Genomic DNA, 72,089 nt, shown 5'->3' on the forward strand with positions numbered 1-72,089 from the left:
TTAGATGGCCTTAAAGGTATCTTCCATCTCTAAATCTATAATCACATAATAATAATTGAAACTTGAATCACTTTTGACATATCTCTTTTGAACATCATAACAACCCTAGAGAGTCTAGGTACTACAGTTATTTTTCATCTCCACTTAACTTCAGAGAAATTCAGTGACTTGTTCTTTATCATGTAGATAGTAACTGTAAGAGATAGAATTTTAACCCAAATTTGCCAGAACTATATCCACTGTCTTTTTGGTTTTTTTAAACTGTAATGTCTAGCCTGCTTTTTCTTCTCTTCCTTGCTCAAAAATTTTCTCTAGGAAAGAGCCACTTTCTCTTTTTTCTACCTAATGTGAGAAGCATTGATTCTATTTATCTAATGTTTGCTTCTTTATCTTATTCTTAGTTACCCCAAGTCCCACCCCAGGTGATCACTCAATCAATCAACAATATGGATTAAGAGTCTACTATGAGCCAAACAGTTCAGGAAGCGAATTATTCCTGGCCCAAATATCTTCAAAAAGACAAGTTTGTGGAACATGGAGAGTGCCAAGCTTGGAACTGCAAGTTCTGAGTTCAGATCCCAGCTATGCTATTTACTGTGTTTGCAAACTTGGGTAAATCACTTCATCTTCAGTGCTCTCAGTTTCCTTACCTGTAAAATAAGGGGGTAATATTAGGTTCTTCTTCAAAGGTTCCTTAAAGCTCTATAAACTTATGTACCAAAGTCCCTGTCCCTATCTCATAACATCTGGGGAACATTCATTGATGACTCAGAAACATTTCACACCTCCCCTTAAATTTAGCACATTTGAAGTCATATAACAGTAGTATTTTATAGGCAGGAAATATTAAAATATTCGGGTTTTTTTCTTGGCACAAGGCCAACAGACTCAAGCTTGGCATAACACATGAAACAAAGTCCACCTGTCACTGTGAATCCAAAACTAGGAATTGTTAAATTCAATACATCTGTGGCCAAACCTCTCCTTTGTTTTTTTTTAAACTCACATCAAGCCATTTTTTATTTGTTTTTCTAATGATCCCTCCCTTCTCTCCCCCATTTTCTCTGTCCTCTAATTTCCCTGTATTCAAAAACAGCCTAGAAGAGGAAGGTTCACCTATTATGCCAAGAGGAATTCCTTGGGCCAAATTGAAATAGGAAGAAACTCTAACCTGCCAAATTATTTCTGTTGGCCTAAGAATATTAGAAGGACATCTGAGATTTGGAGTGTGAACTGACCTTCTAACTTTTGGAAGTTCACCCTGCCGGGATTCTCCTTGAAGGAAGTATTTATTTATAAAGCAAGCAGCTTGAAGGGGAAGAGGGAAATAAGAGCCTTCCATATAAGCCTGAAAGGAAAGCATTTCCTATTCCTTAGGGCATTTCTGAAATTCTAGCAAGTGTAGTCAAAATAAGAAATCTCATATGTAGCCTGCCCAGTGGGTAGGTTGTGTAACTTGGCCAAGTTGGCTTGGAGAATGTGGAGTGAGTGGGCAAAGGGAACATGGAAAGGGGCTAGGATCATAGAGTTAGAGTTGGATGGGACTTCGATGGTCATTTAGTCCAATCATCTGATAGATGAAGAAATGGAGTCTGAGAGAGATAAAATGAGAAGCAGGATGGTCTGGTGAATAAGAGATTTGACTTGCAAGCAGGAAGATTGGCTTTCAAATCCCACCTCAGACACCTAATAGCTGTTTAATGCATACCCAGTGATACCACCAGTATTGTCCCTAAACCCCAAAGATATCAAAGAAGGAAAAGACCAATCTGTAAAAAAAATATTTATAATAGTTCTTTCTGTGCTGGCAAAGAACTGTAAACTAAGATGGTACCCATCAACTGAGGAATGAAAGTACAAATTATTATAGAGGAATGGAATGGAATACTAAACCATAAGAAATGATGAAAGAAATAATTTCACAAAAAGCTGAACAGTCTTATAACCTCGGGCAACTTACCCTCTGGACTTTGGTTTTCCCTAAAAATGAGCTGTTGGAATTAATGGCCTGTTGGTTTGTTTCCAGCTTCAAATCGATGATCCTATGAGTGATGATAGGTGAAAAATATCAAAGGCAGGATCTGAACCTAGATCCTCTGACTCCAGAGGCAGTAAAGGAAGCTGTCATCAAATAAACAATGGAATTTTCTAGAGAGCTTCATAAGTTAAAAAGCAATAGGTAGGTAGCACAGTGGATAGAGCACTGGGCTTGGAGTCAAGAAGACATATCTTCCCAAGTTCAAGTCTGACCTCAGATACTTACTATATGACCCTGGCAAGTTACTTAATCATGCTTGCCTCAGTTTCCTCATCTGTTAAATGAGCTGGAGAAAGAAATTACAAACCATACCAATATCTTTGCCAAGAAAATCCCAAATGGGATCACAAAAAGTTGGACACAGCTGAAAATGAGTAAACAACAATTCATAAGTTCAAGAATTCTTTATTTTTTCTAGACAATCGAGGTATCATGTTTGTCCCTAGATTTTTAGCTTTGTAGCTTTAGCTTTGGAGTATCAATGACAAAGGGGCAACAAGGTGGCATAATGGATAAAGTGTGGGACTTAAAATCAGGAAGACCTGGGTTCAAATATGACCTCAAACATTTACTAGTTGTGTGACCTTGGGCAAACCACTTAAACCATTTGTAGTTTTTCTGTCTTATAATTGATACTAAAACAGAAGGTAAGGATTTTAAAATAAAATAATATAATGATAATAAAAGCTGGCACTTAAAAAGTGACTACTAAGTACCATGTATTGTGCTAAGCACTTTATAATTTCTCATTTAGTTCTCACAAAACTCTATCACCATTTTTGAAAAGAGGAAACTGAAGCAAACAGAGGTTGTAACTTTCCCAGGGTCACACAGCTAGTAAGAACATGGGGCTGGATTTGAACTCAAGTCTTCCTGATGCCAGGGCCAGGGCTCTATTCAATGGGGTACCACCTCACTGCAAGAGAAGATCAGAGCTATGCTTTGCATATAACATCATTTTGGCAACTGCAAAGAGAACTGAATGGAGAGGAGATTCAAGGAAAGGAGGCCAATGTGTAATGCTAGCTGGCATTTATACAGCACTTTGAAGTTTCACAAAACCTTTATACACATTATGGAAGCCCTGTGGGCTAGCGGCCTTCTTCTCCAAAAGGCTACATTAAGGATTGTTTTTCAGGTATGAATTTGACTAGATGCTTCCTGAAGACACTGAACCCTGAAATTCTGTGATTCTGGAGAACACAGGCATTATTCTTCCTATTTTTCAGAGGAGAAAACCAAAGTTCCAAGAAGATACCACTTGCCACAATCACACAACCAGTAAACGTCAGCAGTAAGAGTCAAACTCGGGTCAGAAGTCCATCACTCCATCAAAATGACTCTCTATTCATACCAAGAAATACACTCCCGTTTCCTCCTCTGCTGTTTTTCATGGCACTTGCAATCAATGAATTGCTTGTCTTGGCTTTTCCTCACAAGATCTCTGAAACAGAAAAGTAATCTGTTACAAGGAAGTCAATTGTGGTACATCTATTTCAAATTAAAAGGCATCCAAAATCTAACTGCTAAAAGTCTTATTCCCCAGGGAATAAAAGGTGCAAATAGTTTCAAGAGAAGAAATCTAAGCAGTCAATTGCCATTTGAAAAAATGCTCTAAAATACATATAAAGACATGCAAATGTAAGCAATTGTGGGGTTTCCTTTATATCCATCAAATTGATGGAGTTAACAAAAAAAGGACAATTCTAGAGGAGCTGAGAGGAAACTAGCATATGAAGGCACTGCAAGTGGGTCTCTAATTTGGTTCCATCCCTGTCAAGGAAGTTTATCCCCTCCCCCTCCTGAGAAGCTTTAGCTGTCTATCAAACATTCCTGACACACCACAGTTGCACCAGGGTTGAATTGGTGTACGTCAATAAAAGTTAAGGTTTGGGGCAGAATTGGGGGGGGGGGGATCATGAGAGAGAACACCAGGAGAATGAAGGGAGAAGGGAGAAGAGACTGAGCAGGCAGGTGAGGGGAGAGGAGAGAAGATACCTGCAGGGAGGCACCACGTGGTCAGGTTACTTATAGAAACGTTGTCTACCCTTCCAATAAACTTTTTTAATTTTTATATCTAGGTAGAAATATTTATTTTAATTATTACACATCATTCTGGAAAGCAATTTGGAACTTTTGATTGAATGATACACTACTGGTCCAGACCCCAAAGATAGCAAAGAAAAAGAAAAGGCCCTTAGGTACAAAAATAATTTAAGCAGCTCTTTTTGTAGTGGCAAAGAACTGGAAATGAAGAGAACTTACATCCATTGGGAATGACTGAACAAGTTATGGTACATGAATGTGATGGAATACTCTTGTGCCATAAGAAATGAAGACTAGAATGATGTCAGAAAAACCTGGGAAGCCTTATATCAACTTGATACAAAGTGAAGTGATCAGAACCCGGAGACCAGTGTACATTGTAACAGCGACATGGTAACAATGATCAATGGGGAATGACTTAGCTACTTGATCCATACAATAATCCACAACAATTTGAAAGGATTCTTGATGAAAAATTCTGTCTACCTCCAAAGACAGAACTGATGGACTCAGAGCAGACTAAAGAATGTTCTTTTCCATTCCTTATTTTTCTTGCTCCCCCCCCCCAACATGACTAATGAGGAAATACGTTTTACATGACTACTTATATATAATGGGTATTGTATTTCTTGCCTTCTCAATGGGGAGAGGAAGGTTGAGGGAGAATATGGAACTGAACATTTTTTTAGTTCATTCAACAAACTTTTACTGGTAGCACTAGACAATTTAAATGTGACTATATAAATGATAGTAAAGTTGATCACATGTTTTTGTATTACTGTCATGGTTTAGCACTTAAGCACTTACACCTTGAAGAATTCGACACATATAAGCCAACAATGCATCATAGCACCCAAAAAAGTCAATGCCATCTGTCCTATGCTATATTAAAAGAGAATAAAAAGGAATGCAGCAGTAGTTTGGCTCTGGTTAGAGCCCATCTGGAGTACTGTGTTTGGTCCTGGGCACCACACTTTACAAAGAACAGAGATGAGGAAGAGATCACCCAAGAGAAAGCAATAAAGATAGCAAGAGAACTGGAGACTACATGACATAAAGCATCAATTGAAGGAATTCCAAATGTTTTAACCTGGAGAACAAGGAGAATCCTAATTCTGAGCAGGAGAGGATGGAAAGGAAGGAGATTTGATAACTGTCTTAGAGTATCTGAAAGACCATTCTATGGAAGAAAAATCAAACTTGTTCAGCTTAGCCTCCGAGAACAGAATTGGGCAATGGAGAGATGTTGCAAAGAGACAGTTGTAGGCTTGACATATGGAAAAACTGCCCCACAATGAGAGCTGTCCAAAAGTGAAATAACTGCCTCAGGAGACCGTGGATTCTTCCAACCCGATAGAACCTGAATGACCATTTGTCAGTTTTGTTGGTGAAAAACTGGTGGAGCTAGAAAGCCTCTGAGATTCCTTCCAACTCTGAATCTGTGATCAGATATTGGTTCTTCATGTTGAGACAAAATTCTCCAAAAAGAAATATTCACTTGAGTAACTATACTAAATGCTAGAAATTGCTACACATTTTTAAAATTTTTAGTTACATGTTAAATGACAGTCAACTTCCACAAGGTTGCATCACCTCATCTAGTTCATAAGATTATAGGTCTAGAGGTTGAAAGAGGCCATGTTGTTTCCCAACTCTCCTATCTCATTTTACAGATGAGAAACTAAGGCAGAAAAGTTAAGTGATTTAAGAGATTTGTTGGGAGCAGCTATGTGGCTCAGTGGATTGAGAGCCAGACCTAGAGATGGGAGAGTCTAGATTAAAATATGGCCTCAGACACTTCCTAGCTGGGTAACCTTGTCTCCATTATCTAGCCCTTATTTCTCTGCTGTCTTGGAACCAATACAACAGAATTGTTTATATTGTTATTTTATGCATATAATTTTATTTTCACATATTTACTTATATAATATTATATATAATAATATGTAATTTTGTTTTATTGTGTTAAATGTAATTTATTTTAATATATTTATATTATATATAATAAAGTTATATTGTATATATAATTTTATCTTTAATTTGTTTATATGTTATAACTCATTCTATTTCATATTACATTACATTATATATTATAACATATATAATGTTTTATATAATTATATATGAAATATTTAAATTAAAACTTTAATAATACATATTAGCACAGGTTTAAAAACAAAGAAGATAAAGATTTGCATGGGGTCACTCAAATAATGAGGAGCAAAGCTGGGATTTGACCCATGTCATCTGACTCCAAAGCCAGTATACTTTCTACTGGACCACACTATTCAACATTTATCTGTGTGAGAGCCCCTGTGCATCACATACTCTGATTTCCAAACAAGGAAGCATGGCAGAAAGGCACTGACCTTGGCCTCAGAAAACCTGGGCTCTAATCGCAGCTCTCTTGCTAACTAGCTATGTGGAAAGCAAGTCTTTCCTTTTCTCCTGGTGCCTCTAGTTCAATTCCTAAAAACTGAGAGAAATCATGAACTGAGCGGCAATGCTCCTATCATTATTTACTGCCCTGGTTTCCTCATCTATAAAATGGTCAGAAGTTCATAGATTTAGTGCTGCATCATAGATTTAGTGTCTGAAGGGACATTCGAGGTCCAACCCATTTTATTTTACAATTGAGGAAACTGAGGCACTGAGCAGTTAGTTGTGACTTGCCCAGGGCTGTGCAGTAAGGAAGTGTCTAAAGCAGGATTCAAAAATGTGAGCCCTCTTCTTTCTCTCTCATCCAGTGCTTTGAAGAAAGTCTCAAACGAAGCCTGAAGATGCACGAGTGTCCTGGAATGCCCCTGCTGTTCACAGTATTGCAGGGGCACTGCAGACACCCATTTTTTGCCAAGTCTTCACCTCTCATCTTGCGCAGACACAGCTACTGTAGTATGACTTTGGCAGAAATTAATGGAGGGAACAAATGGCAAGAATGCTGGCCTCCTGAGTCAAGGCCAACCAACAACAGGACTGAGTCATTGAACTACATTTCCCTTTGCAGGCAATCCCAGTTCTGCAAAGGATCATTCATCAATCCGGGAGACAGGGTCAGAAAAACACTGCTGAGTATGGGATGAGGAAAACCCAGGAGGCAAAGGAACACCAGTTGCTGGGTTTGGTCAATCTATCATCTGCTTCTACGTCATTTATCTGCTAACAATCACAAGACCTTATCCTTTGGGGATTATTCTTTTTTTTTCCCTTCAAAAGACACTAAAGCTTCCTTAGAAAATAATCTGAAGAAGAAGCTAGAATAAGCTGAAAGCTGGAAGAGGCTTTGAAGGCTATCATGAACCCCAGATCCTAGGTTTAAAGCTGGAAGGGATATCTAGTCCAATCTCTCTCATATTACAGATAAGGAAACTAAGTCCCAGAGGTTACTTGACTTGCCTGTGGTCACATAGTTGGCTTGAGAAATATGATCCACCCATTTTTCTGGGGAGGAACACATGGCACAGGGTTAAATAATTTGCCCAAGATCACAAATCATAAGTAACATTCTAGAATTTACACCCATCACCCCATACTGACTCTCTGACCACCATCCCCTCCTAGCAACTCCTCATTTGACCAAAAAAGAAACTAAGGACCAGATGCAAAATTTCATAGATCTTGAGATTACAGAGCTTGAAGGGACCAGCAAGGTCATATAGCCCAATCCCATCATTAAGAGTCTAGGATGAAATAGTAACTAAAATGTCAAGACTCAGAATACCCTAATGGGAATGGCATGAGGCTCCCAAAAACAGTCTTCATTTCCCAATAGGACTTCCTGCCCTCCTATGGGGGCAGGAAGAGAAACAACCATGTATAATAATGGACACCGGGACACCCCTTCCTGAAGCAACTCATCTTTCTTCTTCACATAGATCTTCCCATTCATCCACCCACCACTCCTCCACCTACTCCATCCCCATCCTGACATCCTCAAAGAGTGAGCCTGAGCTCTCTGAGAGCAGGAAGTATCTCCTCTCTTGTCTCTGTATCCTGAGTTCCTGATGTGATGCCTGGTACCTAGGAGTTACTCAATAAACCCTGGATAATCCATCGACCCTCTATTTCCCTTAGCCTCACCAGAGAGGTATGGACCTAGCCTTCAGCATGAATTTATACACACCCTCACCTATACTCCCCTGAGTACCACCACCAGGGGACAAGAACAAGAGCACTTCTGTAGCAGTGCCATAGCAGAATACAGGGCAGCTACAAAATGGCAGCCCTTTCATCTTCTCTTTACTACTACTGCCATTGCTACTACCATTACCATCACGACTACTGCTACTATCATTACTACTAACTGCTAACCACTACTACCACTATTACTATCATTACTACTAATACTAGTGTTAGTTACTGCCACCATCACCACTACTACCATTACAACTACTATCACTACTACTTACTACTACTAATAATAATTACAACTACTACTACTTCTATTACTAGCACCATTATTATCATTAATACTATTACTACTACTAATACCACCACCACTACTACTATCAGTACAACTACTAATTACTACTAACATGACTACTACCACTATCATTATTACTATTTCTTGCTACTATCATCACTATTACTATCATTATTGCTACTACTACCACTACTGATGATTACTACTACAACTACCACTACTATTACTACCATCACTACTAACTACTACTACTACCTCCACCTCAATTACTACTCTACTATTAAAAATAATAGCTATCATTTATATAATATTTTAAGGTTTGCAAAATGTTTTCTATTTATTATCTCATTTAATCCTCATAACAACCCTGTGAGATTGACGATGTTTTATGGATAAGAAAACTGAGATTGTGGCAGGATGAGTGTAAGTGACTTGCCTATCTTTACACTATGAAGTGGGAACTCAGATCTTCCTGACTCCAAGTCAGGACCCTAGCACTAGAGTCTGGTCTTATAAAAGATAATTGTCCAAGAATAAGAAGGTGACAGTCTAGCTGCACTAGAGTTAGCCTCAGAGTGACAAAGATCTGGATTCAAATCATACTTCTAATATTTACTAGTTTTGTAGCCCTGGGTAGGCTCTGAACTCTCAGTGTCTCCAAGTAATTCTTTAAAACTTAAGTTACACACAATTGCTAATCATCATGGCAAGGGGGAGTTTCTTCTCTGGGAGTTTGCTGTACCAATGAAATTTTTAAAATAGTTTTAAGAAATCTTGCTGTATTCTGCCTTACTCAGAATATTTCCAGAGGGGTCCATTCCATTTTGGGCACTTCATGATTTTTTTAAATCAAAAGAGTGGCAAATGTCTAAAGAAAGATAACAAGGATGGATGGTAAAGGGAGGGTCTTAATTTTTTGCCACATCAGGATCATTTGAAGAAACTGAGGCTGTTTTGACTGAAGAAGAGAAGAAACAGGCACTCCATGACAGCTGTATTCAGTTATTTGAAAAACTGTCATGTGGAAGAGAGATCAGACTTGCTGCACTTGGTCCCAGATGTTAGTCAATGAAATGACTTCCTTACAATTAGAGTTATCCAAGAGAAGAACTGAAGGTATCCTCCAATCCCCCAAAATTTGACATGTTAGAGAATATCTTGAGGTTTCCTAGAATCTCTCAGGCTTCGAGATTCAATAACATCCTTATTAACTATATCATAGAGAAGATTCTTATTCAAGGAGGGATTGAACTAGATGAGGTTCCTTCCAATTGTGAAATTATTAAATACATTTTAAAAGATTTTTTTTTAATCTGGAGGGCCTATAATATAAAAGTTCTTCTGAAATTAACTTCAATGTGAATTTAAAATAAATTGATAGCTGCTTGACCCTTGACAAGTCATTTAACCCCAATTGCCTAGTCCTGACCTCTCTTCTATCTTAGAATTGATTCTAAGACAGAAGAAAGGAGTTTTTTTTAAATAAAGATAAAATAGATAGATAACTGGCATAGTAGATAGAAAATTAGTTTAGGAGCCAGGAAGACCCATGTCCAAGCTTTGTCACTGTTATATATTGGCTAAGTCAGCCAGGGAAAAGCATTTAACTTGTCAGGGCTCTAGAAAACTCTCCTAGTAACTGAAAAGGTGTTCGCTTGCATTGGTAAAGAGGGAGGATCCTCATCTGAGATTTTCTTTCTTATTAAATTACTGATTGTGATCCTGTTAGCTCATGAATTACTAAATACAATATTTAAAAATGATTCCAGGGGGCAGCTGGGTAGCTCAGTGGATTGAGAACCAGGCCTAGAGACGGGAGGTCCTAGGTTCAAATCTGGCCTCAGCCACTTCCTATCTGTGTGACCCTGGGCAAGTCACTTGACCCCCATTGCCTAGCCCTTACCACTCTTCTGCCTTGGAGCCAATACACAGTATTGACTCCAAGACAGAAGGTAAGGGTTTTAAAAAAAATGATCCCATAGCCTTTCTTGGATGGTCTAATCATTTACTCTACTATATGATTCTCTCTCTACCTCTTTGGTTGATCTCTATAGCGAAATAGCACTCATTTCCAAGTCAACACTCCCCTTTGGCCCTGAGAGAATCAAGTCAACAGCTCCATGCTTTGCCCTGGAATCCTTAGAGTTGTTTCTCCTTGAGCCTTCAACTAAAAATTTGGAGAAGCTCTGTAGGAACAAATATGTCCACCATATCCTCTTGAACCCGCAATCTTCTCTCTGATCCCCATTCCCATTTTCCACATATTCCTAGACACTCTTTGGTTCTCCTGAACCTACCGAATGGAGTCATCTTGGCTCATGACTCTGTCAAGGAGAGAGTTCCCAGCTACCTCAAGACTGACAAAGAAAATAGAGTAATTGAAATGGAACCCACAAGGGTCAACAACTTCCTGAAGTAGCCTTGCAGAATTTCAACCCCTGTGTTGATTGGAAGGGGATATGATTTCATGTTTCTATAAGGTCTCCTGAGATTACTTTGAAATTTTGACATGTCTTAGCCCACTAGAAACAAGCCTGGGAAAATTGGTGTTTGTTTTGGAATTGATAAGTACCCTAAGAGAACTGAGGAACATTCCACAGAGGTGATGAAAGGCCTGGAGAATCTATGATAGAAACTGAAAAAGAAGCCTGAAGGCAATTTATGAATGCATTTTAAGCAACTGACAGGTTGTTATTACTCAGGCTGATTGAATATCTGTTGTCCATATTTTCTGAAGGGCCAACAATAGATGAGATTTAACTGCAACAAGAGGAACCAGACATAGAGAAAACTTTTCAAATAAAAAATGTTATTCAACACCGAAGAGTGTGTCTCTGTCTGTCACTCTTACACACACACACACACACACACACACACACACACAGATCCTGAAAATTCATCTACTTGGGAAGGCTCTAAAACTAGGAACTTCCCACTTACCTGAGCAGGTTTGAATATTCTTGGCTGAAGGCATTGGGACAGACCACTCGAGTTCAATTCTGCCTGCTACCTACATGAATATGCCTTTTGTACACATGTTCAAGGCCTGGCTTTACCTCTTGCTAGCTCTGATTTAGGGCACGTCACTTAACTTTGTTGATCCTCACAGTTTCTTTTCTTGAAAGTAGACCTAATACTTGTATTATTTACTTCCTAAGGTTTTTTGTTTGGCTCAAATGGAATAATGAATATAAAGAGCCCTGTAACCATAAAGACCTAAGACATAAATGTAGGACTCCATCCAGTAAAGGATCATAAATCTCAACGTGGAAAGAACCATAAAGGTTTTCTCATTGAATCCCAGCATTTTATAGATGGGAAATTGAGGCCTGGGGAGGTTAAATAACTTGCCCAAGGCAAAGTAGACATTCATTTACATCTACAGGTACTCATGACTCAGAATTCAATATTCTTTCCAGTGTGCTGTACCAAAATGTCTCAGTTCCCTCCAAGGGGTCCAAAGATAGATTTCAGAAAATTCATGAATTTGGATGTTGTAAAAAAACAAATTTACATCTTTATCTAACCTTACTAACGTCTTAGATTTAGATTCCCCTCAAATATTTAAAAACATTATTCTGAAATGAATAGGCTTCACGGAACTGACAAAAATCCATGAAACAAAAGAATGAAGAACCATCGCTATGGATCTGGGAGCCAGTCTGATGGCAATGGATAAAATTCTGGCTTTGGAGTCAGAGGCCGTGGATTCTAATCCTAATTTTCTTACACCTGTACTAAATAATTTAATCTCTCTGCGATTCCATTTAATCGTCTGCAAAATGAGGAGTTTGAACTAGATGGCCTCTGTGGTCCCTTTCAACTCTAATTCTACAATTCTGTGAAAACCATTAAATCTATTGTGCTCCAGTGGCTATTTATTGCCTCCGGGATTAAATATCAGATTCTCTGACTTTTAAAGCCTTAATTAACTGGACCTTCTCTGCCACTGCTGCCTTTCTAGACTTCTTACACTTTATATCCCCCCATTCATGGTCTGTGAAACAACACTGATCTCTTTGCTATTCTTGCCACAAAACATTCTATCTTGACTCCAGGTATTTCCACTGGATGGATGACTCCCATTCTTGGAATGTTCTCTCTTCTCATTTTTGCCAAAGCCCTACCTTGTACACAAAACCTTCCCCAGTCTTCATTAATCTTAGTGTTTTCCCTCTAAGATTATCTCCAATTAACCTTGTCTATATTCAGTTTGTACATCAGCTATTTACCTGTTGTCTCTCTCATTAAACTATGAAGTCATTGCTTTTCTTTGAACCCGAGCACTTAGCACAGTGCTTGGCACAGGGCAGGCATTTAAATATTTATTAACCCACTGAACTGTGAAACCCAAGGAGATGGGGAGGAGGGGAAAGTGTGGCTGCCATGGAAAACAGTCTATTAGAAAAAATACTAGACTGACCTCAGAGGACTGGGTTCAAATCCTAATTCTGTCACTTATTATGTTTTATGATCTTTGGCAGCTGGGTTTCCAGTGTGAGGAGGTTGAGGGAGGATAAGGAGAGGACAAAAAAAATATACACACAATAAAAGAAGGTTATCTTATCAAGACCTAGCTTTAAAAAAAAAATTCATAGAGGAGAACTGAAGGACAGCCAGACAAAAGTACAGACACATAGGACAGCTTTGAAAGATACAGATTGAACTGTAAACCTAAAAAGAAAAGCAAACTATATATAATAGAGATCTACAGTTTCCTATGTGTTCTAATATGTGTGTGGAAATACTCATTTATTTTGTATTTAATTAGTTTAGAAGAGAGATGGATGAATAGACAGTTACACAGAAAATAGAGAGAGACAGAGAGAGAGAGAGACAGAGAGATAGAGAGAGAGACAGAGAGACAGAGACAGAGAGAGAGAGAGAGAGAGAGAGAGAGAGAGAGAGAGAGAGGTTGGACTAAATGACTTGCAAGGTCCTTTCCAATTCTAAACCTAAGATGTTATGATCAAATCTAATGCAATTATCCACAATGAAACTATTTCTTTTGTCTAAGCAATATGCTCTGTAACCAGAATCCAAAGACAGTGAAATAAATCTTAGCAATGACTTTGAAAAACTTCTTCCCAGATATTTGAGTATAAAGGAACAAATGACACACTAATCTCTTCCATTTAAGTACTCTAGGGACATTTGCTCATCTTTTAATTAAATTATTTATTCAAAACCTAAGTAGGGAGGCAATGAGACATAATGGATAAAGATCTGGCCTCAGTGGAAAGATCCAAGCCCCACCTGTGACAGGTACTTGGTTTGTGACTTTGGGCAACTCATTTACCTTCTTAGATCTCTGGACCAGTATCAGACTTTTAATTATTAGAGAAGGTACTAGCCTGAAATGAGACCAATCAAACTTAGTTAATAACTATTTACATTTCAATGAATTAATTTCAGTGGATAGAGAATCATGGCAATTTATCATCGGGCTCTCTAAGTCCCCACCAGCATCTTTTGGTCATTTATTACCTTTTTAAATTTTCACTTGTTGATTCATTCTATTGAGATTAATCAATAAGACGGAATGTATTTCTTTTTAAAAGATTTTATGGACGTCTTTTTGTTTTAACCTTGTCATCATTTCTAGATAAGGATAGAGACTGGACCTGTGATATCACTGACTGAGGGAACTCACAGATAATGAACTCCTTCCATCAAAGCAAGTAGGCACCTTCCCTTACTCTTACAGCCTTGGAAGTCTGCCTGGGACACTGAGACTATAAGTGACCTAGCCAAGGTCACATAGCCAGTATGAATCAGAGACAGTACTTAATCCCAGATCTTCAAACCAGCAGTTTTTGTTGTTGTTCAATCATGTCTGACTCTCCCTAACCCTATTTGAAGTTTTCTTGGTAAAGATACCAGACTGGCACTCCCTTCTCTGGATACATTTCCTCCATGTTATAGGTAAGGAAACTAAGGCAAACAGAGTTAAGTGACTTACCCAGAGTCACACAGCTAGTGTCTGAAGCCACATTTAAACCCAGTTCTTCATGGCTCCAGTCCCAGTGCTCTATGCACTGTTCCACCTAGCTGCCCAATTCTGTTCTACCTCTCTGCCTCTCTAGATGTTTCTTTCTCACTCTAATTTCTGAATATACCCAACCTCTGGAGTAACGTAAGAAAATGGTAAAGTAAAAACAATTCATACTTTGACCTCCTCTGATGCTGTATGGGATATTCTGCCTTTCTTCTCCTCTCTGGTGAAAAAAAGGGATGGATGTTACATTTCAAGGACAGCTCATGGGCAAAAAATGCTAGTTTGGGAACAAGAAGGGCTAGAGGACTTTCATTCGAATTCTGGCTCGCTCTGTTTTTACCTATATGACCCCAGTCCTCCTATCCTTTCACTTCTCTGAAAACCAGATTTCTCTTCTAGAAAATGAGGGACTTCCAAAGTCCCTCCCGACTCACCATCTCCCACCCTATCATCTGTCGTCCAAGGCTATTATCGGTTTCCTCAATGGGAGAGTTCAGCTTCCTTTCTTTAGACCTTTTTAAGTTTTAAGCCCCACAAAAAGTCTGTCTAAATATCTCTCCCACACTAGCTTTCAGAATTTTGATTTCTGCCAAAGTAACGAAGATACGGAGAAAGGAGGGGGGAACATCCAAGCAGTGGATTCTTGAAGAATGGCTTAAAAGCCAGCTCTGAGCAACATCACTTCACTTAGCATCAGAGTGTTTCCATGGCCACGGGGAGAAAAGTAACGGGCTCTCAATGTCCATCTCGAGCCTCCAGCGGTTCCCCGACATCGGGGCACTTGCTTCTTTCGCTAGTGACTCTGCACTCTGTAAAGTCCCACTCTCTTCCCTTTGGAATCACTCTTGGCCCTGCTCTGCAGATTGCTCTCATGGAGATGAATAAGCGTCCACCTTGTTTGATAGAGGGGCAGACTGGGAATTCACTGGCAAGACTTCCAAAGCATAGGATTTCCGAGTCCCAGTGACTAATAGGCAAGATGATTATGTCATGGCCATTTCGAAGAGCCTCTTTGGAGCTGGGCAACAAATCAACAATGCATTTGGACCTTAAATGGTGTCAGGTATCAAAGGCTTTAAGGAAGGTACAAGAAGTATTGGCCAAGCATCAGCTCCAGCATTGATGTCACCTATCGGAAGACAACAATAACGGGCAGAAACTAACAATTGAGCCCTCAGTGACTACATGTTGGTCATTAGGGCCATGTCAAATACTTTTTTCTTTTTCAAAAAGAAAATAAAACCTTGAGAAACTGAATCAAAAAGGAAAGTGACTTGCCTAGAAACACGCAGTTCTTATCTATAAAATGGGAATCAGAACTGCAACTGTCTCACAGGGTTTCTATGAGATCCAAATGGATAATAATTCAAAAAGGAAGAGAATGGAGTTTTGCATAAAATGCAGTCACCAGCAAAAGAAGCCAATGCCATGATGTCAGTCAGGGGAAGGAGTGGCCCCTCTCTGAGAGTCTTCAAGAGGAGAATGGTTGACCAGGTAGTCTATGTATGGAGGTGACCCATTCAAGTATGCCTTGAACTCAGAGAGGCAGTATAGGACAGTGAAATGACTGTTGGGCTCTGAGACAGAGGTCCTGAGTTCTAATCCTAGTTCTCTACTTGTGTGAATTTAGGTAAACCATTTAATCTTTCTAAGCTTCAGGCTCTCATCTATAAGATGGGGAGGATTAGGCTAGCAACCTCTAAAATACCTTTGAGATCTGAATATCTGATACTGTGATCTCTTCTAAGACTGAGATTAGCCAAAGACCCAACCAGTGAGATAATCAATGTACTCCCATTAGTTCTGTATGACTGAGAGTCACAGAATACCAGTCTTGGAAGAATTAAAGTCGAGGGTCAAGCAAAAGGCTAGAGAGAAGTTCATGAAGGGCATGTAGACAGTAGCATAGTAATGACAAATAATTACACAGGAGAAGTGGCACAAATATTGTCCTAAGAGAAATGTATTATCAGAAAGGAAAAAAAAGGAATCAAATTGAATCATGTGCATGTGCCAGTGGCACTCATGAAACATTCAAAGTTCCTGATTTGAAGACAGGTAGGTAGCTCAGTGGAAAGAATGCCAGGCCCAGAGACAGGAGGTCCTGGGTTCAAATCTAGCCTCACATACTTCCTAGCTGTGTGACCCTGGGCAAGTCATTTAACCCCAATTGCCTTGCCCTTCCTGCTCTTTTGCCTTGGAATCAATACATATATTAATTCTAAGCCAGAAGATGAGGGTTTTTTTAAAGGTTAGGCATTTTGAAGAGTCCTATTCAGTCCATTCACTTTTAGACAGGACAAGTCATTTAATTTCTTTGCAACTCAATATTCTTAATAATAATAATAGCTAACATTTATATAGCATTTACCCAATCCCAAGCACTTTGCAAAAAGCTTTACTGACATTGTCTTCATTTGATGCTCATAACAATCCTTGGAGAGAGATGCTGTTCTTATTCCCATTTTACAGTTGAAAAAACTGAGTCAAAAAGTGACTTGCAGGGGCAGCTGGGTAGCTCAGTGGATTGAGAGCCAGGCCTAGAGACAGGAGGTCCTAGGTTCAAATCTGGCCTCAGACACTTCCCAGCTGTGTGACCGTGGGCAAGTCACTTAACCCCCATTGCCTAGCCCTTACCACTCTTCTGCCTTGGAAGCAATAAACATATACATATACAATACACAGTACTGGTTCCAAGACAGTATGTAAGAGTTTTAAAAAAAAAAGTGACTTGCCTAGGAACACAGTTCTTATCTATAAAATGGAGATAAGAACTGCAACTGCCTCCAGTTTTTTTATGAAGTCCAAATGAAATAATATAGGCAAAGTCTTTTGCAAAGCCTAACGCACCATAAAAACATCATTTATTATCATATCATTATTATTTTCTGCATAATTGGAAAAAATACTCATTTTATAAGATTGAATATACTGTCAAGAAGTAGAATGCAAGAACATTTAGTAAGTGCCTCCTCTGTGACAAGCACTAGGGCTAGCTGTTGGGAGATATTTACTAAGGCTTAGACTTTTTGACCACTAAAATTCCTTCTAGCCCAACTTTTTTTTTAATTGGACTTGTGATTGCACTTCATAAGAATCTACCAGTGAAGTACACCTTCTTCCACTAAAGCTCAAGACCAACTTCAACAATCTAAAAAAGTTACTTGGGGCACTGAGTTTTTAAAGACTTTCTTGAGGGCATATGACTGATACCTTATGAGACAGGACTTAAACTCAGGTCTTCTAAACAAACTACTATGCCATGCTACTTCTTCATCTCCTCCTTTCTTCTTCCTTTTCCCCTCTTCTTCCTCTATCTCATCTCTCCCTTCCTTCCCCCCCTCTCAGCTCCTCCTCCTCTCTCCATCCCTTCTTCTTCCCCTCTCCTATCTCATCTCTCCCTTCTCCCTCTCTCTTTTCTCCCCTCCTACTCTTCTTTTCCTTCCCTTCCACCCCCTTCTTCTCTCTTCATTTCTCTTCTTTCTTTCTCCTTCCTCCCTCTCAATTCTTCCTTCTTCCTTCCTTTCTTTTTTCTCCCCCCTCATAATCTCTCTTCTCCCCCTCCCCTCTTCTTCTCATCTCTTTCCTTCTCTGCATCCCTGTTCTCTTTTCCATTCCTCCCTCCTCTTTCTGCTTCTCTCCCCATTTATCCAAAATTTATACTATTCACAGTTTAAAACCACTTCAAGGTCTCTATCTTATTCAGAATAAGAGCCTCTGTCACATCATACAAATTTGGTTTTTCCCCTAGATTTAGCGTGCAAAAATTCTACCTTGAAGCAATTCAGAGTAAAACCAATCCATCTCTGTGGACTTGCCTAACAGCTGTCCCTAACAGAAATAATTTATTTTCCATAGCTGGATTTCCTCAATCAGAGTCCCCTATGTACATGTGTTTAGAGAAGCAAGCCAGTCTCCACTCTCAAGGAGCTCACATTCTTATTAGAGGAGACAGTATCAATAGAAGGCTTCAGCTGCCGGGGAGACAGAGAGGCCCAGTGGTCCTTAGGCTGAAGTGGCAGGATGGATGAGAAAGCCCATCTATCTCTAGGATGCAACCTCAGGTCAAAAGGCAACATCAGCAGGGCAGCATCAATGCTAATACCACATTTTCTCATTAAATATTATAGTATTTATATTAACTCATGCAAGCCTCTCATTCCCCTATAAGGCAGGAAGAACAGAAATCATCATGAAACAGATTAGGAAACTGATGCTCAGAGTGACTAAATGATTTGGTGAAGGTCACAGAATTAGTAGTAGTTAAAGTAAAGACTAAAGCCTAAGATTTCCCATTGAAGGTCCTTTTCTCCTTCCCCTACACCAAATCCATCTTTCTTTCAAAGCAGAAATACTGTTATCCTGGTGCAAAGTAACACGTCAAAGTTCATCAGTAACAAGTCAAAGATTCATCATCATCATTATTAGTAGTAAGGTTTTGCATTTGTACTTTTATACTTTTCAAAGCTCTTCCATATACGTTACCGTATTTATTCCTTATCGTTAAAGGAGGAGATGAAAGAAGAAATTATAGGATAATAATAATAGCTAACATATATAGAATACAAAGTGCTTTACAAATATTACCTAGCAGGTAAGAGCTATTATTATCCACATTTAGCAAATGAGGAAACTGAGGCAGGCAGGGGTTAAGTGACTTATCCAGAGTCACATAGCTAGTATCTGAAACAAGATTCAAAATAAGGTGTTTCTGACCACAATTCCAATGTTCTTTCTACAAGGTCAAGCCAGCTATAATATACATGATCAGACTTGCCCCTTGAAACTACCTGGAGAGAAGTATTATTGTTATCTCTATTTTGCAGATGAGGAAACTGAGACACGGAGAGGTTAAGAGACTAGCTCATGTAACTAGTTAAGGATCTGATTTGGTGTTAATCAGTCCTATCTGATTCTTGGTGGCCCCATTTGGGATTTTCTTAGAAGACACTGAAGCAGTTTGCCATATCCTCCTCCAGCTTATTTTACTGATGAGACAGCAGGGTTGAGTGACTTGTCCAGGGTCACATAGCTAGTGTCAAAGGCCAGATTTGAACTCAGAAAGATAAGTCTTCCTGGCTCCAGGCCTGGCACTATCCATTGGACCACTTGCTTGCCTCAAGGCTCTGATTCAGGATTCAAACTCAAGTCTTCCTGATTTTAAATTCAATGTTCATTCCTCTGGGCCAGGCTCAAAGATTTAGATCCAGAAAGGGTTTGAAGGGTCTTCTAATCTAATCCTTCCGTTTATAATGATGATGATGATGGTGATGACAAGTGACATTTCATGTAAGACTTTAAAGTTTGTCAAATGTTTCCCATATATGATTTCATTTGAAGAAACAGGCTCACAGATGTACCTAATCAATGACTTGCTAAAGGCTAAACAGCTGGCGATTGAAGAAGCTTGAATGAGATGGAACACTATTCTCCACACTATAATAATCCAGGGCTCCAATGGCACTGAAGCTAGCGGTCCAGGGATGCCTTGGCAGGCAAATGGAGGATAACCCCAGTGCATGGATATACCCACTGCAACTGGCCTGGCTCCATGCTGCCATGTTCCTCTTTTCCCACCAGGTCCATTTAGCCCTCACCTACAGGGTTTAACACACACACACAAGAATCCAAGTCCGAAGAAAAAGAAGCAGACCAAATTGACAGCCTTGGCTCAGGAGTCAAAGGACTTGGGTTCAAATTCCATCTCTGAAACTCATTGCCTTTTTGACATCAGCCAAGTCCCTTAACTCCTCTAAGCATTAGTCTCCCCATCTATAAAATTAGGCATTTGAACCGATGGCCTCTGAGCCATGAATTGAATTCATTGATGAATTCATTATTAAACCAGTCTTGTAGGTTGCCAATGACCCAATGAGAAGACCATTAAATCACTAGACCTAGGATTCAAATCTTGACTCTGCTGTTTACTCTCTACATGTCTTTAAGTAGGTTTCTTCATCCATAAAATGGGGAGAAGAGGATAAATGGCCTCTAAGGAACCTCCTGGCTCTTAATCGATGCTCCTAGATGTTTACATCCTTACTCTCTCTGGGTCTTGGTTTTGTAAAAATTAAATTAGTTTCTAGTAATAGAAATATTATATTTTATGAGGTTTATTAAAGATGATTAGAAATCAAGGATACAAAATAATAAACCACGTGCCTAGGGCTGATTTAGCCCATTCACAGCTTACTCACTACATCTTTCAATGTCCGAGTAGAGGAAGAGGCTGAAGTAGGCAGTACAGCCAGTTCAAATACTTAATTGTGATCTCGTCCAGGTGGGGACTCATGTGAGATTATAGGGAATTCTGGGAAGTACCAAGGACTTCTGGGGATTGAAGTCCGGGGTTCAAATCTCCATTTTTATAGTTTCCTCATCAGTAAGATGAGGCAATTAGGGTAGATGACCCCTGAGGACCTTCCGGTTCCTAGATGATACAGTGGGCGGAGCTTTAGACATAGAGGCCAGGAGTTCCCAGGCCAAATTCCAATTCTGCCATTCTGGGCAAGTCACTTCATTTCTCTCCTAGCCTCAGTTTTCTCAATAAGCTGGGAACATTAATTAATAGCATCTACCTCCTTGTTGTTCTGGGGTTCGAATGAGATATTAGCTGTAAAGCACTTTACAATCAATGAAGACTGTCATCATTTTTGATCCTAAGTCTTGAACTGCTGTGGGTCTGTTTCCTCATCTTAAAATGAAGGCCAAAATGACTGCTAAAGACCTTTCCAGTTCCTAGACTGTTCTGAACAGTGGATACAGCATTTGACTTGAGTCAGGAAGACCTAAGTTCAAATTCTACCTCACAAAACATTATCTGGGAAACTCTGAACAAGCCATTTAACCTCTTCTAGCTTATAATTTGGGAATAATAAGGGAATTTACCTCACAGGACTATTGGGAGAATCAAATAAGATTGTGTAAAATGCTTGGGGCAGCTAGATGATGGAGCACTGGGTCTGGAGTCAGGAAGACCCAAGTTCAAATCCAGCCTTGTGACTCTAGGTGAGTCATTTAAGCGATGTTTCTTCTAATCCACTGAAGAAGGAAATACCAAACCACTCCAGTATTTTTGCCAAGAAAAACCCATAGACCATAGTGTCCAAGGGATCATGAAAATTATCACACAAGCTTTGCAAATTTTAAAGCACCATATAAAATGTAACTTTTATTATTATCTAGGATCCTAATTCCTTAATCTCTTTGAGTCTCAGTTTCTTCATCTGTAAAATGCAGGGATTGAGCTGGATAACCTCAAAGACCCCTTCCAGCTCTGATTCTATGATCCCCAGCCAATCTAGGGAAATCCAACTTCCTAAATAAACAGGGTGGCGCCTTGAGCTGTGACGTGGATTGGCTGGGGCACTGGCCCCAGCTCAGCATTTGTTTGTCAGAATTAATAGTTCTTTCCTGTGTAATTAGGCAACCTGTTGAGAACCCTGAACTCACCTTTGAAGTCAGGGGGAAACATTGTGCAAGAGTGCAAATGGGAAGCCTGGGAATGCCTCCTGAGAAGCCAAGCACTGGGAAGGAAGTGACTTGTTAGATTTTGGCATCAATTGTTATTGTTGTCCATTCATTTCAGTCGTGTCCGACTCTTTGACTCCATTTGGGGTTTTCTTGGCAAAAATAACTGATGTGATTGACCATTTCCTTCTCTGGCTTATTTTACAGATGAGGAAACTGAGACAAACAGGGTTAAGTGACTTGCCCAGGGTTACACAGTCAGTTAGAGTTTGAAGCTGGATTTGAACTTAGGTCTTTCAGACTCCAGGTCCTGCTCTGTCCATCTTGTCACCTAGATCGATGACAAGACTTAATTTTTAATAATAGGCCTACTCCAAGATCTCCTTTATTTCCCATCCCTTTGAATCAAAGGGAGGCATCATTTGATGCTTCTAGCAACTAAAAAAAAAAAAAGTGCCATTATTCCCACTCATAACTCAAAGATAATGACATCAAATTATCATAACATTAATAATGAAAACATTTACATAACACTTCCTATGAGCCAGGCACTGAACTAAGAACTTTATAATTTTCATCCCATTTAATCCCTACAATAACCCTGGGAAATAGGTGCTGTTGTCCTCATTTAACAGATGAGGAAGCTGAAACACCCAGAGGTTAAATGACATGTCAAGGGTCACATTGCAAGTAAGTGTCTGAGACCACTTTTCAATTCAAGACTGTCCACTGCACTAAAAAAACAAAAACAAAAACAAACAAACAAAAAAAAACCAACTCTGGGCTTCTCATTGTCCTAGTCAAAGAAAGAGAGAGGGGCAGAATATGCCCCAGGAGAGGGGCACGTCATGGTGGTAGGTTCCCAAGAGTGGGGGCCCAGCTCTCTGGAAGTGGTTAGAAGCCCTCAAATGAAAGCAGAAGGATTGTTGGTCACCAAAACAGAAAAGGCATCACTCCCTAGAAGTGTATCAATGGAGATTTTGAACCTTTGACTTCATTCCCCAGAAGTCCTTAGTATTTCCCAGAATTCCCTATAATCTCTCCTGCATCTCCATGGTTAGCAAGATCACGTTATTAGTATTTAACTGGCTGTAACTCTTCCTATGCCCTCTTTGGCATGATGCAGCAATCAGTGGTGATGGTGGTAAGGTGAGGATTTTAAAAATGGCTAGCCAGACATGGGCACATGGTTTTTATTTTGTATCCTCTTTATTACTTGATTTCTGATGATCATTTAATAAACCTCCTTAAAATATTTTTTTATTATTTGAGATTAAATTTTAATTTTTATAGAAGTCAGCATGGTCCTCTTGCCATGGCAACACTCTAGGGCAAAACCCTTGTCTCTCCATGTTATTTATGGTTCTGGTGCCAAGAAGGCAGCTGGCATCATAGAGATGTGACAGCAGGGAGCTCTGACTCAGCCACTGGGACTGCCATTCAGGAACAGAACTCTAGACTTGTAAGTTAAATGGGGAGGTAACTGGGAGGTGCAGGGTAATACAAGGCCAACCTCTAAGCCCGAGAGGAATGAGAGGAGCAAGAATAGGGCCAAAAGGAAGAGAGAAAAGAACAGCATACATTTCCATAATATTTTAGGGTTCAGGCAGCTGAGTGGCACCAGAAAGTCTAGAAGACCAGAGTTCAATTCCAGCCTCTGACACTCACTAGCTATGTGATCCTGGACAAGTCACTTAACTTCTTTTGCCTCCATTTCCCCAACTGTAAAATAATCACTATAGCACCTACATTCCAGAGTAATTGTGGAGATCAAATGAGATAATATTTTCAAAGTGCTTTTAGTGCAGTGCCTAGGAGGAGTTTAATAAATATTTGTTTTCTTTCTTCACTTTCCTCACAATAAGCCTCCAAGGTAGAGAGTGCAAATATTATCTCCATCTCACAAAAAAAGAAACTGAGGCTGAGAACCAGAATGACTCATCCATGGTCCTGCAGTCCAGAATTTGAACCTGAGTGTAGGAAGGTGTGGCCATGAGGGGCCTCCAAGGATAGACCCAGTTAGTGAAATTGGCCAGTGCAGAAGCCATTGAATCCAATCAGTGGACATCAGGATCCAAAGCCAGAAAAGTAGCCGCAGCAAGGCTTACCAAATGTTGAGTCATGCCTGTCTTTGGATAGAATTAGTCTTGGATCTTGGATGAGGTTAAAACTAGAGTTGGATTAGACAGGGTTAGGCAGAGCCTTTAAATCAGGCAAAAGACAAAACGAAACAACAACAACAAAAACACCGCTTCACTGTCCAAAGCTCTTTCCACTAAGCCATTCTGATCCTCCCTATATTACCAATGTCCCTTGGATTTGAAACAAAAACGAAACTTCTACACACTCATGTCCTAAATGAATGGGCAGGGGGAGCCATTTCTGGTGGTTGTCATGTGCTGGGAATAGCAATACAAAGGGGAGACGGTCCCTTCCTTCCAAAAGCTGACCTTCCAATAGGGAGACAGCCTATGTAAGGGAGCAGTAGCCAAAGAAAGTGTGTAGATTTGCTAACAGCTCACAGAGATGGGAAGGTGGGAAATGGCTAGGATGAAGGTGAAGACAGCAGCAGCAATAGGGCAGAATCCTTCAAATAACACACCAAGGACATACTTACCTAAAATGTTGTTCTAGAGTCAAAAGACCAGAGTTCAAATCCCATCTCGGATGCTTCCTATCTTGGTGACCTTGAGCAAATCATTTCCCTCATCCATAAAATGAGGGAATTAGACCGGATGACTTCCAGGGTCCTTTGCCAATTACTGATCTGGGATCCAAAGCAAATATAAAACTTGTGGTAGTCAAGCATTCAGACTTCAGGTTCTCTGTAAATAAATAACTCCCATAAGGTATTAATATTCTTGACTTTTTCCTGATCATCTGAAAAGACAATCTGCACCCTGGAACCTCACCTGGACACATTCAATCACTGAAATGAAGGGATCAAAGTTTGCTGCAATGAAGCAATAAGTTCACAGAATCAAAGATGGAGAAACAGAAGAGACCTAAGAAGTCAAAAAGTACCACTCTCCACTCTCCTCATTTTGCAGGTGAGAAAACTGAGGCAAAAAGAGATAAAGAAATTGGCCCATGATCATACGGCTCAATGGGTTGGTACCCAGATCTTCTTGACTCCATATTCTATGCCACATTGTCCCTTAGAGATAGCAACAAGAATCATAGGACTTGGGGGCAGCTGGGTGGCTCAGGTCTAGAGACTGGAGGTCCTAGGTTTAAATCTGGACTTGGACACTTCCTAGCTGTGTGACCCTGGGCAAGTCATTTAACCCCACATGCCTAGCCCTTACCACTCTTCTGCCTTGGAGTCAATAGACAGTATTGTATAACCCTAACCCTAACACAGTATTGATTCCAAGATGGAAATTAAGGGTTTTAAATTTTTTTTAAAAAAATGTTTTTGAAGAATCATGGGACTTGATTCTTGTCTGTTTTGAAGGGCATGAAAGTTCAGACCTAAAATGACTCAAGTCTAATAGTAATTATTTGTGTGGGCTTCCTCCAGTGTTACCTGATCCCATCTCTGAGTTCTGCTTTCAAGTCTTCCATGTATTCATTTCTTACTTGAATGCATTTTTTCTTCATGATTACGTGTCGAGCTCTAGCAGTGGTTCTCCACCTTTCTAATGCCGTGACCCCACAATACAGTTCCTCATGTTGCAGTGACCCCACACCAAAAAATGATTTTGGTGGCTACTTCAAAACTGTAATGTTGCTAGTTATGATTCGGAATGTAAATATCTGAAATGCATTATGTATTCTCATTGCTACAAACTGAGAACCGCTGCATGGAACAGCTAGACATACAAAGAAAAACGTGAGAGTCCTTGTCTCCAGGGAACTTGCTTTCTAAATGGAAATCGATACATATAGGAGATGGTTGGTGAGAGCAGCGCATTTTCCACCTGGGAAGTGGAACGATGGCACAATCCACTGGCATTCCCTTTCTAGAGGCAACGTGTTGGCTTGGATTCGCTTTCCAAACGTTGATCTCTGCCCTGACGTATGAGTTAGTGGCTCTCGGAATGACAGAGAGGGAATTTCACAAGCACCAAATGACCTTTCCAGCTCTCTGAAGGTGCTGCCCAGGTGGCAATCTGTCCCCACTGAGTTGAGCCATTTTAGTTGCTGACTACCTGGAGTTTCTGTGAAATACTTTCTGTGCACTCTTTTCCCTTCATATTGTAAACAGCTGGGAAGCAGACACCCTGCTGTACAGAGGGAACAGAGCAGTGTCACGGCCCCACCATTTTAATAGGAACCAGCAGTGGGTATCATCATCACCCCCACCTGTAACAGAGGCTGCGGGAAGAAGGGAACCCATTGGAAGGAGCTGATTGCACATCAAATGAAATGGTTCAGGAACCAGATGGCAGAGCCTTACAAAAATTACCACTGACAATATAAAAGGGCTCCCTTCAAGTAAGTCTCCATCAAGGGAAAGGGAAAATCAATGTTTGCTATGGAAAAGGGGAGGGAAGGGGAGGCCTCACCAACTTGTAGCAATAAAGGGAAAGGCGATGATCACCACACTGCCCAAGAAGAGGTGACAGCAAGTGGAATCGTAGAATCATAAATTTAGTGGTCAAAGGAATTTGGGATAATCGAGGGGGATTCTTAGAAGCTGTCTAGTCCAATTCCCCCATTTTACAGATGAGGTTGATGAAGTCAAGAGAGCTCCCAACAAATTGCACATCAGTCCCAATGAAGCCTTTTTGATTCAGAGCCTTAAAAAAAAATAAACAAACCTTTAGCTTGTCTTAGACTCAGTACTGAGAATTGGTGGCAAGGCAGAAGAGTGGTAAGGGATGGGCAGTTGGGGTTAAGTGACTTTCCCTGGGTCACCCAGTTAGGAAGAGCTTCAGAGCCTTTTCAGGAAGCCCTATATAATACCACAGATCTAGGGATCGGTCTTCCTTGTGGTCCCTTTGCTTCTGAGCCTTTCCAGGAAGCCCTGGACAAGCCCTGATTCAGGACACTGACCTGCCTCTGCTCTGGAGACATTGGTCACGCCATTCACCTCAAACTGCCAGCTCTTGCCCTTTATCCAATCTCCCCCAGGCCATCCTTTTCAGTGATCCTCACAGCTTCTAGGTGGGCTTCCTGTACCTCACAGGACACACGTCATAAGGCTGAATTTAAAGGCAGGGTCTTGAACAGTATAATCACCTGCCTTCCTCAAAGGACCTTTCACCAGCTACCTGGACTCCTTCCCAAATGGTCAGCACACTCTCAGCCCCTCAAACTCTCCCTGTTCCAATGCTTCTCACACTATCCCTGCCACTGTCACGATCACAACCCCCTTTCCTTTGCCCACTTCTCATTCTCCCAATTCCCCTAAATGTCCCCCTCCACGTACCCACTGCTCCCAATGATGCCCATTCTATAATTAACAAACTCGCCTTCAACTCAAACCTTTTCCTTTCCCATTGCCTCCATTTTCTAGTTCTAAGATCTTGCTCCCTCCTAAGAACAGGGCAGAACTTTGGGGGGAACTGGAGAGAATAGTGCATTAGTAGGTCATCAATTGATTTTAACAAATGGTATTATGAATGGAGAGAGAGTAAAAATCTAGTAACTTTGTGAAACCTATTCATTTTCTCCATAATCTCTTGTCTTTAACAGGCACTTTTAATCTTCAAAGTCCTAAGGAACAATAAAAAGCTTGATTTCCTACATCCTCTTGACCTTGAGAATGAGCAGCAAACAGAGCTTAGTAAGACCTCTTTTGTACAGATGAGAATTTGGAGTCAAAGAATCTCGTCTAACAACCCTTGAGCGGTGCCTGTCAGGTCGCAGGACCAGACGGATTTTCCAGAGCAGAATTCCCTGCTGTCATTTTATATAGTGGAAAAAAACATCTTGCATCTGGAAAGAACATCTCCTGACTCTCATCAAAGCAATGACCAACCATCACTCCAGAAGACTGATAATGAAGCATGCAGCCTACTTCCTGACAGTGACCTTAGGGACTCAGGGTACAAAATGAGCCATGTGTTTTTTTATATAGCCAGTGCAGGAATTGATTTTAATTGACTATGCTAATTTGTTATAAGGCTTTTATTTTCCTTTTTTTCTGATGATATCAAGGGGTTTAAGTGAGGTAGAGTGGTACTAATTCATCAGCCTCATTCTCTCTTCCAGAGTCATCAAAGTCCAGGAGGACCACAAATAGAACTGTTAAAATATTTTAGAGCATATAGTTTCTTTTCCTTTTCCTCACCTTAGGAAATAAATCTAATATTGGTATTACTGGGTTAAAAGGTATACATAGTTTTGTACTCTTTAGTATAATTCCAGGTTGTTCTTCAAAATGATTAAATCAATTCACAGTTTCACCAACAATGTATTAGCTTCCCTATTTTTCCACATCCCCTCCAATATTTGTCATTTTGCCCTTTTATTATGTTAGTCCATCTAATAGATGTGAGATGATATCTCAGAGTTGTTTTGATTTGACTTTCTCTAATCAATAACTAGAACATTTCTTCATATATTTACATTTAGCTTCGATTTGTTCATCCAAAAATTATCAATTCATATCTCTTGACCATTTATCAAATGGATGTCTATCAATTGGCGAGTGGCTTAGTGGGTTCTGGTATATGATTATAATGGAATGTTATTGTGCCATAAGAAAGGACACACAAGAGAAGCATTTAAAAAAAAAACCTGTTAAGATTTCTATGATGTGACACAAAGTGAAGTGAGCAGAACCAGGAGAACATTGTACACAGTAACAACAGTGTATGACGATCAACTGTGAAGGACTTAACTATTATCAGAAAATGTAAATTCCAATGGCAAAACAGAAGTCAGGATGACGGATTAGAGATTACCTGGGCTCTGCCCAAGCTCTAAGTGCTCCACAGCACCTTCAGTTGCCTTAGTAGCTATTGGAACAAATTGTTCTCATCTGCCCCTTCTCTGTGTGGAAGTCTTCACATCCTTGGGGTAGACATCTCCAAGTCACTGACAAGTTGGAGGCTTGTTAGTTACCCTCAACTGAATCTAGCCTGCCTGCTGAGATGAGTTTTTAGCAGGGTATAACCCCCTGCGCACACACAAGGGCTTCTTGGAGCCACAGGTGAGAGTAATTATCATTATTCAACCATTCAGGGCCCCCAATGAGACTCTGAATTGCAGAGAAAGTGGCAGTCTGCACTGATAGAGGCAACTCCCTCTACCAATGATACTGCAAGTCAATTCCTGTGTCTGGCAAATAGTAAGTATTTAATAAGTGCTCCATGAACTGAATTACATGCATTCCTGTTTAGACTCTCTACCTGGAATTTGAGAAGTCCTTCATCTTCATGATTCTGCATTTCCCTGTTATGTTTATTCAGTACAATAAATTCCCAAACAATAGTTTACTTTTCTTTGCCTTGAACCACTGGCTTAATCATTTTCACCTGAAGTCAGTAGCATACCTATGACTTCTAAATCACCACATCATGGATCTAGAAGTATAAGGAGTTTTGAAGACTGACTAGCCCAGACTCCTCATTTTATAGGTAGGAGAACTGGGTTTCCAAGAAGATTAAGTGACTGGTAGTATGAATCAAAGAGAGGATTTGAATCCAGGTTCTCTGACATCAGAGTCAGTGGTCTTTAAGCTGTATCACACCACTCCTTTTTATAGCCAGTAAAAATATTAAAAACAAATTCAGGGACAGCTAGATAGAGTGCCACTCCTGGAGTTAGGAGTATCCTTACTCAGACACTTCCTGTGTGACCTTGGGCAAGTCACTTCTCCCAATTGCCTCACCTTTGGGAATTATTACTAAAACAGAAAGTAAAGGTTTTTTTAAAAAATGGGATAACGAGAATAATAGGGGTAAAGGAAATGTTGGAGAGAAGATGGGATGGTCAACTGATAAGGACAAGAACTGACTGGTAGACAGCCCAAGAATCCTTTTAGACATTGAGTGGACCTCTTGTGGTGAATGAATGAGAATTGAACAGGGATCACAAAGGATTTTTAGACACAAATGGATTCCGGTTCCAGAGGAGGGAACATGTACATAGCTGGGATCACAAATGAGACTGAGTATCTCAGTATATACCGGACTGGGAGAAAAAGACAGATATGTCATGTGTGAATTTAAGGCATTCAACAAAATACTCAATGATTTCTCTTTGTATACAAGAGTAGATATGGCCTTCATGGCCTTTAAGAAAGTGAAAACCAAATCAATAATCTCAAACCTTCTTTATATGGCAAAAACTTGAGTCATCTCAGGTTGGAGAGGCCCAGCTACATCTGGGAAATTATGAATATGCTGACCCACAATAAAAAAAAATAAAACGGAGTAGGGCTGCCATGGAAGGATTTCAACACTCAGCCTCAATCGTTTGAAAATTCAGAAGTTATGGGGAGTGCTCCCTAAACTAGTCTGGGCTGGCCTGGAGAACAGAAGAAGAAGAAAGATTCCCACTGTGACTCAGAGTATGTGGTTTATGAAACACCCAGGTCAGCTGAAGTCACAACTCCCCGCTTGTCTGAGAGGAAATATCTCTGGGGCCAAAAAATGGTAATTCCCTTCTGCTGTCCCAAATTGGTCTACCAGATGCCATTTTGAAAAGTTTTCTGGAAATCTGTTCCATCCTATCTGAGGCAATCTAATAAGGGAAATTATTATTGGCTGAACCCCACATTCATATTTCTTCCTTCCACAAGAAAACCAGAATATTTTATTGAGACCTTACTCATTAACTTTTAAAAAGGAATTCGCCTTAATCCAATGAGCACATTCATTAGCAGCTTGGTCTCTTTCTTGTTCATTAAATGACCTGTGAAGGACTTTCATACTTTGTCGAAATCTGTAATAAAGCAGAAAGACCATTCCCTTCTCTGCCAAGATGTACATCAGCAGACTAGCTTTGAACCATGGATGTACAAAGAGGAAAAACCACAAGAGAACAAACTAACCAAAGAGAATTTCCATCACTTTAGCAAACGGGCAAAAGCCCACCATATGTGTGTTCTTGCACTTTGGACAGACAGTGGGTCAGAGAAGTGGGGACGATTGTCTTGATCCTTAAAAGAGTCTTTGAAAATTCTCTGAAACAAAATGGAAAGAGCAGAACACCCTCCCCAAAGAGCGGCCCCAAGAGTTTGTCCCAACTCTAACACTAGCTATTTGACCTTTGCCAAGGCACTCACTCCTTGTTTTCCTCGTTGGCAAAATGAGAAGCCCGGACTAGATGACTTCTAACAACCCTTCTAGACCTGAAAGCTGGAAAACGCTCCCAACTCTCATGGCAGATTTCATGGCGTCATTTCAATATTGTTCTATTTGCCACACATATGAATCAAATTAGGAACTTCCCCCAATATTGGGGGAGGAAAGGTGATGGGAGGGGGAGGAAAGAGGGCTTCGAAGAACTCAAGGAAAGCTATATTGCACAAGCAGAACAAAGCTAAACTAGTGATGGCATTCTTTCCCCTCCAGATTATTTTGTGCATCTTTGCCCAACCTGTATGCCCAAGGCAAAAATGGCTCAGGAAACCTTCATATCTTTACCTAAAGAGTTTGGGAGAATGGGGGGCACAAGGTAGGTAGGTGGCTCAATGGATTGAGAGACAGACTCAGAGAGGGAAGGTCCTGGGTTCAAATCTGGCCTCAGACACTTCCTAGCTATGTGATCCTGGGCAAGTCACTTAGTCCCATTTGCCTACTATCCCTGACTGCTTTTCAATACTGGTTCCAAGGCAGAAGGTAAAAGTTTTTAGTATTAAAAAAAAAAGAAAGCTTAAGGTCTGTGTCCCACCTCATGACCCTGGACTAGTCCCTTCAACACAGATCTAAGCCAGCTCATCTCTAAAGTGGGTGGACTGGACTAGATGACCTCTAAGTCATCTTGTTTGTGGGTCAGCCAGGTGTCAGTAGGTAGAGTGCTGGGGCTGGACTTAGGAAGACTCTTCCTGAGTTCAAATCTGGTTTCATATACTTCCTAGCTGTGTGACCTGGAAAAGTCACTGAACTCTATTTGCCTCGGTTTCCTCAATTGTAAAATGAGCTGGAATAAGAAATGGCAAACCACACCAATAGCATTGCCAAGAAAAGCCCAAATGGGATCATAAAGTGTCAGAGAATGACTGAACAACAACAAAGATTGCGAACTCCTGGAGAGCAGGGACTGGCTTTTACATTCCTTTGTTTCTCTAGCCCTTGGCGCAGTGTCTCTCACAGAGCAGATGTTCAATAAACACTGGTTGCCCAACTCTTCCGTCCAGTGGCATTGGCTCCTTGTAGTTCTTCTCCCAAGATACTCTGCCTCCTGGCTTTGGGAGCTTTCAGTAGCTTTTCCTCATTTTGGGAATGCTCAGTCTTCATCTCTGCCTCCTGGCTTTCTTTACAAATCTCCCTTCCTCTCTCCTGACTCCAGGAAGATTCAGCGGCTGTTCTCCTTTGTTGGAACACTCTCCATCCAATCCCAGAGAAAATCCCACCTTCTACCCAGAAGTCTTTCTCCATCCCTCTCAGATCATAGAGCCTTCCCTCCATTGATTATCTCCATTTCACCTGGAATATAGCTTCTTGAACAACCCAGTAGAATTGCTTGTTGGCTCTGGGAGGGGGAAGGGAAAGAAAATGAATCATGGAAACATGGAAAAATGTTTTTTTAATGGAATAGAGCTTCTTTGTGCACAGTTGTTTCCATGTCTTCTCCCCCATTTTCTGTGATCTCCTTGAGAACAGGGACTGGTTTGGGCTCTCCCATTTGTATCCCCAGTAGTTAGCCAAGTGGCCACTCAACAAATGGCTAATGACCATGTCTGTGATTCTATGATACTTCTGCCAACAAAAAGCCTGTTTGGTTTGGTTTTGTTTTGTTTTTTTTAGCCCTTACCTTCCATCTTAGAATCAATAATAAGCATCAGTTCCAAGGCAGAAGAGCGGTAAGGGGTAATGGGGGTTAAGTGACTTGCCCAGAGTCACACAGCTATGAAGTGTCTGAGAACAGATTTGAACCCAGGACCTCTAGGCTTGGCTCACTATCCACTGAACCACCTAGCCTGTCCCTCAACAAATAGGCATGAAGAAAGCTGCCTGTTGTTCAGAATCTCAAAGGATTCAGACAAATCTAAAACCATGACTGGTTTACAGTTAATCTCAATCTGTGTTTTCCCCAGAGTGATTAGTAAGCCTCCCCTGATCTGTTTAAATGCTCATCCCCCCAAAAAAACATCCAAATAGACTCCAGTGTTGGCTAGTATTCTCACATAGCCATTTTGCTCAACTCTTTTCTACCTCAAAACAGACCCACTAAAAGCAGATTAATAACCTCGGCTGCATTTTCAAAGGCAGAGAGGCAGAAGTTTCTTTATTTAGAGGCATAGCACTCCACATAAAATAACAGAGGATGCAGAAACACCATGCACAAACGAAGCCGTTTTCAAACAGTTTTTATGGAGGTTTTTCCCTCTCTCTCAGTCTTAGGCAGATTGAAAATGAAGGGCAAACCCCTGACTGCTCCATTGAAACTGCTCCAAGCCATTGAAGGCCCTCTTTTGGTACCCTTCCTCTCTGGGACTTCTCTATAGTTTCCAATGCATTTGACCAGCTGGACACTTCTTTCATCCCATTCAGGTCCTCCCCATCTCTTTCTGTGACTATTAGAATAGCCCCCCAAGGAGGAAACTAGGTGGCTCATTGGATGGAGAACCAGGTCTAGAGAAGGGAGGTCCCTGGGTTCAAATCTGACCTCAGACACTTCCTAGCTCTGTGGCCCTGGACAAGTCATTTGTCTGCCATTGCCTAGCCCTGACCATTCTTCTGCCTTGGAACCAATACTTAGGATTGATTCTAAGATGGAAGGTGAGGGTTTCAACATACAAACGACTAGCCTCCGAATTGCTCTCCTTTCTTCCAGTCCTCCTTCTTTCCAGTTCAGCCATTTTCCTGCTGCCTAAGTAAACTTCTTGAATCATATCCCTTCTAGACTCAGAAATGTTCAGTGATTTCCCCATTCCATTCTGAAAACAATTAAAATTTTTTAGCCTGATATTCAAGGCAATCTACCCTGGCTCCCGTCTACTCTTCCAGGCTGATTTCACAACCCCATCCCACCCCATTCCAGTATGCTGGGAACTGGACAACCCTCCATCTGCCCCCTAATTCTCACGCTGTCTCCCCCGAGCTTTCCCCTCGCTGTGACTGGAATGCTCTCTCTCGATTACATAGATTATGTGTATAATATGACATGTATGTGCATAATACACATATGTGGTATGGAGACACCATAAACACGCATGCAAAGGGAATATATTCACACACACACACACACACACACACACACACACACACACACCTCAAGACACAGAGAGAAAACAGCTACTTCAATAGAGGAGACGGAGCTGGCTTGGGAGCCAGAAAGAGCCAAGTTCAAATGGTGTTAGCTCTCTGATCTCAGGTAAACCACTTAATGCTCCAAGCAGCTCCCTGAGATTATACACTGCAGAGAAGGAAGTGGCCTGCATCACCCAGGAATCCCCTCTGCCTGCGAATGACAAGAACACTGTTCATGTATGAGTCCATGCTGTTTCCCCCAATATAGTGCAAGTTCCTTGAAAGCAGGGACTTTTTCTTTTTCTTTTCCTAGCACAGAGGTTAGAGAGGCACTACTCAGTTGAGGTTACAGGGGCCAACAATCTATGCAAATTCTGTCTCATCTAGTAGGGGAATTATTGTACATCTAATTTATTACAAAGGTTTCATTTTTCTTTCTCCCTCCCCTCCCAAGTAGGAAAGAAAAAAAATACTTATTATTAAGGATATGATGTTTATATTAAATAAAGATAATTAATAAAATAATTAAAATTTTTAAAAATAAAAAAAATTAAGTTTATTTTTAAAACTGTCTTTTCTTGGGCCCTTGGAGTTTGACTGGGTTCATCTCAATGGACCTGAGCTCTCTGTAAGGGAAGGAGGCTTTTCATTGTCAAAGTTATTGGCTCATGCCCTTACCCAGGCTATTCTTGGGACAATCCAAATTTTGGCTCTTGTCTAAGGGTTCAATAAGGGGGTATGGGAAGGGGTTAAAAATGGTTCCCCAGGTTAAAAATGGGTGGCTCAGTGGATTGAGAGCCAGACCTAGAGACAGGACATCCTAGATTCAAATCTGTCCTCAGACACTTCCCAGCTGTTTGACCCTGGGCAAGTCACTTAACCCTCATTGCCTAGCCCTTACCACTCTACTGCCTTGGAGCCAATACACAGTAATGATTCTGAGAAAGAAGGTAAGGGTTTAAAAAATTAGTTCCCCAAATACAAACACGAACCAAGTAGGGAATAAGTAGTTCTACTCCCAAACAAAAAAAAAGTGTTTCTGTTTCCCAGAAATTCATTTCCCCAAAAAGTGAACACTAAGCCACCAAGAATCACAGAATGATTAGAACAGAATTCAGTAACGTCACTACCAGTACAGTCAGGCGATAGGCTAATATTAAACCTAGTTGAGATATTTGTCATTTCTTTGCCAAGCCTGGTAACTGGCCATTTTACATGTTTACCTCAATTGTGTACAGTCCAATCAACACCAAGGCTATTTTTTTTCTCTCTGGGGGCTCTTTCTGGAGACCATTCTTTTCCTTTCAGCCTATGTCCTGTTGATATCACTGCAACTGCTTAGGTGATGAAGAGGGAGATGCCAGCTTCATTTCAAGATCTTACAAGGCCTTGTACCAAAGGGGGAAAAGATACTAATAGAAGGCAACCCCATCACACAATCTTGCAATCTACCTAAAAGACAGTGAATTCCTGGCTTACACTGAGTAGGGGAAGTTCACTGAGTTGTCTAACTACCTCAGAGCTGGCAGGAAGAAGAGGGTTAAGGGGCAGGGATTGCCTGTTCAGATTTCCATAGATTTCCAGCTCAATAGCCAATTAAGAGACTTTTTATCCAAACAAATTATGAACTCCTGAGTTATCATGATGAAGAAGCAATCAGAGGAAATCTCTATGAACTCAGTATGGTGCCTCTACTATGCATGCCCAAAAGCAGACCCATTCCAATATTCCATGCCCACTGAACACACACTTTGGGGGAGGACCCTAGCAAATGTCCCCAGAGCCCAGCACAAAGCAGACCACATCAAAAAAGCACTTGTTGATCAACTCATCCTACTCTATAATTCCTTTTGAAATCCCTCACTCACTTTGAGGCCCTACACAGGGTCTACACTTTCCTGCTATCTCCCCACCTTCATCCCAACTGATCCATCCTTACATTTGTCTGGACCTATTCTTGGCATTTCTCCCATTCTGCCATATATGATAGTTATTTCTAGGAATGATATAACTCCCATATTAGGTTATAAACTTCTTGAGATCAGGAACTTAGTGTTATTCATCTTCCATTATCTCAGCCCATCTCAGGACCTTGCGCACAGTAGGTACTAAAAAGTGACTGAAAAATGAACTGAAATCCAGATAATAAACAAGTCCTTTTTCTCAGATGAAGTGAATCTACTCATCACAAAGGGAACAAATTGTAGAATCCCATACCTAGTACCCATCCCTTCATAAGGGACTTTATGAGACATTGAATTCAATTCCCCTTATTTTTCAGATGAGAAAACTGAAACCTAAAGAGATGAAGGTATTTTACCAAGGCTTCACAGGTAATAAATAAATGAATTTTAGATTTATGGATAAAAGGACTTCAGGAATCATTTACTCCAAACCCTTCGACTTACAGATGAGGAAACAAAAGCCCAAGGACTCAAGGTGACTTACCTAAGATTATGTGAAAAATAAGCATCAGAGGAAGGATATAAACCCAGATTTTCTGACTCTAGTGTCAGCACTCTTTCTACTGTGCCTCACTGTAGAGTTGCAATTTGCCTTTGGGTTCTCTGCACTGAAATTCTAGGTCTGGACCAAAAACTTTAAATATTTATGAATTCTCTATTTTAACTTTTCAAAAATTATCATGTAAAACACACTTCCATATTACTAATTTTGTAAGAGCACACTCATACATAACCAAAACCCCAAACTAAAACCATAAAATACACTGATATTAAATATATGTGTATTTTAATATAATTTTATATCAAATTTCATAAATTTTACCACTCAAATTCTTAACTATGACACAGATCACTGGATCACAGATCTAGAGCTAAAAGAAAGTCCTCTATTCTGGCCCCCTTTTGCCAAGAAGGAAACCAAGAGAAGTTAAATGACTTGCTAAGGGGAAGGGGTATAAGTTGAATCCACCTTCAAGTCCTTCTCTAACTTTCAACCCATTCCCATCTTATCCAATCATTTTTAAAGATGATGAGTCTAAGATCCATAAAGACTGTAACATCACCAAGGCAATGAGTGACAGATCTGGTATTTGAACGTACTTCCTGCTCATCTTTTGACTCCCAGTGCCAGTGCCCTTCCCACTGAAGCACAATACTTCCATCAAGGAAGAGAGAAAAGACAGAATGGGACACCAATGTGGTGCAGTGGATAGATTCTGAAGTCAAGAAGACTCATCTTCATAAATTCAGATCCAAGCTGAGATACTTGGTTTGCCTCAGTTTCCTCATCTATAAAATGAACTGGAGAAGGAATTGGCAAACCACACCAGTATCCTTGCGGAGAAAACCCCAGACAGGGTCACAAAGAGTAGAAGGCAATTGAAACAACTGAGCAACAATAATTAAAAAAAAATTTTTTTAACCAACCTAAGGGGACTATTACAATTCCCATCTCTATTAATATTTGATTTATGTTGATAAAAAAAATTTAACAGCTCTTATATTGCAAAAGAATCCCTTAGTGAGCACCCTTAGTTACTTGCACAGTGCTTAGAAAATCGCCTTGGAAACCCAACTGTTGTCACAGCGCACAGCTTGGGCAGTTCTCCTTAATAGACTTCTGTAAGCAATTTCTGACACACCATCAGCAAAACCAGTTTGGGAGATGCTATATAGCCAAGCAGTTCGGTAGGTACTAACTCAGGGTCCTTTACCCTTCCTCTATCACAGACCACTGTGGCAGTCTATGGAAGCCCCTTCCAACAATTCTGTTTGTTACTCACCTTCCTAACAAATAAAGGGACTAAATTTCAGTGAAAAGTTCATGAAAATAAGGATATTTTTTTCCATCCAAGTTCACAGACCCTCTGAAGCCTGCCAATAGACCCATTGGGAGGTCCACAACCCCAAGCTGAAAATCCCCCTGCTGGATAAATCAGAATTTTGGTAGGGGACAGGAGGAACGAAGCGTGGATCAAGGAAGCTGAGGGGTCACTTCTTAATATGAGAAACATCTTACATTCACCCTAGGGTCTAGACTTGTGCCCTTGTGTCTTGGCCCCTCACATTCTGACCTACTACACAAGCCATTTGAGCTGTGACTGGCTGGCTGTTAAGTGGGTTACAGCTCAGTTTAAATCCCTAACCCACTCTAATTTTCCAATAAACATGGGGGAAAGAATATGATCTCAGTCACCTGCCTGGCATATGGAGGTGGGAGGGGAATCAATTTATTTATTTGGAGTTTTATTATCAAAAGCCCCACTCCAATTGAAACCCCGAGATCTCAGGTTAGGACTTCAATCCCAACCAGACGTGCCCTGGAGAGTTAAGAGAGAACCTCTTTCAAAGGAGGCTCCTAACCTGTTCACAATTAGCCATGACATGCTACCAGGGGCTGTTTAATTGGGGCTGCCCTTCTCAATTAACCAGATGCATGTGAGGGGAAGGGCTGGCCACTGAAATGAGGTACACATGTTCTCAATGACTCCCATTAGGGGTTATAATGAAAGTGTATGCTTGCCTTTGATTTTTCTTCATTCTTTTGCTCCAAGCAGTTATATAAATTAAGCTGGGGAGGAGAGCCAAGCTTCAAGAACCATTTTTCTTTAAAGTTGAAAGCAACCAAACGCATCAAAGCTTCCGCCCTTCTTTGGCTATTGATCCCAGAATATTCTGTTCTGAGCCCATCATTCCCAGAGCAATTGAGGTGCTCAGAAATGAGAGGGGGGAGCTGTGTTCCAAAGCTGGGGTTTATTTCCCTTTTCATCATCCATTAGCAAGACATGACCTTGTGGGGGTTTCCACTCATTAGCTTAAAACCAAGACGATGAGGACCATCCACAAGGGAAAGCTGGGGTGTGGTATAAAAAAAAAGCATGAACTTGAAGGTACAGCAACCTTTTCACCATGACTTTGAGCAAGTCACTTAGTTAAATTCAAGAGACATTTATGTGCCAGACATGCTTGGAATACAAAAAGAGGCAAAAGACAGTGGCTGTCCCCAAGGGGTTTACAGACTAAGGGAAAAGATAACATGCAAACGAATATACAAGGCAAGCTATTTGGTTGTTGCTTAGCTGATTTAGTCGTAGCAGACTTATTTGGGGTTTTCTTGGCAAAGATACCGAAGTGGTTTGCCATTTCCTTCTCTAGCTCATTTGACAGATGGAGAAACTGAGGCAAACCAGATTAAGGGATTTGCCCATGGTCACACAGCTAATGATTATCTGAGGCCAGAGTGCTGGCCCAATTGAAATCAGGAGGACCTAAGTTCAAAATCATCTTCAGACACAATAATTAAAAAAACGATGAGAAGGGAAGGGAAGGGAAGGGAAGGGAAGGGAAGGGAAGGGAAGGGAAGGGAAGGAAAGGAAAGGAAAGGAAAGGAAAGGAAAGGAAAGGAAAGGAAAGGAAAGGAAAGGAAAGGAAAGGAAAGGAAAGGAAAGGAAAGGAAAGGAAAGGAAAGGAAAGGAAAGGAAAGGAAGCATTGGAATTTAAAAGTGTTAGGGAAGTTTTCCTATACAGGGTGGGACTTTAGTTGGGACTTAAAGGAAGCTAGGAAAGTCAGTAGTCAGAGATGAGGAAGGGAACCTCAATGAGCCCCAGTTTCTTTATTTGTAAAATGAGGGAATTGAACTAGATGTTTTCTGAGTTTCCTGTCAGTCCCAGGGCTATGATCCTGTAAATCAATTACATTTTCTGGTGCCTCAGTTTTCTCATCTGTAAAATAGCACCCTAAGCGAAATTAACCTATAAACTTGCTGGTAGTCCTAGAGCCAAGATGCTACGATTCAGTAAAGGAATGGTAATGGAGTGTTGCGGGGTGGTAGAGGGTGGGTGATGTGGATGATTGAGTATTGTTTTTAATCTATCTTCAACTTTCAACTGTACATTTCCTGGCCTGGATAGTTTTAAATGGCAGGATCTTATTTTTAGCTCAACCACAAGCCTGATATAATGAGCATGATGAAAATCTATCCTTTTCTCCGGTTTGTTGGTATCTAAGTGGAGCTCTATTAACATTAAATATTAAATTTAATGAGAGGTGGTGTATATAGCAGAAAGAGTACTGGAACCAAAGTCAGAAGACCTGTGTTTGTTCCAACTCTCGTGCTTATTAGCTGGGTGACCATGGGGAAGTTTCTTAATCTCTCTGATCTCTAGTCTATGAAAGAAGAATAAGAATATTTTCACCCACTTACCTCAGAGGATGGTTAATAAGGAAAGTAGAACTTAGAGCTCTATAGAAATTCCAGTGATCAGTATTGTTAAAGATAATGACGATAAATTGTGATAAATATTCATTGAGAGGTAGTGTATAGAGTTAAAAAATCTTGGAGTCAGAAAGACCTAGAGGGAATGTCATGCAATGGAAGGGATGGCTATCTGAAATGAGGAGGATTAGGGTTCAAACTCCAGGTTAGCTACTTGCTACCTGTGTGACCTTTCACAAGTTATTTAACCTCTTTGGGTCTCAGTTTCTTTATCTATAAAATGGGGGCCAGAATAGATTATGGATGGTCTCCAAGTTTCCTTCTAGCTTTAGATCTAAGATCCTATGGCTTGGATTAAATCGTCCCCTGATACATATTAGTTGTGTGACACTGCACAAGATACTTTACCTCTCAGTGCTCTAGGCAATATGCCACAACAACAAACTGTTATTATTATTATTATTATTATTATTATAGCAGCAAACATTGAGATCACACATTAAGTTGGCAAAGTCCTTTAAATTTATTATAGCTACATTCTGGTCCGTGAGAAAATAAATCCAGAATGAGTGGTTGCATGTATTCAAATCTGCAATACTAGTATTCAAAATTATGATCATGTAGAATCTGGTCATTGGTTCCAGACATCTACAATTTGAATTCAAAGAAGGCAACCACTTCCCAGGAGCTTCATTATTTAGACTAATCACAAACTGGCTCTTTCTCATTTGATCTCTCAGATTCGTATACATTACTGAGCAGTTGCCAAACTACATGGGTAGAAGGAGTTTTCATCCCACCAGTAAGTACCCCATCCTGATCAAATCACAAGCCAAGTGCCTTTCCCTTGGTCCTTCTTCCTCCTTCCCCCCAAAAAAGGGATTCATCGGGAGAAAGAAAAACTGTCTAGTTGTCTGATTAGCTAGGTATATGTGTGAATTGTTCCTTATCCCTGAAAAGGGAGCAGTCTCCTTTGAAAGATCAATGAAGGGACTTTTTTCATTGTTGGTTTACTTTTGAATGTCAGCCTTGGCCCTGTGGCCCCCAAAGAATATTAAGTAACCCAGGGGATTGCTTGATAATAAGGCAGAAATGACATTTAAATGTCTTTAAAAGTAACGAGAGTGTTCAAGAAAATTACCAAGATAAATTAGAACCAGAGAGAAAGGTGAAAAATGGGAGAAAGTGTTCAGTAAATTCTAAAGCAACCCCATTTTGAAAACTACTGGGGGGCAGCCAGGTGGCACAGCAGATAGAGTGTTTGGCCTGGAGTCAGGAAGATCTAAGTTCAATTCTGGCCTCAGCTACTTCCTAGCTGTGTGACCCTGGAAAAGTCACTTAACTTCCATTGCCTAGCCCTTACTACTCTTATGCCTTGGAATCAATACATAGCATTGATTCTAAGATGGAATGTAGGTTGTTTTTTTTTAATCAAGGTTAGGAATGATGACCTCAAACAAGGTAAGAGCAAAAATAGATACAGGTAAAAGAGGTAACCAGGAAAACGACAATATGTGGAAAGCTTCCATAAATAATAAAATAACATAAATATTTAATATAGTTTGACCAAATGGCATAGCATATAAGGACTTAAAGGAAATATTCTTTGAATTATAGGGAGGAACAGACAGAAAAACTATTATGATTAAGGACCTCAATATACCTATTTGAGAACCTGGACAAATCTACCACAAACATAAACAAAAGAGAGATGAAGGGCCTGAAGAGATTTCTGAGAAAATTAGCTGGAAAGATATCTAGTGATTACTGACAAGGAATAGAAAAGGGGAAACCAATTTGTCCAGTATTCTTGGCACCTTTCCTCAAACTGACCATGTGCTAAGGTATAAAAACCAATAAAAGCAGAAAAGTGAAAATATTTACTATGACCTTCAGTGACCACTACACAATATTACATAAAGGATCTTTGAAAAGAGGATTCAAACTTGGGTGTTCAATTAGTTATTCCTAAAGAATCAGTGGGTTAAAGAACAAATCATAAAAATAATAGATAATTTCATCAAAAATAACATAACAATAAATAGGCAGCATAGTAAAACTTTTGGGGTGCGGTCAAAGCAGCTCTAAGAAAAATGTTTGTATCTCTTAATTCTTTCATCAACAAAAGAAAGAACACATCCGTGAACTAAGCATTACAACTAGTAAAACAATAAATCAAAAAACCAACCAAGCTGTGTGACCCTGGGTAAGTCACGTAACCCCCATTGCCTAGCCCTTATCACTCTTCTGCCTTGGAACCAGTACATAGTACTTATTACAAGATGGAAAGTAAGAGTTTTAAAAAAATAAAATAAAAACACAAATTAAAAAAAGACAATTTGAAAATCAAAAGGAAGGTAAGCAAAACTCAGTCAAAATATTCATCATCATCATCATCATCATCATCATCATCACCCTGAACTGACAAATAAAATTAGGCTTGTTCAAAAAAATTTAGCTAATATGAACAAACAAAAAAAGAAGAAAATCAAATTGTTGGTATCAAAAAACAAAAAGGAAACTCCATAAACAGTGAAAAAGAAGTAAAATTAGTTTTTAAATACTATTTCACCCAAATATATGCCCAAAAAGTGATAGCCCAATGAAATGGAACCCTAGGAGAACCAGATCTCATATTTCCTACCTCTTGATAAAAGGCGATAGACTAAAAGTGAGGAATGAGACATACATTTTCAGAAATGTCCAGAGTGTAGATAGGGTTTTGCTCAAGTAGAATTGTTTGTTATAAAGAAGAGCTATTTTTAATTTGGAGGTGAGGAAGGAGACTAGTGACAGTGATGCTAAGTACTAAAGAAGAAAAGATAGAAAAGCATAAGTGAAATATTTTTTTTTTATTTAAAGAAGAGAATAGAAGAAAGTTCAGAGAAAGACAAAGATAAATAGAATATCTTTGGAAGTCGTGTTGAATTTTAATATATATGTGTGTGTATATATGCACAAATGCTTAGATGTATTTAGATATACATTTAATATACATTTAGATAGTACACATCTGTATACTTTTAAGACACTAATTATGCATCTATACACTCATAGCATATAGATTTAAACCAAGATTATATCATAGAGTAATAATTTCATTCATATATGAAAGTATATATAAGTTCTCTGCTGTTCTTGACATGTGGAAATGTTCTGGTTTGTTGTTATTAGGTTCATAATAAGGAAGAAAACTTTTTTTATGTTTTTTAGCTATTGTCTCAGAAGTCAGACTAAATCTATCTTCTGATACCTAGATCCCCATTTTTATCTTTGTAGCCTCAGTGCCTCACACATTTCCTGAAACATTGTAGTAGGTGCTTAATAAATCCTTATTGTTTCATTGATGATTACCTTGTAACTTTGGACAAATCAGCTAGCTTCCCTGGGTCTCATTTTTCTCACCTCCATCAATCTGGCGATTCTAAGTCCTATGGAGCTTCTGACTTACTATGCCCATTCTACAGTAAATAAAGTAAGTCACTCTAAGACCTCCTGCCAATAAATACGCAGCTTACTCCTGACTCAAACCCCAAGATTCTTTCCCCTGTACCACTCTGGCTTTTATAGAGATGTTTTGTAAAGAGATATGGTATGGAAAGGCAGCTTGGAGCCAGATTTTAGCAGACCTGGAAATGCCAGAATAAAGTCTTTATATTTCATTCAATAGGCAATGAGGACTTGGGGAAGACTTTTGAATAGATGCATAATATGATCAGAACTGCTCATTTCTTGGACAGCGTTGTCAAGGATGAATTAGGAGAAGAGAAAAACTCCAGGCAAAACTACCACCAGGAATGAGTCTATTTTAGTAACCTCGTTAAGGAGAAGGGCAACTAGGTGGTACAGCAATTGAAGGGCCAGACCTGGAATCGAGAAGATGCATTTTCTTCAATTCAAATCCAGCCTCAGCCACTAGCTGTGTGATTCAGGGAAAGTAATTTAACCAGTTTGCCTCAGTCTCTTCAACTGTAAAATATAATCATACTTCAAATTATGATATATATGATAAACACAAAACATAATAATACTTCAAATATTAATATATAATAAACCAAATATACTTCAAATAATAATATATAAATATAATATTTCATAGTACAATTATATATGATATAATACTTCATATTATAATTATATATAATATAAATAAAATATACTTCAAACAATAATATATAAAATAAATAAAATATAACAACACTTCAAATAATGTATTATATAAATAAAATGTACTTCAAATAATAATATATAATATGAATAAAATATACTTCAAATAATATATAATATAAATAACATAATGATTCAAATACTAATATATAATATATAATACTTTAAACAATAATGTATAAGTGAAATCTAATACTTCAAATAATATATGTAAATAAAATATAATACTTCAAATAATAACATATAATATAAATAAAATATACTTCAAATAATAATATACAATATAAATAAAATATTATAATACTTCAAATAATAATATATAATAAACAAAATATACTTCAAATAATAATGTATAAATATAATACTTCATATTACAATTATATATGATATAACATAATACTTCATATTATAATTATATGTAATATAAATTAAATATGACTTCAAACAATAATATATAAAATAAATAAAATATAACACTTCAAATAATATAATATATTATATAAATGAAATGTACTTCAAATAATAATATATAATATGAATAAAATATACTTCAAATAATATATAATAATTCAAATACTAATATATAATATAAATATAATACTTCAAACAATAATGTATAACATAAGTGAAATCTAATACTTCAAATAATATATGTGAATAAAATATAATACTTCAAATAATAATGTATAATATAAACAAAATATTATAATACTTCAAATAATAATATATAATATAAAAAATTATAATACTTCAAAAGGAGGGCAACTAGCTGGCAAGTGAATAAAGCACCAGACTAGGAGTCAGAAAATTCATCTTCCTGAATTCTAATTTGGCCTCAGACACTTACTAGCAGTGTGACCCTGAGTAAGTCACTTAACCTTGTTTGCTTCAGTTTCCTCATCTGCAAAATGAATTGGAGAAGAGAATGGCAAATTACTCCAGTATTTTTACCAAGAAAACCCCCAAAATGGAGTCACAAAAAGTTAGACACAACTGAAATGACTGAGCAGCAACAAAAATCAAGGTGAAATTGGGTTCCGAACAAGGAAAAGGGACTGAAATAAAATCATTAAGTGGGCATTTCATTATGGTAGAGGGAAGATGTGAGAGAATACCATAAATCAGGCTGGCCCAGATTGTAGCTGTTCTGTTCATGTAAATGGTAATAGTGCTATGACTACTACGAGAGTACTCCAGTGCCTTAAGGGAACTATTAAAGGTCTATGTAGTCTCCTTCTGAAATCACAAAAGAGTTGTAACCAATTCATTTTCAGTGGAAATCAGGTCAAGAACCTTTCCACAGATGAGGATTTAAAACTGTTGGCAATTATCTGCAAATGTTTTTAAAGAAAACCACTCATTAAAAAGCCATTCAACATGCAAACAGAAATCGAGGATGATGTATGTTTCACAATGCTGAACATAATTATCTCACAATCGCATAGTTTAAAGGCATAATTAGATGATGGAGTATTATAACCAAATGTCAACTTCCCCAAGTTCAAAGTAAGCAAAGATGCTGATATGGTTAGGTGATTGATGTTCAGAAGAATGAATTCCAGAAATCACAGAAACTTAGAGTTAGAAAGGATTGACCTCCCTTTATAAGTGAGGAATGTTAAATCTGAAGAAATGACTGGTCCAAGGTCACACAGCTGGAGTGGATCAGAACAGGAAATCTACCCCAGGTCTCCTTACACATAATTCAGTGGTGTAGAGGAATGAGCACTGGACTTGGAGTTGAGTTTGAGGCAGCAGGTCAGCTAGGTGGTTCATTGGATAGAAAAGCAGAGCTAGAGATGGGAGGATATGGGTTCAAATATGTTCAAATATATATGTATGACCCTGGGAAAGTCACTTAACCCCAATTGCCTAGCCTTACCCTTTTTCTGCCTTGGAACCAATACTTGGTATTAATTCAAAGACAGAAGGTAAGTTTTTGTTTTTGTTTAATTTTGAAACAGCTAAGATAGAGTGCTTAGCCTGCCATCAGAAGACCTGAGTTCAAATTCAAACTCAGATATTTACTAGCTTTGTATCCTGGGGCAAGTCACTTGATTGCTGTTTGCCTCAGTTTCTTTATCTGTAAAATGAGGACAATCAAAGTACCTCTCTCCCAAGGCTGCTGTGAAGATCGAATGAGATAAAATTGTACCAATATTATTATTATTCCTGTTACCTTGAGCAAATCTCTGAAACTCACTGAACCTCAATTTCCTCGTTTATAAAATGGGAATAATCATACTTACCCTAAATAATTTCCAGGAACATTAAAGAATAAAACTTTGTAAGCCTTAAAGTTCTGTAGCAATTAACCAACAAACATTAATTATTTTTCTATTCAACCATCCTGCCTCTTACTTAGTCCAAGCCTATAAATTTGACTTTTCCAGGAGCTATCAGAAAGCCATGGCAAAACTGTTATGATATGCAAATTGTTATCAAGATCTGCTTTTAAAAGTCAGTGATTACCCAAATCCTCCTCAAGGATGAGTGTCCTCATTGATCCATCTAACAGTAGCCTCAGTTTACTTCTGGGTCCACTACAAATAGGCTGTTAATTACAATGAGGTGATAAACTAAATTCTCCTTTTCAAAGGAAAACAAGTCTTTTCTAATTAAAGTGAACTCGTTTTTTACAATAATTACTACTAGGAATTTGCTATTGATACCTCCAGGTGGCAATTGGGTTCTTACATTTAATTCTTCTAGGGCACAAGAGAGATGAATGTGTTAGGCTCTTGGTATCTTGGGATGGAGAGAGATAATAGATGCATTATTTAAGATGGTTGTTAAGGATTTGGTGTCAATTAAGCCATAAGTTGCCTACCTTACTTTTGGTCTGTTACCACCTTCAAACTCATTCCAAAGAAGCATCAGAAACACAAATAGTACCAGATAATAAAGTGGTGAGAGACCAGTGTGAATTTTTAAAGTGAATTAATTGGCAACAAAATATCCTTTATATCCACCCACTCTTCTCTTCTTCTTCCTCTTCCTCCTCTTCTTCTCCTTCTCCTCTTTTTCTCCTTCTTCCTTTTCTTCTCTCCCTCCTCCTTCTCCTCTTTTTCTCTTTCCTCTCCTTCACCTAATTCTTTTTTCTTCTCCTCTTCCTCCTCCTCCTTCCCCTTTGAATCCTTCTCCTTGCTCTTGTTCCCTTCTTTTCCCTCTTCTTCCTAACCTTTCTCTTCCTCCTCCTCCTCTTCCTTCTCCTCCTCCTTTTCTCCTTCCCTTCCTTCTTATCCCACTCTGCGCAGGAACTTAGGCTCTCATTCTCATAGCTGGATCCACTAAGAGGAACATATGGTGTGAGCCTCCATCCAGAACCCTATTCTGTTTGTAGATCAGACAGAAACCAAAGAGAAAAATATCAAAACATATCAGAGGTGAATATCAAAGTAAATAAATTTGTGCACTAAAAAGGAAGAGGGAAGGGGGGAATTTCCACAAAACCTATAGTCCACATTAAGGAAGGGTTTTGATTTCAGTATCATTTTCCTTGTATTCTAACTTTAAAAATTCTTTCCTGCCTCATTTCTCCCAGCTTTCTCTCCCAGAAACAACTGAGACCTCATTACTGCTATGAGTTCTGCCTCCTAAAGGTCTGTGGGCTCTTTTACCACTGCCACTCCCTGTTGTCATCATCTGATTCCAGGATCTTTCTTTGATCTTTTAGAATGAAACTAAGATGGGACTGGGAGAAGGAAGTATATGCCTTGAGGCTAGTCATCATTTTTACTTCTGCTTTTAATCGGCCTTGACTATCTGCTAGACAAAGGGACTATTCAAACAGGTGTGGGACTTTTTGTCCTTGCTCTTCCCAAAGAAAAGCTGAATTAGTGAAAGTGAATTCCTCTATGCTCTATCCTACCCCCTTTCTGTACCTGTAGCATCCCCTATTCCTTGATGAGTTCCTATTGAATCTTTCTGAAGCTAGAGGTAAACAAAGCAATCTTTTCCCTGATCTCTTTCCATTCCCATCCTGTCCTCCATTGGTTGGCACACAGGAATGGAAATTGTCATAAGGTTCTTCCAGAAGGCATTAGAAATACCAGAAATAGAGGGGACAACATCCCATGATCCTTCTTAGCATTTCAGCAAAGACAGAAAAGTCCTTATTTCTCTTACATATCCAGGTACAGTTCCTACTAGATTATAAGCTCACTGAGGGCAAGAAACACATTTTATTCCAAATTAGTCCAACAAATGTTTATTAAGTACCCACTGCCTAGAGTGCTGTGCTCAGGACTAGGGAAGATCTAAAGTTTAAGAAAGTCATTGTCAGTGCATTGTGGGATCTTAGAGTATAAAAGAGTTTACAGTCTATTATTCCTCCCAGGTCATAATGTATGCCTTTCACATGGTAATTAATCAATATTCATCTTACCTGATGAAAGAATGGCCAAATTATAGCTCTCAAGTCAACCGTTACCATGTTTATATAAATGTAACCTGTGTCCCAAACCATTGTATTAGACTCTTTCCTTGTTGGTAGAGATCAATGCCTTGCCCTGGGGTGGACTTTATTAAAAATACTGTCATTGGGACAGGTAGTCATCACAGTGGATAGAGCTCCAGAATCTGGAATCAGGAAGACCTGAATTCAAATCCAGACTCAGACACTTCCTAGACCTGTGACTCTTACTCTTCTGCCTGGGAACCAATACATAACACATAAGATAGAAGGTATGGATTTAAAAAAAAAAAAACTGCCATTAATAATTCTATTGGCTATATTATCCTCCCCTCATTCCTACTCTTCCCCAAGCAGGCAACTTTGAAACAATCACAGAATGAATGGAAGAATCTTCAAAATATTGCTTACATTACCATTTGGATATTTCAGTGGGATCCTCCCACAAAGGCAGCTTCCTTGGAGTTGAGCTTACCATTAACAAACACTGAGTTAAAAAGGAAAGCCAAGATCAAAGGCAGAGCCCACTTCTGGGGCCTCAGGGCCTCCCCCCCAATTATTCTGTTCCCAAACATCCAATCAGTCAAAGTAAAACAAAATGTACCATTTTTTCTCTGATATCTACAATCAGAACATTTAATCCTTCTACCAGTGTAGGAGTAATTCCCCTAAATTGGTTAGAATGGCCTGTTTGGGCAAGAGAGGAATTGGAGGGGGGGTGGGGTGGGGTTTAATTGTTTAAACTTCTCTTGATATGCTTTTCTTTTTTTAAATTTCCAGAAAGTAGGAGTCTTAGCAGGAAGTGCTACAGGAAGGGAAATGTGCTCCTGAGTCATGGACATGAGAAATATCTACCATCACCGTCATAAAAAGATTTTTGGTGGATATATACTTATGCTGATTCACAACTTCCCACACATAGGGATGCTGTCTCTTCTAACTAGCTATAAAATATAGGAAACCAAAAAAGAAAAGGAGTTGAGCAGGGGGAAGAGTGAGATGATTGTTTAAGAAATGTGGGAGAAACTTGGCTCTTTACATTTACCAAAATGATGATGCTCTCAATGAAATATATTTAGAGTGAATCATTTATAAGGTAGGGGGGAAATGAGCATTCTCCCTGATCTTATAGAAAATAGTCAGAGCAATTGGAGACCAGATTGTATAATTGTAGCAACAAATTAAGAAACTGTATGAATGATGAATAAAACCAATTAGTGACAAGTGGTGAAGAGCATTCAAAAGCACTATGATACAGAAGTGTTGGATTTGCCTTCAGAAGAGAACTTTGAATCTCCAGTTAATGCTTTTATTTGATCAATCAACAGACTGAAGCACTCACTGCATGCTAGGCTTGGTGCTAACACTCAGAATTCAAAGACAAAAGTGAAAGGGGAGAGGAAGCTAAATTAAGAGGGCTCCTCCATGGAGTTGTCCTAATCTTGACATTGGAATCAAGAATTAAGCCCTGCTTGCTCTTCCAAACAATGGCTCTGATAACTGTTGCTCAAAACCCCTGAAACAGAGGGGTGCCATGGCAGGCTTTTAACCATGCAGAAAGCCAGTTGTAACCTGGAAGAAGGATTGGTTGGAATGAATTCTGTTCTTCCCTCCTTCCCTCAGAAACAAAAAGGATGCTACCCCTTTAACAGAGCTATTCTTGTGAAACCACTTTGTCCTCTTCACTGAGTCGATCAGCATCTATTGAGCATCAATTATGTGCCGGGTGGGTGTCAGGGTGAAGAGAGTCCCTGCTAAGCTGGTATAAATGGGAGACCAGCATTTTCCATAACCTGGTCTGACAGGGTAGTCTCTTAGAGACCAGAGAGCAAAAATGCCTGAGCTCTCTGCCCCCGGCCAGTGAGTAACCAATCCAACTGCGTCTCAGGAAAAACAAGGTTTAATCATGATGATAACTGGGTATGGGATGAGGGAAGTGGGTTGAGGTTTATTCCCTACAGCTAAGAAAATCTAACTTGTTTTCCCACCACCTGACTTGAAGGGCAAGAGACATCTCTTCAGTCCTCCACTCAAGAGGAGGCTATGCTGCCTATTCTCTCTGCCTGATAAAATCCTCCTATTCTTAACTAAACCTAGGCTAAATTCGCTTAGAAATGAGTCTCTAGATTATACATTGAATAGAAGTGGAGTCAGCTTTTAGGAGCCAGTCTCCCTGTGGGGATGACCTCCCAAAGGCGAACTGATGATCAGCTCCCTCTCAGATCTTGTTCTTCACAGAGTCTCGGATGGTTTCCGGCTCTTGTCAAATTCACATGCAAGAATGGTTTCCACTTTCCAAAGGGTCGGAGCAGGGTGTGGGAGCTGGTTGTCTCTCCAGAGTCCAGGAGCAACTCCCCAGGCTGGCCATTGGAATCCCAGCATCCCCTCTCCTTCCAAAATTCTAACAGGATTAACCCCTGTCAGTCCTACTTCACTGCATTCTATGATCCTCTCCTTGTCATCCTTTTGCCTTCCTAAAATCTCTTATTACACAGGCAGGCACTATGTCAACTGCTGAAGATGCCAAAAAAAAAGGCAAAAGACAGTTCCTGCTCTCAAGAAATCTAATGAAGAGATGACATGCAAGCAACTATGGACAAACAAGATACAGAGAGAGTAAATGGGAGATAATCAACAGAAGTAAAGTGCTAGCATTAAGGGAGATCAGGAGAGGCTTCTTGTAGAAGGCAGGATTTTAGCTGGGACTTGAAAAAAACCTGAAAAAGAGAAGTGGGGAGGTAGACATGAGGAGGGAGGGAGAACTAGGTGTGGGATATAGCCATTTAAAAAGCCCAAAGATGAAGAAAAGAATGTCCCATGTGAAGAACAGTAAGGATGCCAGTGCCACTGGACTGTAGAATTTGTAAGAATGAATAAGGTATAAGAAGATAGGACAAGTAGGAGTTTTGAGTACCAAAGAAAAGACTTTCTATTTTATTTTAGAGATCATATGGAGTTACTGGAGTTTACCAAGTAAAAGGGTTGGCATGGTCAGGAAAAAAAGATCCTGAGCAGGGAACAGAAGTGTTTTACATTTACATTTACTGTGTGTGTGTGTGTGTGTGTGTGTGTGATGTACATTCATCTGATTCCCTCCAGTAGAATGTAAGCCCCCAAGATAGCAAAAATCACTTCTTTTAAATAAAAATTTTGTTTCTTGTATTTGTTTTTTCTTTGTATCCCTAGTGTCTAACATACAGTAGACAGTTAATAAGTATTATTTTTAACTGAATGTAATCAAATTGGATACAATTGTTATGCACTGGACCACTGTCATGACATCTGGAGGGCAGGATGGGTATATATCAAGTTTTTTTATTTAAAATTTTAAAATAAAATTTTATTGATGGCTTTTGTTTTTATAGCACCTAAATGTACTCTGTATTCCTCCTTTACTCCTTGTCTAGCAGGGAACTGTCCCTTATAACAAAGTTGGTTTGGTTTGTTTTTTTAAGAAAAAGAGGGGGGGAGGGAACTGATCAAAACATTGGGAAGTATCTTCTTTTATGTTTTCTTTGGTGATCAGGTTTATTCTTTGTAATTTTTTAATCTCTTTTCTCGACTGTTTTGTGGTAGGCTTTTTTTCCCCTTTTTTACAATATTATAGTCATTGGTTATATTTGTTTTTTCTTGGGTCCACTTACTTCACTTTATATCAATTCATGTAAGTCTTCACAAGCTCCCCTGTATTTATTATAGTCATCTTTCCTTAGAGCAAAATAATATCCCATTACTTTCATCATTATTTGTATAGACGTTCCCAAATCAATGGATACCTACTTTGTTTCCAGTTCTTTGCGCTCTCTCTCTCTCTCTCTCTCTCTCTCTCTCTCTCTCTCACTCACTCATACACACACACACACTCACACACACACACACACGCACGCGTGCACACACACATTGCTTTAAATATTTTGGTATATCTGGAGCTTTTCTTTTTCTCAATGACACTCTTGGGATATATAACTAATAGTAGAATGTCTGAGTCAAAGGATATTGACATTTAAGCCACTTTGTATAATTCCAAATTGCTTTCCAGAATGGTTATACTAATTCACAGTTCCACCAACATGCTATCTTTCTTTATCCCTCCAACATTAACTATTACCATCTCTTGTCATCTTTGGCATTTTGCTGGGTGAGAGGTAAAACTTCAAGGTTGATTTAATTTTTTTTCATCTCACTATTAGTGATTTGGAGCCCTCTTTTATCTGGCTGTTAATCATTTTCAATTCTTTTAACAACTAGTTAGTCACATCATTTGACTGCTTACTTATTTGAGAGTCACTTTTTGCTTAATTCACTTCTGTTAATAGTTCTATATCTAGGATAACAAACTCTTATCTCAGAAACTTGATACAAATATATTTCCTCCATTTAACTGCTTCATTTCTTACTGAGAACATATTAATTTCACTTTTTCAAAAGCTTTTTCACTTTTGATCATCAAAATTATCTTTTTTATATTTTTTAATTGCTTGTATCCTTTGTTTGGCTAAGAAACAAAACATCTCCTCTTGAGTTACCTGCTACAAACAAGTGGATTTTTAAAAAAAATAGTTTTTAGGCATTTACCAGCACTGGTAAGAGTTTTTAAGAATGGGGAAGACAACTCGATAGGAGAGCTATAGGAAAGCTGGAGAGGCCTAAAGTTCTTAAAGGTGCAGCAACCAAGCAGATAGCAGTCCAAGTAAAGTCCAAGAATCTTTAGACCTTGTGTGGGAAATCTATTTTTCCCCCCTAGGATACATGTGGTTCCCACAAGAATGTCCTGCTGCTATGTCTACTCTGCAGAAGAAAAGAGAAAAGTGACACTAGCATGAAAGTTGAGATGTGCCCTGGGGTACGAAATGGGGGATGAAGAAGCACCAGGAAGGAAGTAGGTAGAAGGATTCACCAACTTTAGAGTATAACGAGGGGGGCAGACTATCAGGTCATAGGAGCATAGAATATGGAACAAATGAGGAGTAAATAAGGGGAAAATTGTACACAGTTCTTCAAAGGACTGAAAGTCCAATGAATTAGACAGTACTAAAAGATTAGTTGCTCACAATTCAATATGACTCTCCGTCTCTCTCTGTCTCTGTCTCTGTCTCTCTCTCTCCCCCCCCCCCCCCGTCTCTCTCTGTCTCTGTCTCTATCTCTCTGTTTCTGTCTCTGTCTCTCTCTCTCTGTCTCTGTCTGTCTCTCGCTCTATCTCTGTCTCTGTCTCTCTCTGTCTCTCTGTCTCTGTCTCTGTCTGTCTATCTCTGTCTCTCTCGCTCTCTCTGTCTCTGTCTCTGTCTCTATCTCTCTCTCTCTGTCTCTGTCTCTCACTCTATCTCTGTCTCTCTCTCTCTTTCTCTCTCTCTCTGTCTGTCTGTCTTTCTCTCTGTTCCTTTCTCTGTCTCTATGTGTCTGTCTGTCTCTCTTTTTTTTTTCAAGCTAACCCATGCCACTGAGAGTATCCATCTGTATCATCAAACTGGAAAGAATGTCTTCCTGCTAGGTTGGAGAAGAAAAACAACTCAGAAAGCTTTTAGACAACATTTTATGCTAATAATTTTCCAAAAGCACACATATCTAATTTGATAATGGTGGTCAAAGGAGACTCGGGAGTCAGAAATTCACTTTACAAGTAAGTTTTCAAGAATGCAGCATGACATAGTGTAGGGTGGAAGAGCTCAGTTCTAGTCCCATATTTGCCACTAACAAGGTGGGTAACCACTTCTGCTCTAGGTTTCCATCTCCTTACCTGTAAACTGAAGGAAGTTTGGACTAGATGACCTCTAATATCCCTCCCAGAACAATATACTGACCATGCAGTGCTGGCTCATGACAGGAGCATAATATAAAAATTATTTCTCTTTGGCTTCCATAGTCAGTGTAGGATGGTTCTATAGCAGATTTATGGTCCTAATTATCTTCAGCTTTAGATGATATTAAAGTTAGTTCCTATTCCCTAAGCCAGGGACTGCTAACCTGCTCCAAGGTTTTTCTCATTATCTCAGGGTACATCTCTAAATTCGCATTTTTGGCCTCAGCAAACATTTATCAAGCTTCCAGTGTTGAGAACTGGGGAAGGGGTGGGGATAAACATTTAAAAAGACAGGATCCCCACCCTTATGAAGGTCAGGATCCAGTGGGGGCTTGACACAAATAATGAGTATATAAAATAATATCTCATAAAGCATCTTAGAAAAGTGAAAACCAAGTGCTGTCTGAAGTCAAAAGAAGGAGGGATGGGGGGAAGGGATCCTGGAACGTTTCAATGAGGAGATGGCATTTGGGCTGAGATTTAAGGGATGGGTAGGATTTCAACAGGTGGGGATTAGTGGCCTGGGGGACAGGGGGGAAGGACAGGCAAAGAAGAGAGAAAGGAAGGGAATTCAGGGCACATGTCGGGGCTAGATTAAGGTTCCTGTGTACCCTAGACTTCTTTCTCACAAGACCTTTGGCAGATGTATTTTTTATTAATAAAATATTTAGTTTTACAATGAGGAAAAAAGTTCATATTCTTTATGAAGAAAAGATAATTGACAGCATGGCTTGGCTTCATGTATACACTGTGCATGTCCTTGTCCTATAGTCCAGTACTTTAAGGAAATTTAATATTATCTGAGTAGGTGCTCCTGCCACCAGCTCATTAATTAATTGATAGATAGATGGATGGATGGATGGATGGACGGATGGATGGTTGGTTGGTTGGTTGGATGGATGGATGGATGGATGGATGGATGGACGGACGGACGGACGGACGGATGGATGGATGGATGGATGGATGGATGGATGGATGGACGGATGGATGGTTGGTTGGTTGGTTGGATGGATGGATGGATGGATGGATGGACGGATGAATGAAAAGGCATTAAATATTTACTACGAGGCAGGTGCCCATACAGATTATGATACATACCCCCTACCACTTAGTAGATTATCTTCACGAGTTGCAGTGGATAGAATATATATTGCCTCACTGCCAGTTTAGCAAGGCTGGCCTTTGGACAACAGATGTACAAACTGTTGCCGAGTCTGGATTAGGAGTCTTTTGAACTTAGTATGAATAGCCATAGCCTCTTGCCATGACCTCCACATTACAATAAGGCATCAGAATAGAACTTCATTGATAGACTATAGATATATGAGTCTACATATATATTATACACATCTATGTATATTCATATACTTATATATACACAAACCTATATCTATGTGTTGTTTGGGGGAGGTATGTATGTACATCTATATATATATATATATATCAATAACTGACAATATACCTTGACTTTACATTCACACTGGACAAGTCCTTGCCATTTGCTTCTATATTGCAAGGAAATCTGACTTTGTTAAACACAACTGCAGAGAGAGAGAGGGAGACAGAAAGAGACAGAGAGAGAAAGCGACAGAGAAAGAGACAGAATGAGAGACAGAGAGACAGAGAGAAACACAGAGAGAGAAAGAGACAGAGTGAGAGACAGAGAGACAAAGAGAGAGAGACAGGGAGAGGCATATTTCATCAGACATCAGAGCTGAAGTCATAACAATCTAGGTTCAAGTCTTGCCCCTGATATTTACTGGCTGTGTGACTTTAGACATGTTAATCTAACCCCTCAATGCCTCAGGCAAAATTCTAAGACTACAAATTGCAGAATAAGTGCTGACCTGAATTCTAGCTGAATTGTTAGAAGGAATCTCTCCACCAGGAGTTCCCTGTATCAATAAAATCATGCGGGGGGTGGGGGGAGAGAACAATATAAAAATGAAGAAAATAATGTCTGTACAAATACTCTAGACACTAAGGTCTCATCTCTAAGCAAATAGCATGGAAAAGAATACACTCTGAGATTCAGAAATAACCTGGAAGTTCTGAGTGTTTAGATACCAATACTGTATTCTGCTTTCATGCATTTACTCTCCTCAGTGGCTCACTGGATAAAATGCTCCATCTGGAGTCAAGAAGAAACTGAAGTCAACAAAGATATTGGAATGGCTTGTCATTTCCATCTCCAGCTCATTTTATAGATGAGGAAATTGAGGTAAACTGGAATAAGTGACATGCCCAGGGTCATACAGCTAGCAAATGCGTGAGGCTTAATTTGAACTCTAGTCTTCCTGACTCCAGGCCTAGTACTCTATTTTCTTTGTCACCTAGCTACCCTAGAGTCAGGAAGACCTGGGTTCAAATTTGATCTCAGACATGTTCCAACTGTGTGACTATGGACAAGTCACCTCTGACTCAGTTTCCTCAACTATAATATGGGAATAGCACCTACCTCAACAGTGTTGTTTTGAGAATCTGATGATATCCACAAAGTCCTATTAGAACAATGTCTGGCATACAGTAAGCACATAATAATTGTGTGTTCCCTTCCCTTCTCTTGTGTCCCTTGAAAATAGTAAATGTCTTCCCCTTGTTATGAAATTACCCTGACCCACAAGTACTGTCCGTAGTCCTAAAGACTTCAGTCAAGTCCATCCTTAAAGTTTGAAGTCTCAGGGGAAATGTAGTCTTTCCCTCAGATATATCCCTATTATATTTTCATTTTTTGAAAAATACAAATGTTCTGGTTACAAGAATGGAAATGGAATCGATAATAAAGAAATGATTGTATCTGAATGCAAGAAAATTATCATGTTCAGACTTGACTCCAAAGAAGGCATATGAGAAAGTAACTCTCTTGCAGAGGGGCAGGACTACAGATATGGAATATCGCAAATACTATCAGTCTTCTGCAACATGTTGGTTAGTTTTGTTGAATTGGGCTTTTTTTTCTTTTTTTGCTCTTTTTTATTCTTTGTTATAAGGGATTCCTCTATGAGAAAGGATAGAAAGGGATATTCCCTCTCCCAACTTAGCTGGGAAATTGTAGGTGATATTAAAAAGAAAACTATCAATAAAACTTTGTTTTTAAAAAAATCCATATATGTGCTCTATATTTAGGAGCTCCAGGAAATAGGAGTGTCAGGAAAATCAAACAAATGGAGATAAGGGGAGGACACGCCAAACAGATTGAGTAATCACAGTTGTAAACCATGCACTTGTAATCTATAGAGTCCAAGTAGGGTTCACCAGAGAGTAGGCTGAATGGTGGAGGAAAAGAGATCAGAGTTTAAAGATTTGCTGTAAATAGTCTTCCAGTGACTAAGGACAATTTGATTCTATAGCCCCACTATCTCTATTGGGAGCTAGGTAGTACAGTAGATAGAGTGCTGGACCTGGAATCAAAAAGACTTGAGTTCAAATCCCACTTTAGACAGTGAGATGCTGGGCAAGTCAATTCACCCTATTTGCCTCCGTTTTCTCCAGTAAAATAAGCTGGGGAAGGAAATGGCAAACCAGTCCAGTATCTCTGCTAAGAAAACTCCAAATGGGGTCATGGAAGAGTTCAAAACAACTGAGAAATAACTCTTAGAACAAGCTTCAACATGAGTTTGAACTTCTTTCACAAATAAAATTTTCTATGGTATTGACAACCATTGATGAGTTTTTTGGGTGTTTTTATTGGTTTTTTGCTTGCTTTGTTTTATTTTTTCTTAACAGAAATGCTCGGTTCATATGATAGCTAAAGAATTCTGCTACATTACTGTCCCTTTGTAGGAAGCAGATCACCCATTCTAGTGGGTGCCAGCCAAGGGAGATTTTACAAATAGATTGGCTTAGCGGCCAAAATCCCTTCCAAAGGGCACAATTGGAAAAGCAGTTACCAGATAAAAAGCACTTGTGATTGGTCGACCGTGTCAGATTGAACGCAGAAATTACCTTGTCCACTGTCTCTGGAACAGCTGTTATAGATGTATTTCACCTGGTGATTAATATGAACAGCTCTGCAGTCACACTGACCAAAAACCCCAAACAACAAACCTAAAAACTAAAAGCAGGTGTGGATCAGACCCAGATGGCAGCACCTTTATGTCCTGAAGAAAGGTAAAAACTAAAAAAAGAGCAATGGCAAGTTTGCATTAATGCCCCATGAACAACGGTCCTAGTTTTGCTTTGGAGACGATCAAAAATGCTTACATAGAGCCAGGTCTCCATTAGGGCAAAGGATGGAGCCCCTGAGGTGGTCCCATACTCAAATTCAAACCAGTCACAAATTGATTACCAAATTTTACATAATTTAAACTTTGAATGGAACTAATTTAAATATCTCCAACTACTTCTGAGGGTTCCTTATTCACACTAATTAAGACCTGTCTCTATTCAATTTAATCCATGATTTCATCAGTTTGAATTCCCTCCAGAATACAAATTATTTTCCCTCTCATCCCTCCCCACTCATTTATTGAATTTAAAGAACTAAAATCTGACTTTTCTTGCTAAGGGATAGAAAGTTAGACATGCAATCAGGAAGATCTGAATTCAAATGCAGCCCCTGGCACTTAATAGCTAAAAAAGAAAACGGTGTCTGTTTGCCTCCATTTCTTCAACTACAAAATGAGTCTAATTATAGCACCTACCTCTCTGGGTTGTTTTGAAGATTAACTGAGATGATATAAAGCACTGGGCACATAGTAGGCATTCAATAAATGTTTTTTTCCTATCTTCCTTCCATGATCCCCTGAAGTGGTAATAATCTTCTCCCTTGGATTTCAATTTGCTTTTGCAACTCTCCAATGGACTTAAGGAACAAATAAGTAATAATAATAAATTGATTATCTTTTAATTTACTATTAAAATATAATTTTGTAATATAAAATACATTTATATAAAAATGCTATAAGATATATTTATATAAAATAATTTATAATATAAAATACATTTCTATCAAAATATAATTTATAATATAAAATACATTTATGTCAAAATATAATTGTATAACAAAATATATGTATATCAAAATATAATTTATAATGTAAACTATATATCTAAATATAATTTTATGATATAAAGTATTTATATATGTGTAATAGATAATAACATTTCTAATATATATGAATTATACTTTAAGTATAATATATAATTCTATTTTTAAAATATATTAATAAGGAATACTGTATTGTAGATTATGTTTTTATTTCCTAGATTGTGTGCTCTCATAGCAGCTCAAATTGTGTATGTCTCTCAGTCCCTGCAACTATGATGTAGGCACAGCAGGGGCTTAATAATATTTGTTGAATGAATGAATTTCATTTTATGAGATTTAGAATATCACTGTACCCGGATGTGGTCTTTTAGGATCTTGGTTTAATCATCCACAGATTTGTTAAATATGCCATCTATGTCTTCATCCAAATATCTGATAAAAATGTTGCACAAAACAGGGTCAAGGGTATATCCTTATGACACTCCGTTCATAGACCTCCCTCTAGTCAGACATTAATCAGCCCTGATTAGGTTTCGTTACTCAATCAGTCCTGAAACCATCAACTACGTGATTCTCCAAGTTATCTTGTCCACTAAGAAACTGAAATATTTTGTCCAATGCTTTGCTGAAATTCAATTATACTACTCCAATCTTGATCTCTCATTTTAGTTTGTGCTTAAAAATCTCAAATGGCTGCCACAGAAATTCCCTGATTGCCTCTCATACACATCTGTCCAACTTCTTGTTCACATCTTGCCAATAAATTGGCCACAAGGAGTACAAACAGCATATTGAGAGCTTGCTTATCCCTAAAATCAAGAAGATACCACTGGAGAGTAGCATGAAGTAGTGGGAAGAGTCAGTCTCAGCTTCGATCAGGAAGACCTAGATTCAAGTCCCACCTCTGCCATATATTGGCTGTGTGACCCTGATAAAGGAATTTTTGTTACCAGAGGCTCCTATAAAGATTAAAAAAAAAAAAGAAGACACCAAAACAGCACCTGTCATCCTTTACCACATGATCAGCTCATTTCTTTCATTGACATGTTTCCCTGTTGACATCCATTATACCAATGAACCTTTAAAAAAAAAAATCTAAGTAAGGAGGATTGGAACAAATACTAAGACTTTCAGATTTCATATTTGCAAAGATATAGTATTCTCAACATTCCATCCACTCTTTCTCACTACTTCATCCTGTCTCACTCTCTGTTTCTTTTCTCTCTCTCCCCCTTCTCTTTCTCTATCTCTCCATCTCTCTTTCCTCTTTGTCTCTCGGCCTGTCTCATCTCTCTCTCTCTCTCTCTCTCTCTCTCTCTCTCTCTCTCTCTCTCTCTCTCTCTCTCTCTCTCTCTCTCCCCTTTCCCCTTCCTCCACTCTCTCCCCCTTCTTCTCTACCTTCTCCAGTCCTCTCTTTCCCTTTTCCTCCTCTCATTTGCAGTGACCAAATGATTGGGAGAATCTATTCCCAGATGAAAGAAAGGCTGTTGGCATGGCTCCTATCTTGGTTTTAAAGGAATATACCTTGAAATATCCCCACAAACACAGTCCTCACAGGTCATTGTTGTGAAGAAGGACAAGAAGTTGGTTATCCTTGCAGACCTTTTATAATTATTACCTTGCTGCCTATTGGGATGCCAGAATAACTGCAATCTTTTCCTGTGCCTGAGCAGTCCAAGTGATACTCGGATTGGTAGTCTATAAATATGATCTTCCATAATATTTTCTTTATCCAACATTAACATCTTTCTGCACAGTTCCATATGCACTCAATGTTATACCTTCAGGAACTTGAGACTGGTTAGTTTCCCATGTGATCATACAGTGACCCCTCGATACACGGCACCTTAAATCACAAGCAATTCGAGATATGAGCAGACATGACCGGGATTTTTTGCTTTGTCTTGAGCAGGTATTTGAATCATGAGCTTTCACCCATGGGAAGAGTCCGAGGCAGATGGAGTAATCAGTACATGTAAGATTAAGGAGATGTTGAGGATTTGGGGGAAAATTAAACAGTTTATTGGAAAGACACACCCAGAAAAAATTGCAACACATTGTTGCGTTGGAGCTGTGTAACGACACTTGTTTCACACATTATTGAAACATTCTGAAAGGGAGGAAGAAACAAACTTCCATGGAAAGGTTTTTGTTGAAAGGCCTCTAAGTGAAATCAAGGAAAGTGTGGCAAAACAGCCAAAATTCAATGAAGAAAATGATGAACATTAAGTGAAATAAACAAATAGCAATTAAGTTACAATAAAGTTACACATCATAAGTAACACGTAAGGTCAATTTTGTATTTAAATGTAGCATAGAGAGTAAGTCACGTTAAGAGATGGCACAAAATGAAAACCTCTGCCAGCATCTTTGCCTGACCCTGAAGGTAAATTACATTTGATTAACAAGCTTATTTCTTAACATTCTTTCTTATTATCTAGAATTATATTCATTTGTTATTTATAAAGTACTTTTTCCTATTTAAAAGCATATAAAACAAAAAATTCATGTTGTTTTGTTTTGTTTTTTGGATTAATTGCATTGCCATTCATTTAAATGGGGCAGTTTGATTTGACACACTAGCAAGTTGAGTTAGGAGCTTGACCATGGTGCCACTGTGTAAGTAAACTTCACAAACCTTAAAGGGAACTATAGATAATGAGCCATTATTATTTAGGTGGAATGAGGTGGTACAGTGAATAGAATTCTGCAACTGGAGTTAGGAAGACCTGAGTTCAAATCACAACTCACACTGTGTGATCTCAGGCAAGTAGCTTAAATGTCCTTTAGTCTCAGTTTCCTCATCAATAAAAGGTGAAAAAGAATTGCTACTTCAAAAGTTGTTGTGAGAACCAATGAGATAAAATATGTAAAACATTTTTCAAAGCCTGGCACTTTTTCTGAAAGTTAGATATTATTAGGATTTATATTTATTTTTACATTTATATAGTGTTCAAATTTATGCACAAAGTTATCACCTTTAAGGTATTTTAGACCATGAGGTCCTACAAAGGTGGCTTTATATGATAGAGGCAGCATGGATAGGTGAATCAGCACCTTATTTGGTATCATAGTACCTCGGGTCAAATTGGTTCTAATACTTACTACCAGGGATGTTGCTTAGCAAATTGGGCTTTGCTGGAAGAAAAGAGGACAGTTGTGCCTTGAATGACTGCTAAGACAAAAGCCACTTTTGTCTATTTTCTATCCCGCTCAGAATTAGCATGGCCCAGAGTGACCTGCCTTTCTCTGAAATGTCTCTTGAACGGTAAATGCCAAGCATCACCCTCCCACTTCAAGGGCATTCACTTTCCTGTTGGTTCTGCGGTCTGATTACCCTGAAGTGTAAGTGATGTCCTCTAGAAAAGACAAAACTGTAAAATCTCTCTGCCTTCCTCCTAAAAGATCTTCGGTTTGGTGTTACTCTGGCATTTGAATCTCTGGGCTCAATCCCAGGGATGCAGGATTTAGAGGCAAAATAATTGAATTTCCTCTCCCAGGCATGCCCAGACTTGATATCAGTAACTAATCAAAGCTGATAAAAAAAAAAGGCTCATGGAACTGTATTTTCATGTCACCAAGCAGATAGCATATTATCAGTTAAATAAGCCAAAGAGAATTTTCCCAAAATGTAACCCTCATTTTGCTGAGAAAGGAATCACGACCTAGTATGACTTGATGTCCCTCTTCTTGCACTTTCTGGGGGGGGGGTGTTATATTGTTATATGTGACCAAATTGTAGAGGAGACTCTCTGTTTGTCCTCTATTTGCAATGCCAGGTGTAAGGACACTGATTCTGGACTCAGAACACCTGGGTTCAAAGCCTTCTTCCGATGCTTGTATTGGTGTGACCTTGGAGAAGTCAACACTTCCTTAGCCATCAATTTCTTCTATGTTTACTCTTCCAAACGATGCTCACACTGGCAAGCTGGGTTTCCAGAGGGTAGCTGCCATATTTCTCCTCAGAATTCTACGGTTAGCCTTGAGGGATTAGGTGTGGTCTTCTAGTATCATATAGCTTATGAGGCCACACTGGTGTGCTTGCTCCATTGAGTGCAAATTGATATCAGTTAGTCAGCCAGACTTGATTACCTTTTACAAGCAGGTAAGCACTAATGCCAAATACTAAAGAAATGTTGGTACAAATGTTCCCCCTGCCAAAACCAAAACAAAACAAGAGCACATTTTCTTACACTGATATTCAGAATCTGCAGGGCAAAGTGGGCTCACACTTAGAACATAGATGACAAAAAGGGGGGGGGGTTCTTCCAGAGTGGGGGCAATGACAGCACTTCCCTTGTGAGAAACACATGAGGAAATATTTGCACATCACTTAGCACAGTGCTAGGGATATAGTAGGAAATGATAGATGGATAGATAGATAGATAGATAGATAGATAGATAGATAGATAGATAGATAGATAGATAGATGGACGGACGGACGGACGGACGGACGGACGGACGGACGGACGGACGGACAGACAGACAGACAGACAGACAGACAGACAGACAGACAGACAGACAGACAGACAGATAGACAGACAGACAGACAGACAGACAGACAGACAGACAGACAGATAGATAGATAGATAGATAGATAGATAGATAGATAGATAGATATGCATGCATATACACAGACACACACTTACCCCATAATGCTGTTCATCCTTTGTTTGCCCAAAAGGAACAGTGACATCACAGGATGATGTTGACTTGTGAGTGTGGAAAGGAAACTAGACTAACAGTTTGTGTGGGGAAAGGGCCAACTGGGAGTGGCAGTTGGGTCTTGTGACTAGCACTTCCTTCCTGCGGGGTGGGACTTGCTCCCTGGTGTTGGAGGAGAGAGGAGCTTGATCAGCCCAGTCAGGAGTGGCATGCACTTCTTGGTTCAGCCGGAAGACACAGGCTTCTGAAGGTCAGACCTGTCCTTGTATGCTTTCTGTGTACTGCTAAGATTCTGAATTAGAACAACGGGAGTAGACGGGAGTGGGACAAACCCTCCGCCAGCCTCTAGGGCCTGGCCCTATACTCTGAAGCTAAGGAAAAACTCCAATTCCAAATGAATTATTAAACTTTATATTATTTAAATTCACAGTCAGATAAGTGGACTATCTTTTCTGGTCATAGAGGGAGCTGAACTTCAGCTCAATCATCCCAGGACAAAGAGTCCTTATCGGACCCCTGCGGCTTCCTCTCAGCAGGGGGCGTCTCCCTCCCCTGCTTCACCAAACAGTGTTCCCCCTCTCTCCTCTTAACTCCTCCTTACCCCTATACAAACCTCCTTTATTATCCCCCAGTTTTCCAATCTTCCTATTTCCTTTCCCAATAAATATTACAGTTTTTGGCAGAGCCAGCTAGGTTTTCCAACCTATTTTTATCAAGAATTTGAAAAAATCAGGCCTGCATACATTTCAAAAGCCTGTGTGACTGTGAAAAGTAACCATTTTGAGAGCAGTGCTGAGTGCAACTAATCTGCCTAGTGATACCACGCCCAACAGTAACCACTCCTCCTGAAGGGAGGAGGCAACTCTTAAAGGGCCAGACTTAAAGACATTTTTTCTGTTGCAAAAGGCTTTTCAAGATACAAGACGGCAAAGAAACTATTACTTGCCAAGCCTGGATTGAATATTTCTTGTATATGTTTTACGACTTATTGTTTGTCACGATTCCGGATTTTATTTATTTTCTGCTTAGCTAAATCTATGAAACTTTGCAATGGCTGAATATAAGTATGTATCACGTGATTTCATTCATTCCCACATATGCTGGAGCATTATTTGTAGTAACCAAATTATACTATGCCCTAAAAATAGGTGTGCATCTAATTTTTGGGAAAAAAGCAAAAGATAATGAAATGGCTATGACGATTTTAGCCATAAAAGAGGAGATGATGCAACTAAAGGAAATGATTAAGGAACTGAGTGAAGAGAAACAATGTGGCAAAGGTATTAACACACAACAAGACATACCTAAAAATAACAATGTAGTTCATCAAGAAAATACAGATGGGGCTGAAGGTGGAATACCAATATTGCCATTAAGAGATCAAACAAGCCTACCACCAGATAGATATTAAAACACATAAACCATTTACAACAGCTGACCTTGAAAGTCTGAAAAGACGGATGCCTTCCTGGTTTTTAGAACTGATGAGATGTTTAAAAGAATTTAAAGGAGCAATTAGGCTTTATGATCCAGATTTCCAGGACACTGAAATTCTTCTCTCAGAATTATTTTCAAAAAAGGAAAAACAACAATTCCTTGATGAAACAAGAAAAAATCCAAATTTAACATCATGGCCAGAGGAAGGAACAGACTTAGAGTTATCTAATAATGAAAATCTATGTTACCTAAGAAAGGCCAGAGAAAATCTATTAGAAGCAACAATGAAAAGTTTTTCAAAAAGACCAGATACTTGGGGAACATTTGAGAGATTGAGACAGGAAAGTGGGGAACATCCATCAAAGTTCCTCGATAGAGTGATTGAAGTAGCAGAGAATGTGCTTGGATTTGAAAATTTAACTGAACAAAATCTCCAACACATAAGGAGACAATTTGTGAAAGGCAGTAACACACCTATTAGATCATATTTTAAACTTCAATGCCCAGATTGGGAAACACTAAGTCTGGAAGATTTAAGAAAAACTGCAACTTACATATTTTCAGGTTTTATGACCTGAAATGCTAGAGGAAAAGGATGAAATAATAAAAGACTTTAAAGCCAAGCTCAAGGAGGCAACTAGTTAAGTAAATATAAAGAAATTGAAGAAATAAAAAATCTAGCCACTCTGCAATCGTACAAACCCACAAGAAATTACACACAAAGTAATCAAAGGAGAAATTTACCCAGATGTTTCCTCTGTGGAATAATGGGTCACATGGTTCGAGACTGTTATTTAAAGGCACAATTATTCCAAGCTAATAACAAACCGAGATCTTGGAAAAGCAATGTAAAGTATAGCAGCAATAATACACAAACAAATGCAAAATGTTGTGATTGTAATTGCAAGAAATCATTGCAAGCACCAAATTTAGAAACCATGGAGAGATACAGCCAACAAGGAGAAAAACCACATTATTCGCAAGTAGTCTCAGGTGCTGCAAAACAAAGTCAGTTATGAAGCCAGGTACATGGGGTAACATCAAAAGGGAAAAATGGGAAAGGAAAAAGGAAAAAGGAAAAGGAAGGAGACTGCATGCAGATAGAACCTGGGGTGCCAAAAGCACAAAATAAAACTAAAGAACAGATAGAAGAAGAAATCCAATTAGATAATGATGTAACAGAGATTAAAGAGAAAATTTTTGGAACAGTGGAACAATCTACAAAGAAAGAAGGAACAAAAGTGGCAACAGTCTGTAATACAAAAACTGTAAATGAATTCATTGAAGCATATGAACTAACAATAGAAGGGTCCAATGGGGAGGAAAATGCAATAATAGAGAACATTCAAATTAGCAGACCTCCAGGAGACAATGACTCTGAAAGCAAGAATGATATTACAAAAGAAAATACCATTGACATAATAGAAAAGTCAACCTTAAATCCTTATGCAGAAGAATTCCAACCAATAGTAACTGCACAAGAAAAAGCAAACACAAACATTGTTATGCCATCCTTAAGTCTCCATTATAATGCAATTCTATTGCAAACTGATGATGAATTGCAAAATGAATGTTCAGAGCAATAAGAAAAGTCTGTAGCAGAAGAACTAAACTGGGATTTGAACAAAATAGAAATAGAGGCACCTATGGTCCAAGTGTGCCAACAAAATGAGAACACAGAACCAAGGATTATGATAAAAGTGGGTAATGAGATCTACCCAGCTCTAATTGATACAGGAGCAACTAAATCTGTTTTAAAAACATCTCCCGAAGACAGCCAAATCACAAGTTACATACAAATAATGGGGGATACAAGGAAAAAACAGAGAGTACCAAAACTAAAATCAAAAATGGTAACACTAGGACCCCTAACAACAGAACATACATTCTTGTTAATCCCAGAATGCCCAATCAACCTTCTTGGGAGAGACTTTTTGTGTAAAATTGGAGCAACTATTCAATGTGATAAATCGGGGAAAATCTTTCTACATCTACCCAAAGACTCTTTAAAACATTATCCATTGCTGTTCATGGGGCAAGTGGATGATGAACAAGTTCAGAATGAAGGCACAATATTTGAATTACCAAGTGATATACCCAAAGGACTTTGGGCTACACATTCTTCAGATGTAGGGATTCTAAAGTCAGCAACACCAGTAAAAGTAGAAGTTAAAGAAGGGACACCACCAAGGATACCACAATACAAACTAAGTAAAGAAGACATCGGTGGAATCAACCCAATTATCCAAAGCTTGTTGGATCAGAAAATTTTAATCCCAACAGTTTCAGAATATAATACGCCAATAATACCTATAAAGAAAACAAAACGTGACTGAAGGAAAAGTTCAGTGGAGACTGGTCCAAGATTTAAGAGCAGTAAATAACTTTGTGAAAAAGTCCCATGCAGTCATTCCAAGCCCATCTAAAATAATTTCAGAAATCCCAAGTAACTCTAGATATTATACTGTTGTTGATATGTGTAGTGCTTATTTTAGCATTCCAATTGCAAAGGAAAGCCAAAAAATCTTTGCTTTCACTTGGAATGGGACTCAGATGACATGGGGAAGATTACCAATGGGATTCTGTGATAGTCCAACCGCATTTTGCCAAATCTGACAACAAGATTTACAGAACATCCAATTCAAGGAAAGCAAAATTGTGCACTATATGGATGATATTCTTCTTGCATCCCCATCTGCTAAAGTTTGTTACCAGGACAGTAAAAAACTCCTCCTAGAGCTATATAAGAAAGGTCACAAAGTTTCCAAATCAAAACTACAATGGGTCATGGCTAAAGTGGAATATCTAGGATTTATCTTGGAAAAGGGGAAGAGAAAATTTGCCAAGAAAACAGTAGAAGACATACTGAAGCTCAGTGTGCCAAAGACTAAGAAACAACTGAGAGCCTTTTTAAGGGGGCAGCTGGGTAGCTCAGTGTATTGAGAGCCAGGCCTAGAGATGAGAGGTCCTAGGTTCAAATCTAGCCTCAGACACTTCCCAGCTGTGTGACCCTGGGCAAGTCACTTGACCCCCATTGCCTAGCCCTTACCACTCTTCTGCCTTGGAGCCAATACACAGTATTGACTCCAAGACAGAAGGTAAGGATTTAAAAAAAAAAAAGAAACAACTGAGAGCCTTTTTAGGAGTGACAGGTTTCTGTAGACAATGGATCCCAGGCTATAGCCAAATAACAAAATGCCTTACAGACTTAACCAAAAACACAGTCACAGAACCTTTGAACCTAATGAAAGAGCATCTCCAAGCCTTGGCACAGCTCAAAGAAGCAATTGTAACAGCTCCAGCCTTAGGTATTCCAGACTACAACAAAGAATTCCATCTCTTTGTACATGAAGCAAGAGGCATAGCTTCTGGAGTGTTAGTCCAAACTTTAGATCCCAATTTTAGGCTAGTAGCATACTATAGTACACAGCTAGATATAATTGAGAAAGGAATGATTCCCTGTTTAAGAGTAATCGCAGCTTTAGCAACCATGATCCAAAAGTCATCTGATTTGGTATTAGGATCAAAACTTAATGTCTACTCTGCACACCAACTAGAATCTATATTAAAGAAATGTCATTTACAAGCTTTCACACAGCAAAGACTTTCTCAATATGAAATTGTGTTGCTAAGCAACAAAAACATCACTTTGAAACATTGCCAACCATTGAATCCAGCATCCTTGATTCCAGATCTGCCGTTAGAAGGGGAACCCATACATAATTGCCAAGAAACAATATCAGTAGTAGAAAAGCCAAGAAATGATTTAAAGGACACTCCCCTGGAACAACCCGACATTGAAATGTATACTGATGGTTCAAGCAGGATAGTTAATGGAGAAAGGTATACTGGAGCAGTAGTAATAACACTAACAGAGACATTATGGTATGTGTCCTTACAAAAGCACGTGAGCACTCAAGGGGCAGAGCTAGTTGCTTTATTAAATGCTTTGCAAATTGGTAAAGATAAACGGATCAATATTTACACCGATTCCCAGTATGCATTTTCAGTAATTCATGCCACTGCAGAAATTTGGAAACATAGAGGATTTTTGACAAGTGCAGGTAAAGAGATTGCATATGCCAAACTAATAATGCAACTTCTTGAGGCTGTACAACTTCCCAAGGAAGTGGCAATAATCCACTATAGATCACACGCAGGGGCTAATGATCGTGTGTCTTTAGGAAACCATAGAGCTGACAATAAAGCAAAATTTGGAGCTAGAGAAGGACCTTTTCATGTATTGAATTTCTCAATAGTTGAGCAGGACAATCTAACTGATGCATATAATAAGCAGGATATTCAATCGTGGATAAAGAACTTAGGAGCAAAACAAATAAGAGGAATATGGTTTTTGCAACTAGGCAAACCCATCCTGCCTAAAACTTTATTTTATCACGTGTGAGCAATGCAATACATGCACAAATGTGATTGATTTAGTGAGACGATTTTGGACTGCACCAGGAATATCCTCATATGCCATAAGAATTTTTCAAAAATGTACAATTTTTATGCAATTCAATCAGGGAGTTTATAAGACCAAAGGCTTAGGAGGTCGTCCCTTAGCATATACTCCATTTGAATGCATACAGATAGATTTTATCAATATGCCAAAAGACAAAGGGTTTAAGTATTGCCTTGTCATCATAGACAGACTGACTAGATGGCCAGAAGTTTTTCCTTCCAAAAAGAACAACGCAGCATTTGTGGTCAAAATCCTATTAAAAGAAATCATACCTAGATTTGGAATTCCCTCAAAATTGGACTCAGACCGTGGAAGTCACTTTACTCAGTCAATATTAAATGAAATTTATAAAAATCTAGGAATACAAGCAACATACCACACACCATATCATCCCCAAAGTTCAGGGCAAGTGGAAAGATTAAATAAAGACATTAAAACATTGATAGGAAAATTTTGTGCAGAAACACACCAAAAATGGACAAACATTCTGCCATTAGTTCTGTTCCATCTTAGAACACAACTCAGTGGAGATTTGCACGGCTCTCCGTTTGAGATGCTATATGGACATGCAATTTGGCAAGGAAGGACTTGTAAACCAGCTTACATTGCCATGATAGGTGGAGATTGTCAATTAACAAAATATATACAAGCTTTACAGACAAGAATAACAGAATTGCATGAAATGGGCTTGATACAACAAACAGTACCCCTGGATTACAATTTGCACAATATCAAACCAGGAGATATGGTATACTTTAAAAATTTCAATAGAAAATTGGTTACAGACATAAAATGGACTGGACCACATGAAGTATTGCTTACTACCCCTACAGCTATAAAAGTTGCAGGGAAAGACTCATGGTTTCACTGTTCCCACATGAAACCAGAAAAAGTTCAACTTCACTGTAATAGATATCGAAGATAATTAGACAACAGATAGGGCTGAGAAATCGAAACAAAACCTGATTAACATAAAAAGTACATCACAAAGAAATAATAGTGACACATAATGTTTGAGACAACTTTCCAGCCCAGAGGAAAAGCATCCCAGAGGAAAAGCATCCCAGAGGAAAAGCAACCCAGAGGAAAAGCAACCCAGAGGAAAAGCAACCCAGAGGAAAATATTTTAAACCAGCCCAGAGGAAAAGCATCAGGAAAAGATGCCAGAGATGAGAAATAAAGAGGAAAAGCTGAAATGGACAGCTAAGACTTTGAACTTTGTAAATTTGTTTATATTAGAGGACAGATGGAAAACGAGACTTATATGTAAGATTGAGTGTGTTGAAATAATAAAACAAAAGTAATTTCACATATTAGGGAAACAGCATGCATCACTACATAACATGGAAGAAAGAAGAGATCCATCAGTCAACACAAGAAGTGGAAATCTGAAGAAACTTGATAAGTGTTAATTCAACATAACACTATTAGACACAAAACACAAAAGTACAAACTGACATATTGAGAAACCTTGTTTATATAAACAAGTGTCTGAAATTGTATTTATGCAAAATGTAAATATGTATATAGTTAGTTCCATAGGTTTTAGGCAATAGAAAGATCAATAGATATTTCTATTTGACACCAGGATGTGGAACAATGTATATTGTTGAATTATATGTAAATCATTTCTATAAATAATGTATTAGTTTTAGTTAACTTAGAATAAGTAGTATTGGCACTAAGA

At 39.0% G+C, this 72,089-nt stretch overlaps 2 long non-coding RNA genes across 2 annotated transcripts; one reads left to right on the forward strand and one right to left on the reverse strand.

Moving 5' to 3' along the window:
• The first annotated feature begins 24,866 nt into the window (after positions 1-24,866).
• LOC103102605 (uncharacterized) lies at positions 24,867-29,878 on the forward strand. The gene is made up of 3 exons (XR_472439.2): positions 24,867-25,022; positions 26,183-26,412; positions 27,616-29,878. It is a non-coding gene; the product is annotated as an uncharacterized LOC103102605 (long non-coding RNA).
• A 13,694-nt stretch (positions 29,879-43,572) lies between these two features.
• Positions 43,573-45,537, reverse strand: LOC130454500 (uncharacterized). Its single transcript, XR_008912101.1, has 2 exons — positions 45,482-45,537; positions 43,573-44,436 (listed from the first exon to the last, which is right to left on the reverse strand). It is a non-coding gene; the product is annotated as an uncharacterized LOC130454500 (long non-coding RNA).
• Between the last annotated feature and the right edge of the window lie 26,552 nt (positions 45,538-72,089).

This window comes from Monodelphis domestica, chromosome 5, assembly GCF_027887165.1.
Source record: "Monodelphis domestica isolate mMonDom1 chromosome 5, mMonDom1.pri, whole genome shotgun sequence".
Lineage (NCBI taxonomy): Eukaryota > Metazoa > Chordata > Mammalia > Didelphimorphia > Didelphidae > Monodelphis > Monodelphis domestica.